The sequence below is a fragment of the Conger conger genome, chromosome 9 (genome assembly GCF_963514075.1).
Source record: "Conger conger chromosome 9, fConCon1.1, whole genome shotgun sequence".
Lineage (NCBI taxonomy): Eukaryota > Metazoa > Chordata > Actinopteri > Anguilliformes > Congridae > Conger > Conger conger.
In genome coordinates, this window is record NC_083768.1 from 33647264 (window position 1) to 33708211 (window position 60948).

The following is a 60948-nucleotide window of genomic DNA, read 5'->3' on the forward strand; positions in this document are numbered from 1 at the left end:
CAGAACGACCTCATCGGACAGTACGCCCTGCCCTTCAACAGTTTACAGAACGGTGAGTCCCAGCCAGAACCACATTCAAGCTGAAATTCTGTACATACTTTCCTTATATAGGATAAAACATCACATTTGGATACCTTCTAACTAATTCAATTCCAGAGGCCCCTCTAGCCTCAGCTTCCTGTCAGTATGGACGCAGTAGTGGTCATTTGTCCTTTTCCCTGGCTGATGACCTTCTTTTTTTTTGGCTTTCTTGGAAAAGATGGCCACATCGTCTTTGTTCTGAGTAAATGTATCTTATTTTAAGCTGTCGATATTCACTCAGTAGAAATAAACAGGGCTTACAATAAGAAATAAAAAATGATAATTGTTTTTGACAGTATTATTACGAGAACAAGATTTGTAATATCAAAGGTTTAATATTTGTATATAAGATAAAACATTTGAAAATTTCATTGGATAGTTTTTTGTTAAACTTAACATTTAAATGAGTGAGAAAATCTATCTTTACGTTCTTGTATCATGATGCGAAGTGTAAATGTTATGTAATGTAAATCATTTCACCAAGCAGCAGATCTTTCACAGATTATATACTGTATATTTTCATATATACTGTGTAGTGTATTATGCCCTATGCTCTTCGTGTTTTTCTTCCAAGTCCATTCCAAATGTTTCCCTCAATAACTGAAAACCTCACTTCATGTTTCCCCAGGATACCGGCATGTTCCACTGCTCACGAAGAATGGTGATGTCATCCCTTCGGCGAGCCTGTTTGTGCACGTGATGGTGCTTGATGCCCAATAAGCCTGTTCTCTACTGCCTATCTCAGAGCCAAAATCCGTGTGCTTTCTTACTTCCAAAGAAATTCCACACATCTTGTTTCTACACATTCAACTGTAATTTTTAACATATTTTCTTATTCTCAGATTCAACAGCTGAGAAGTGGTTTTGGTTACTTAGTTTGCCGTTTTTAGAATTAGATCATTTTAATGTGCTTTTAATGAAATGTTTCATGGGACTGGAAAGAATAATAAAAAGCTGGACAAAACTGAACCATCTGAAGTGTTCATAGACGCAGAGATATTAGCAGGATTCAGAAAGATTTTGCAGACATGGGGATAATAGCAGGATCAAGGTTGTTTTCGGCATGAGGGTATCAGCATGATTCAGAAGCTTGAAGTTAAAGAAACGCTGCACAAGTGAATCTTACCCTGTGTCTGGCACTAACAATCATATCAGTTCACAGTCCAGGAGAAATATTTTATTTAGATCAGACAGGGTCACTGACGATTGCTATTGCAATTATAATTAAGCAGCTCACTGAAACTGAATATACTCTTACAATTCAAGTGTTTGTTAGTTACAATTAATTGTGATTATGCAGCAGAAATCACAGTTATGATTACAATCATAGCACACTATAAAGGAACAAATACTCTGGGATATAGAACCTTTTCCTCATATAACTATTTTGTGATATGTTTATAGCTATCATCCGTGTCCAAAGTTAACAATACATTTGATATATGTTTGTAAACATTGTGTGTGAGTTGGAATAAGCCTATACTTTAATGTGAGTCATTTTGTTTATTCAAATCAATGTTTTAGGAAATGCGTTTCTCAATCAATAGTCTACTCAGTGCTTTTCATATTCATCACTAAACTCAGTTTTATAATCAGACTCAGACGATTCCATGACCTTTCTTGGAAGCCCAACATGGAAGAAAATGGCCTGGCACTTAAAGCATCTGTGTATACTTTAGGCTGCAAAGACACGGTGGACTTATGGTAATCAAGCATTCTTTATCAGGTTCATACAATATTGTTAGTCAGGGTCAGTTAATGCAGATTTTTGCCAATAAAAAACTTGTATTGGTACACTTGTATTTTTATTTTCATTGCCTAATGCATATTTCCTTTGGTAGTACCTGATTTTATACAGGTTCATAAAGCCATATTTTTTATTGAATTGCCTTTTCTTAGCATGCTGAAGTCAGGAGTCAATACTCAGATTAAATATACAAATGTTTCTGAGGTATTTTTGTTGCAAACATGTTTTGACACCACCTGTGCCTCAGAACCTTACTGTAAATGAAATATAACAGCTTCAAACCTATGTGCACATTTATTGGTTGGATTTGTATAAGCCCCAAAACAGTATTTGAGTGAAAACATATAATTTTGCACATATTGATTTACGGCAGCCCGCCAATGCACTTGCCATATTGCCTTCCTGTTTCTGCAATATAATAATAATAATAATAATAATAATAATAATAATAATAATAATAATAATAATAACAACATATTCAGTACACACATACTTGCATTAATCGAAGAGCTGCATGTAACATTCTTGGCCGAGCATTAATGAGTATCCATAGAGCACCGCAGGACTGTGCACATGCTGGAGAGGAGGGAAGCTGGTCCTTTGTAGTGACACAAAATAGTGATCATTCATACAATAAGAACATTTCTCCAGATGGGCAGTATGCATTTATGTAAAAAATCCTTATTTCATAACCCTGAGAGAAGCCTGCTGTTTGTTACCCATTTCATGCAAATCCATATATTTAGTTTCAGTAGCTTCTTTTACACATATTGTAGGCTTCCTGTACACTGAAATGCATGTATAGCCTACCACACTATACTAAGGGCAAAATTATTAAAGATGATAGCTTTTATAATTAAATGACAAACTCTTGGCCAAGTGGCTGAGTTACACATCTTTTGTTTGCAAAAGCAATGAAAAATAAAAGTAAATTATTAAAAAGTTGTTTAAGACTGTTTTTTTCATTGCAATACTGAGCAAGTTCTCCATTAAGAGATCTTTACTTTTGCATTACCGTGGTAGTATTTTAACCATGTAACCATGGATTTCAATATATGTAAAACACAGCATTATTAATAACAAATGGCTATTTAATAACTGCAGTTTTGTCTGTGAAAGTGTATTGTTTTCACCTCTTCAGTGAAAGCTACATTATCAGGAAATGTACAACACCTTACCGAGCAAGTAATGGAAAAAGGTCATAATGCCAATGTTCTACCTTTACTAAACTGTCACTTTCTCTGTGAGCATTTCTTTGTGTAATGCTGCTAGGAAATTATTGGAAAGTTAGCTGCCAGTATTTTAAAACATAACGGAAGTCAAAAAGTGTTATTCCTTGATACAAATCAGCTACAAATTTGTATGTGCACACTCAGTGAGCACTTTATGAGGCATTTATTAGACTTAGTTTTTAGACTTCTACTGCTGTAGCCTATCCACTTAAGAGTTATGATGCGTTGCGTTCAGAGATGCTCTTCTGCATACCACTGTTGTAATGTGTGGTTATTTGCATTACTGTCACCTTCCTGTCAGCTTTGACCAGTCTGGCCCTTCTCCTCTGACCTCTCTCATTCTGTCTGCAGAACTGCTGCTCACATTTATTTTTTTTGCACCATTCTTTGCAATCTCTAGACTAGTGTAAATCCCAGGAGCAGTTCCTGACATACTCAAACCACCCTGTCTGCCACCAACAATCATTCCACGGTTAAAATCACTTAGACCACATTTTTCCCCATTCTGATGGTTGATGTGAACATTAACTGAAGCTCCCAACTCATATCTACATTATTTTATTACGTATAACCAGCCTTCATTATAACTTCATTATAACCACACCCAGCTCATAACCATCCTGGGCAGGAAGGCGTTTTAACTGAGGGCTTGGGTCACACTCACACCCTGGACCAGCACATGATGCTGCCGGAGCGGCCTGACCCCTGCAGGGTCCTGCAGTATTTCTGCACATCCCAGAACAACAGGATGGAGGAACAGCAGGCCAGGGCAGTGATGGAGTAGCTACTCCAGCTACGCCCTGCTGCACTGCCAGAGCGAGTGTCTCATCACGACGTGAAGCCCACCAACGAGACCCTGTGTGTCGCCCTGATTGATTTCGGGTGTGGAACTCTCCGGAAGGACACGCCTTATAGTAACTATGCAGGCCAGTGAGAGGACTAGTTAACATGTTCTCATAGGTGCCTGGAACTTGTGGAGTAAATACTGACATTCTGACACGTACAGAAAGGTCCCTCTCCTGTGTACTAGATTAGTGAGGTTAAAAGATAACACCAGTAATGAATTTTTTTCCAGAATCAATATATCCTATGAAACGGCCAAACCCGATAATGATTCTGGCCATCATTCTGTATTTAATGACTCCAGCGCACAGCTGAAATGAACGGCTTCATGGTTGAATGCTAAACAGGGTAGGAAAATCAAAAGGTGACCCACACAAAGACGGGCATGAGAGCCTGAGGAGAGAGCCCTTCCCAACACGCCTGTCCTCAGGTGAGACCGAGGTGCTGAGGGTGATGTCACAGCTTTTATAATCCTTCCATCTGCTCTGTCCAATCACACGGCAGAAATCAGTGACTTCATGACCAGGTGCTTGGCACCGGAGGAGGGCGAGAACAGCTCCAGCGTCACCCATGGCTGCATGCACCCTGCCCAGAAAAAGCTAGTCTAAAAACCTTAGACTGAACTAAGGGCCTCTTTGCAGGCCTACTGATAAAAAACCTGTGGAATCTATGGAAGTTTTATTTTCAAGTCCTATTATATGTGAAAAGACAGAAGTGCATTAAAAGCTATTCATTGCAGCGCACAGCTGTTATGGACTGATAAAGTTCAGGGGCTAGCAGGCTTGATGCGTCTCGCTGCTTCATGGCATCGTGACCTGACAGTGTGATCTCTTTCTGGAAGAGGAAGAAGCTGAAAATGAGCTCTTCTAACTCTCTCAGTCCTGCAGGGTCACAGCGACGCTCTCCGTGAGAGGGAATTAGACTCCGCTCACGCATGTCATCAGACCCCATCGCTTTATTGCACTGGAAAACCTGACAGAAAAGGGCTAATTCCTGCCCTCGGTGTCATGCTGCTTGTATGAGAGGAGATAGGAGGGCAGCTTGTAGTTCTGTTGAGATTAATAATGCCTCTGTTTCCCAGAGCGTGATGGAGAGAGCATTCCTGAGGAGAAGGTCAGGGCCGTGAAGGAGAGGACCTGAGTGAATATGGCCGCCAGGCTCCTGTTCTCAGGCTGGGCCGTGAGGAAGGAGGAGCACTCAGCTCGCCTCTGAGACTCCATGCATCCTCAGGGCCACAGACATCCATATCACATTTACACACAGGATTAACACATTCTCATTCAATTACGTCCATTTCCATTAATGAATCCCATAGGTCAGGCGGGTATATTGATATAAACTCTTCTTTTATAAAATCTTTATATTTTCACATCTTTCCCAGTTGTGATGAAAATAATCCTCTCCTGATAAACTATGCTCCATTAGGGCTTGGGAGAGAAATATTAGGTAATTAATGAAGTTTGATGTGTTACTCTGTTGGGAGACTTCACTTCTCAGAGTATCCACCAGATGGCAGTGTGAGATCTAACAAGGATGGGACTGTGGCTCTTGGAACACTCAAAAAAATCAAAGAGGTTGAGTTAATATGTCACACTTAAATACTTTCTCCCCACCTCAAGTAGTTTGATAAGCTCAGCAATCAGTTACTATTGGGTGATCATACGGGTGAAAAATAGCCTTTGAGATACAGCTCTTCAATATATTGTACACTACCATCTGGGGACAATTCACAGAATGAATACTTAACCACAGACAGATAAGCCCGGGCAGAATTCACAGCGCAGATGAAGAGAAACTCATTAGAATAAAGACTGACCTGTTCATTATCAACTGAACAAAATATGTCAATTCAATATTAAAATTCAGGATTTATGCAGGCTATGTGAATTTAATAAAATATGAATAAAATTGGCAAACTCGTGCTTTATGTGCAACTGATTACAGTTCAACCTGCTCTTTTAACTGATCTGTTGACTTCTGCAATTTCTGCACTATTACTCATCAAATGCTAAGTGTATCTGAAAGTACACTGAACTTTGAATATTGGTGACAAAGCCATTTCTGACATGTTTTTTTACAGTCTGTATTCGGTTTGTTTGACCAAACCTGATCCACAGTATTACATGCCAGAATGCAAGAATTAACTAGTCTGTCACCTGGTAACAGTTGCTGGGCAACTGCAATAGCATGGAAGCTGATTGGTGCTTGCTGGTGCCATCAGGACAGCCTGTTTGTACAGTATTTGTAAAGGAATGGAGCAGGTGCTGTGACAATACCTTTCCACTTGGAAGAGCCTATGCGTTCAATCAAATAACCAACATACACTTACAAATGACACACGTAGACCAGCTGAAAACGTAGTTAAATTTCTTTTCAATATACAGTCCTAGGAGTGCCTGGTTCTACATTTTCTTGTAACAATTTTATTTGAAATAGACAAGGCCAGGAGGAAAACTCGCTGGCATTTGAAGCTCTAAAGCGACACAAATGAAGATTTTTTTCTTTCGGCATTCCGGAAACTAGACAAGCACATTCCGTTCAGCTCTTTTCAGTAGAGCAGCTTTAGAGAAAGTGGACTGCTCTCAGTCTCCTGGAATCTCTCTCAGGGCTGGTGACAATTTACCTGGGACAGTATGACCTTCTCCTCATATAACTAACTACACAGCACAGAGGCCATTCTGAGAGCTGAGCAGAACAAAACCTTTCCCTCTTAAGGTGTACTTATCAGAAACAACTTCCTTTGACTCGGTTTAGAAATTCAATTAGAACCATTCGTTGTTTGAAATGGCTGCAGTCGAAGACTATTTTTCAAACACATACCGGTATAGCAATTAAAGGACTGCAGCCACACAGAACTACATTTCCCATACATCCAACATACCTACTGTAAAATGGGCCATTTTGAGTTGCAGATTAGTAAGATGTGCAATACAGGCCTTACTTGTCAAGACCAGCCGATTGACAAAAAGAGATTTTTAATAAGGGAGGAAGCCAATAACTCGCTTCAAACATAAATGACAGGAGTAGGGAGAAGATGAGCTCACCTTTCACAAGTGGGAAAGTCTTCCAGCAAATAGAGGGTCCTGTTAAAAAGACACGGCTGCAATGATATTCTCCATGCGGCCCGTATAAAAGTCAAAAGAAATCTTTCAGATTTCCCCAGGACTTTGTATTACAGAGGGCAAATATGGAGAAAGGATGAAGGGGTACCGCAGGGTCTACTGCACAAGAGATCTACTGCCCGCTGACATCGCCCAAGGTTCCCAACCACTCATCATTCTCACTGTACACTGAAGTCATTCACATTCAGTTTGCAACTAAATAAAAAGCATCAAAATTTTAATAAATTAAATTAGCATTTGAGGACTCAACTTAAAGTGATCTTACTCCGTGCCAAGAGCGACTGCCATTCAGTAGATTTAGCCAGTCAACTCCCACAGTCAAACACAGCAATAAGGATAAGAAATACAAAGATGAAATCAAAGTTACGGACAATTCAGTGGTTAACCAAAACACCCACCTCTCGATTGATACTAATTTCATTTTCTACCAACATTTCTCTGTAATCAAAGAAATTATACATGTACATTTTACTCATTGTTATATGGAATAACCAGGGAAAGGGGACAGACTAGTAATGCTAAGGGTACAATATGCACAGTTTTTTGTAGGTCAGTATGCTGCCTCAGGGGCTAAGGTTTTGTTTTTCTGTAAAAAAGAAAAAAATGGAAGGATAGTCTTAGTCCAATGGAAATTATTCAAGGAACAAATTCCTGCTAAAAGCTGGTACAGATAACAGAAGAGAGAATAAGTTACATAAACGCCACACTGCCTTTTAAAGGCGACATCCTCACGTGTGCAGCATTTCCCACAATTCCTACATTCCACCAGACAAAGCAGGTCTACGGCGCAAAGTATCCGATTCTCCCTGCTTGAGAGGATTCTCTTTGGAGGAAGATGCACAAACCGAGAGAAACAAGCAGGCAGTTACAATTTCACACACAGGGATGTACAATGTAAGGACAGTAAAGCCAATACAGTGATACTTGCTCCGTGGCAAATTTAGAAAGAAAAACCATGTTTTCCTTAGTATCGTTTGCAATGTCCCTCCTAATTTCCAGCAGTTTTATTATAATACGGTTTATTGGTGTGGTTATTTTCATCCCTATCAGTCTTTTTAGTAGTAGTAGCAGTAGTAGCAGTAATAATATTAACCTGCACCCACACTGGCTCATTTTGAGTAAGACTGGGCACCCCTGCTAACTTTCTTGCATTCCCCAGTAAGAATGGTAGCACTGATTAGCAAAAAAACCTGCAGGAGAATCAACACTGTCCTTCAATTTCTCATAAGTATTTTTTTAATGGTTTGAATAAAATCCACTTCACTTACTTTTCTGATTTAATCTAGGATGGCAGATGAGCTAGGGCTATAAATATGCACTACGTGTCAGCTCAGACATCAGCACGCAATGCAAAGGAACAACAGCAAAGCACGACCATACACTTCACGTCTGGACAAGGTGGCCTCCCGGACAAACTGATAGTTTAGTGTTTATTTCAGCAGTTTATGCAGTACAGTAAAAGGTTATTAGTCATAGAAAACTTTAAAATGATCATTTCTTTTAAAAAGGTGCTTTAAATATAACATTTCTCTGAAAGATATACGACACAAACCATATAACATTTCACTGAAAATAACGCTGCAAAACAGCAGCACAGTGAAGGTCTTCCACAGGCCTGCGTGTGTGTGTGTGTCTGTGTCTGTGTGTGTGTGTCATGCATGCATTTTACGCAATTCACAATCCACAAGATGCCTTACCCTCTGGTGGCTGGACAACAGACACACGCGCACTCACACACACACACACACACACACACATACACATACACATACACATACACATACACACACACACACACACACACACACACACACACACACATACATACATACACACTCGTGCAGTCACGCACAGACACACTCATAGACACTCACGCGCGCACACACACTGGCATATGAAGTGTGTCCAGTAAGTACCCGCTGTCCCACAGAGCCTGTGGAGAGAACCTTACTGCACTCACTGCAGAAAAAACACGGGTCAAAATAAACACAGGCATGACACCTCTTTTTTTCTTTTTCTTTTTTTTTTTTTTTCTTTTTTCCAAACAAAATACTGAGAACAGAAAGTGAGGATGAAAGGTAGCAGAATAACTGAGATAGGAGAGGCGGGGGTGGAACAGGAGCTGTGGCGGTTTGTGGGTCCAGGTTATTGCGCGTGGTCCAAGCTCCTCCTGACTTAGGCACGGTGGTGAGGAACAGGTCCGGCAGCCTGCGGCCGACTCCATGCAGGGACTGTACTCTAGCAGCAGCAAGGTGCGCTTAAAACAAAGTCTCAAATCATAACGATTAAAAGCCCCACACTGTCAGTTCACCTATCCCCCCCCCATGACAATCCCAAAAGAACACGCTTCCGGAAAATAAAGGGCCATTTTAGCAGGGCTGGAAAGGACACATTTGCAATTGTGTTGTGTCGCTGAACTTGGGGAAGGCTGTTTTAGCTTCAGCTTTAGCACTAAAAACAAAACATAATAATCAGCTACCCACTGACGAGTCTGTGGTTTTCACCTGAAGTAACCAAAAAAATGGAGAATAAAAGCACCAAATGAGCCTAGAAGCTCATCAGATGTAAAAACACTAAAAGTTAAAATGATAATAAAAACATAAAAAGACACATGTGGCCACATAACTTTAATTTTAAGGTGTGGAAGAGGGTAACGCACATGCTTGTATTCCCAATTTAAAAAGCAAAATGAACGAAGCACACATTCAATTCAATGAGAAGCACTCCGCACCTGGCACGACCATAGAGAATCCAGTGTATGGCATCTTTTCAAAGTACAATTGGCACTGTCACCTCAGGGTTAAAGTTATTTCACCCCAGCTAAATACAACAAAAACTTGCCATTGGGAGCCTGCAGCCAAGATGACCTCTAATGTAATTTCACAATTGCAAATGCATTCTTCCCCTTCATCAAAGCCTACAAGGATGCTAAAACATTGCTATGTATAATGAACTAAAGAAAGAAAAATCACTTCTATATAATGGCATGAGCACTTGCCAACTGAAAGAAACACCATTTTGAATATTAAGGAGACATGTACCCAGCGTCAAATGATATTTAAAAAAATCTTCAGCATAAATAACAGTGCTTTCTTATAAAGTTTCATATTTGCTTGTTTTAAAGCATATACTCATTAAAAGATTGCAGTTCTCTGGAAATATGCTGCGTACAAAATGGAAGTTTGTTTTTCTTGTAAAAACAACATTCGAAAAGGCACTTCAATTCAGTAAGGAAAGAAAAAAAAAAAAAAAACAGTCCTTTAAATTACTGAAGATCAAGAAAAAACTGCCTGCATAGCAACAATGTAAGGGTCAAAAGAAAATTGGATTCAGCGTTTTCCTCTTTTTTAAAAACAAAAAACAAACAAAAAATAATTAACAGGAAAAAGGTTGTTTTTGGTAAATATAAAGAGCTTAACAGGATTGTGTCTCTTGGATAAAAAATTAAGTTCTTTTTCTTTTTAACTTTTTTTTCTCTCCAAATTACAAATATAGACGTTTTTTTCTTTTCTTTTTCTGGCCAATAGGAAGTTCCCATGTCAGGATTAAGATGAGCGCGCTGCAAACATTCTGTCCAATCAGGGTGCAGCAGAGGCGGGAAGGGCAGGCGGGGCGCTGGCGTCCTCGGGAGCGCCGCTCTGCGGCGCCCTCTACAGGCCGAGGTGGGAGAGGACCTGAGCCGTGCTGGAGAGAGAGCGGGGTCAGGCTGGAGGAGGGGGTGCTGGGTTTTGGGGCTCCGCTACCTGCCTCTCAGATTCTGTAGCACGCTGTAAACGTCCTCTTCTCTGCTCAGGCCCTCAAAGAACGGGAGGAGATCTAGCAGCTCCGTGTCCGCCATGTCATCAAACCACGACTGCACGGGGACCTGGGGGAGGAGTAAGAAACAGCAACCTTTAAACTCACAGGAGTAAGACACAGCGACCTTTAAACCCACAGGAGTCAGACACAACTACCTTTAAACCCACAGGAGTCAGACACAGCGACCTTTAAACCCACAGGAGAAAACCCCCACCTTTAAACCCACTCTTTAGAGGCAGGAGTCAGACACCTCCACCTTTAAACCTACTCTTTAGGGGCAGGAGTCAGACACTGAGCCTTAAACCCACTCCTGGGGGGCCACAGTGGTCAGTTGCCAAGTAAGTAAGGCATTACGGTTATATTACTACTTTTATGAGTAACTAAGTAATATAACGAGTTACTGTAAAAAATCGGGTTACATTATTACAGTTATGTACTTCCATTAAGTAATCCATTACTAAAGAATCTACTTTTTATTGCTTCTATTCAACCAATATGTGCGCACCACCAGGTGTGAGCTAGGAAAGGCAACACCACAAAGAAGACTCAATTCCTGTTATCAAATCAGAGAAAATGGCTGATAAAAGCTTGTTCTCCAAGTGGAAACATGCACATTACTTTAACTGTATCAATGAACTGTAGCAAGAACATGATGCCATCTCTGTCCAGCCTGTCTACAGCCATAAACACAACATCTAACTTCAAAAAACATTTGGAGGTACACACTAAAATATATAAAACCATGTCTAAATGTTCGAGTGTTCCCAGAAGAAACAGAAAAAACTAAATAATTGTTTGGAACCACCAGGACCAGAGTAGGCCGTCTGGCCAAACTGAGTAACCGCAAGTCCCCTCCAGGGATGGGAGAACCTGTCGGAAGGATCAGGCCATCTCAGCAACACTCAATCAATCAGGCCTATGGTAGACTGAAGCCACTCTTTGAGTAAAAGGCATATGACAACCTGCTTGGAGTCGGCCAAATGGCATTTAAAGGACAGTGAGAGCATGAGGAAAACAGCTCATCACCTGGCTAATACCTACAGTAAGCATGGTGGTGGCAGCATCATGCTATGGGGGTGCTTCTCAGCAGCAGGGACAGGGGGACTGGTCAGAAATGAGGGAAGGATGAATGCAGGAAATTACAGAGAGGTCCTTGAAGAAAACCTGCTCCAGAGTGCACACAACCTCAGACTGGGGCGATGATTCACCATTCAGCACGACCATGGCCTGAAGCATACAGCCAACACAATGCTGGAGTGGCTTCAGGACAAGTGTCTGACTGTCCTTGAGTGGCCCAGCCAAAGCCCAGACTTAAACCCCATAGATCATCTGTGGAGAGACCTGAAGATGGCAGTTCACAAACACTTCCCATCCTGTCTGATGGAGCTTGAGAGGATCTACCAGGAAGAATGGGATAAACTGCCCAAATCCAGGTGTGCAAAGCTTATAGAGAGTTACCTAAGAAGAACTGAAGCTGTAATTGCTGCCAAAGGGGCTTCTACAAAGTACTGAATTAAGGGTCTCAATACTCAATACTACATCAAGAGAGTTTTAGATTTTTCTCTTTCCATTTATACATTTATTCCATATGCACTCGTCAATCACGTTGGATTAAAAGTGTCCGCTAAATGACTAAAATGTAAATGTTAAAAAAGTTGTATGCAAAAAGTGAAGGGGTGTGAATAATTTTTGAAGCTGCTGTAAAATGGCTGCTCAGAGCACAGTGAAGGGCATCAGGGAGGATCTGAGAGCGCTGAGCGGAGCCACGCTTGGCGGTTGCGTCAGCCCAGATCAGAAGCCCCGGGATAAACCGGCATAATTAATGAACCGAGGCGCACTTGAAGGCCTCGGGACGTCTACCGCCAACTCCCTCCCCTGTTCCTTCACTCCCTCCTTCCCCTTCATCCTCCCAAAGCCCCACCAGGCAGGCCTTGATTCAAATAATGGGGTGCCCCTTTCAGTATCCCAGGTCTGTTGCCATGCCAACTCCGGCACCCTGTCAGTGTAAATCCAGTCTGAGACCGCATTTTACCGCTCTTCCCTGTGTTACCATACTCACACTAAGACATAGTTTTACTCTTATGCAATTAAAAAGTAACTGTCAGTGTCTGTGTGTGTAATGGGCCTTTTATCCCAGGAGAAGCCTCCATCTTCATTTCTGTGCAGCCAGCAAGGAAAGGTGTATTTTACACACATTTTTTTTGGCCAAGAAACTGCATTCTGATGGTGATTAATGTTACATAATATGCCTTGACATGTTGGGCAGCTTGCCCTCCTTTTGAACTGTAATTTAATACGACTGAAAAACAAAATAGTGAAAAACAATGTGAAATATAAAGCGTTTGAAAAATCAGCAGGGTGTTGGTGTGGAGGAGCAGTGTGATGGACCCCAGCTGTATCAGGACTCTCCGCGTTCTCCGGGTGAAAGATGTAGGACTCACCATGTTCTCGGGGTGAAAGATTTAGGACTCACAGCGTTCTCGGGGTGAAAGATGTGGGACTCACCGCGTTCTCGGGGTGAAAGATGGAGGACTCACCATGTTCTCGGGGTGAAAGATTTAGGACTCACAGCGTTCTCGAGGTGAAAGGTGTAGGACTCACCACGTTCTCTGGGTGAAAGATTTAGGACTCACAGCGTTCTCGGGGTGAAAGATGTAGGACTCACCACGTTCTCTGGGTGAAAGATTTAGGACTCACAGCGTTCTCGAGGTGAAAGATGTAGGACTCACCACGTTCTCGGGGTGAAAGATGTAGGACTCACCACGTTCTCTGGGTGAAAGATTTAGGACTCACAGCGTTCTCGGGGTGAAAGATGTAGGACTCACCGCGTTCTCTGGGTGAAAGATGTAGGACTCACCGCGTTCTCGGGGTGAAAGATGTAGGACTCACCACGTTCTCTGGGTGAAAGATTTAGGACTCACCACGTTCTCTGGGTGAAAGATTTAGGACTCACCACGTTCTCTGGGTGAAAGATGTAGGACTCACCACGTTCTCTGGGTGAAAGATTTAGGACTCACCGCGTTCTCGGGGTGAAAGATGTAGGATGCGGGCGAGTTGTCCACGATGATGACGTTGCTGAGCTCCCTCCCCAGCCGGCTGAGGTCTTTCACGTAGTTCCCTCTGTGGAACACGCAGGATTCTCTGAAGAGCCGCGCTCGGAACACGCCCCACTGGTCCAACAGGTCAGCCACGGGGTCCGCATACTGTGACAGGAGAGAGAGAGAGAGCACGGTCAGAATCTCTCACACACACACACACACACACACACACACACACACACACACATGCACACGCGCACACACACATGCTCATACACACACAAACTTACACACGGTCAGACTAATGCTTACAGTCAGAATCACACACACACACACAGACACACATGCACACACACACGGGAGTCGAACATGTATGCAGGCAGTCAAAGCTGTGCACACACACATTTAAAGATTCACACACACACACACACACACACACAGTAGCACAAATAAATACATAAGAGCCAGTGATGCACAAAAAAGAAGCTCTTTTAGGAAGCAGATACATCAAAGATATTCTGAGTTTAGCATATCAGAGCTTTGTGCCTGCATCTGACAGAAAGACAAACCCAAACCACAGGAAAGGGGACCGTACAGCTTATCAGTGCCGAGCGTAGAGAGATAAGCCGAGGAGCGCAGCTGTACCAGCCGCAGGTGAAACCCGCAGACGTGTGAAACCAGCAGGCAGGCGAGCGTGTAAACCGCTCCCCTCCGGAGGTCTATCGCAGCAGACACGCTCTGCCTCACAGTGTCACACTAAGCCCCTGATGGCCCCTGGTGGAGAGGGCTGAGCTTTAAGTACAGACGATCACGGTGAAGAGCAGAGGGCCAGCGGTGTCATCAGCTGGTAATCTCTCACAGCAGAGTCACGGCGCAGCGTGCGAGACCACAGCGTGCGAGAGCACAGCGTGCGAGACCACAGCGTGCGAGAGCACAGCGTGCGAGGCCCGGGTGAACAGAGATGTGCACTCACACACTACCAGCCACAACACATCACGGCACACCGAGATGGTAAACAAGGAAACAGACAGAAATCATACAAAGCGGGAGGAATGTTTAGGTATAAACACACAGCAAACCGGACATTAAGCCAATTATCCATGCTACACAGGCAGTTGTTATTCTGTTGCGTATTCCCAGTTACAGTGTGTGTGCGTGTGTGGGTGAGTCTGCGTGTGGGTGTGAGTGCGTGTGTGTATATGTGTACGTGTGTGTGCTGTGTGTGCGTGTTTATGTGCGTGTGTGTGTGCCTGTTTGTGCCTGTTTGTGCATGTATATGCGGGTGTGTGTGTGAATGTGGGTATGTGTGTGTGTGTGTGTGTAATATGTGCATGCGTGTCAGAGTGTGTGTGAGTATGAGTGACTGTGTGTGTGTGTGTAATATGTGCATGCATGTCAGAGTGTGTGTGTATGTGGGTATGTGTGTGGATGTGGGTATGTGTGTGTGTGTGTGTGTATGTGGGTATGTGTGTGTGTGTGTGTGTGTGTGTGTCTGTGTGTGTGTATGTGTCTGTGTGTGTGTGTGTGTGTGTGTCTGTGTGTGTGTGTCTGAGTGTGTGTATTTGTGTGTGTGTGTGTGTGTGTGTCTGTGTGTGTGAGTGTGTGTGTGTGTGTGAGTGTGTGTGTGTGTGTGAGTGACTGTGTGTGTGTGTGTGTGTGTGTGTGTGTGTGTGTGTGTGTGTGTGTGACGTGACTATGCGGGCGGACCTTGGCTAGGCTGGCCGTGAAGAGGACACACTCGAACAGCTCGCCCATCTTCTGCAGGAACTCGTCCACATGCGGCCTCTTCAGAACATACACCTGCAGGAGGAACGGACGGGCCGTGACTATTCTGCCAATATTACGTACGCTCATTCCTGTTTAGCTTCAGATATTCACTGGGAGAGTGCTGCAGGGTGGTATGGCTATAAAATACAGCTCAGATAATGTATCTTCATCTTCATTTAGAGTATGTTGTTGCTTCCCTGTTATTTACCCTCCTCCACTCCCCATTACCTCTTTTTCTTCTTCTTCTTCTTCTTCTTCTTCTTAATTTTTCAGAGGACAAGCAGCTGATCCCTAGTGCAAGTAATCATGAATAGGCCACCATGGATGTACACAGCCTATCCTGGATTACTTGAACCAGGTCACAGCCAATAGGAGCAGCACTTCCTGTTTAAGAAACCGCTCTGGAGACTGGAGCACGTTCAGTCATTTAACCCTTCAGCTTCCACTGGTTAACAGCATGTCCATTCACTGCCTTACTAAATGATCATGACAGTATTAAACACTACGGAGCCTTTTCACATTTCACAGGATGACTATACTCCTGACTGGCATGGGTTATCATTCAGTAGAATGTTCTAGAACATCGTGAGGCCCAGGTGAAGATAAGACCTAAGATTCTGATCTTGATGAGCCTCATATCAGCAAAGACTTCCGTGAAGCTCATTGAGGCCTGGGCCTGCGGTTCTGAGACGCCCCGGGGGGGGGGGGAGAGACAGGCCATTAAAGCGAGAGGCGCTCCGGTGGGTTGGTACCTGATGAACGGTCCCATCGATCTCCACCGGCACGATGAAGTCAGCGTTGCTAATGGGCTGTGGAGGAGAGAAACACACACACGTCAGAGCCGTGTCCCCTGATTCCCCCAACCTCAGAGCTCATTACAACCCCAGAGCACCGCCTCAGTGCTCGTTACAACCCCAGAGCACCACCTCAGTGCTCGTTACAACCCCAGAGCACCACCTCAGTGCTCGTTACAACCCCAGAGCACCACCTCAGAGCTCGTTACAACCCCAGAGCACCACCTCAGTGCTCATTACAACCCCAGAGCACCACCTCAGTGCTCATTACGCCAGAGAGGCACCTCAACGGTCATTACAACCCCAGAGCGCCACCTCAACGGTCATTACAACCCCAGAGCGCCACCTCAACGGTCATTACAACCCCAGAGCACCACCTCAACGGTCATTACAACCCCAGAGCGCTACCTCAACGGTCATTACAACCCCAGAGCACCACCTCAACGGTCATTACAACCCCAGAGCGCCACCTCAACAGTCATTGCAACCGCCTGAGCATCACCTATGTGCTCATTACGCCAGAGAGGCACCTCAGAGCTCATTACAACCGCCAGAGCGCCGCCTCAGAGCTCATTACACCCGCCAGAGAGGCACCTCAACGGTCATTACAACCCCAGAGCGCCACCGTGGGTCAGCTCAGCTCAGGCTCTCCGCACATACAGCGCTCCAGTCCCGGTGGAGAACAGCCAGATTCCCCAAGCACTGCATGACCGCTCTCACCAAACTCACACCTTTGTCTTCTGCTGTCACGCGCTTCTGCAAAGGTTTGAAGACAACGCAGGAGTGAAGACAAACCTGTTTAGCTCTGTAACAGTTTGTACAAACACAAGCTCAGGAGTGAACAGAATGTACACAAGCGGAGCAGCAGCGGATCATGTGGCTGAAGAGGCAGTGTTCTCACACAGCAGTAGGGGGCGCCTGCGCTCTGTAGGACGCGCACTCCTCTTGGTCACAGGGTAAGAAATGTGCCTTACCTCTCCTTCCCATTACCAAAACAAGCGCTTTTCTTCTTCAGAGGTTTCTGCTATCGATTTCCAGAGCCTCAATCTGGAGTGTACCTTTTACAACCGTTGCTAAATGCTGAACAAATCCGTGGGAGAGGAGAAAACCACAGCCCGGTCCTTTAGAAAACAAATCTTCCAGCGCAGGTACAAACTGCGTGTCCTCACCAAACAGAAAAGCCCAAAAAAAGCGCAGTGACTACATTAAATAAATGAACTGTCACTCAGTCACTGGCTGACGGAGAGGGAGAGAGAGTGCATGCGCGGTGAAAGCTGGGCTCCAGGTTCAGGCTAAAAACAGCAGAGCTGCGGGCAGAAAGTGCAGAAAAACGAGCAGAGATCCTGGAATTCCACCCCGATCAAATATGTCTGCGGCAGCGTTCGCTGTCTTCCAGTACAGTTTCTCCACCCTGTACTCACGGGCTGTGTGCGCATTCGAGTCTACAGACTGACACACCCCTGTGTGTGTGTGTGTGTGTGTGTGTGCGTGTGTGCGTGTGTGTACTCAAGCGTGTATCGCTGTCCTCTCTCCCTCTCTAGGCCCCATTCTGACACAGACAACTCCCTCCTACTCCCTCACTCTGCTCTCCCTCTTTCCCGCTCTCCCTCTTTCCCTCCCTCCCATTCCTTCTTTCTCTCCCTCTTTATTTTTCCCTCCCTCTCTTTCCCTGTCCTAGACAACAGGATGGCAGGCAGACGTTTCACAGGCTCCCCTATTTAAAGCCCCCCCCTCGTCCCCCACCCACTTCAGTTACACAACAGCTGTACAAGGCTGAGAGAGAGAGAGAGAGAGAGAGAGAGGACTTCACCTCAAAGGCCACCCCCAAAGCCTTCAGCAACCCTTCAATTAACCCTCTGTTTAACCCACATGTGCAAGTCTGAGATTGACCTGTAGGAGGCGACCCTGAGACAGAACTGTTCTCTCCCGGAACCTTCCAGAGGGAAGCCCACACATTTATAACACCAATAGCTCCTTCCCCAGGGGCTCCTTTTCTAATGCATACAGGCTTAGGGATGTGCTCTCTAAATAAGAACATATATCCGACTCCACACACGTGTCCTGAGCCAGACGAGCTCTTTAAGGCGAGGAGGAAGTCAAGTGCACAGGTTGTTTCTTAACTCACCCCGATCTATTAACTCACAAGAAAGTACCTGTAACTCGAAATGGTTTAAAAAGAAATATTAAAAATGAAAAACAGCATCGGTTCGGCTGTTTGTAACCAAGGAAAAAATGAAAAGGAGGGCATTTAAAGGGGAGTAATTTACCTTGAAGGAGCTGTGTACCAGGGTTTCGTCCAGGTCGATCACCACACACTTCTTGCCATAGTCAGATGTGTTCATCTCAGGCAGGAGGTATTTGGCAGGAGGCTGGAGGAGAGAAGAAAGGACCGGAAGGTCAGGAGGTCACCGGACTGGAGGGAGGGTCGGAGCAGGAAGACAGAGAGAAAACATGCAGGGAGGGGGGTGAGTAAGGGGGAGGAAGAGAGAGAGAGAGAGAGAGAGAGAGAGAGAAAGGAAAAGGGCTGGGGGAGATGCTGGTTATGTTTGTCACGGAGAGATGAAGGATACAGCGCTTTTCTGACTGGAAAAAGAAGGAGAGCTTAATGGAGTTGCTGCTGGCCCAGCACAAGGCCAGGCTTCAGAGAAACAGCTCCCAGAAGCACAGCGACACAAGCCCACGCCCCCACCGCTCAGCAACCAGGGTCAGCGTACACTTTACACACAGCTCTCACTGCGAGCACAGGCTCCTGAACAAGGAAAAACAATAAGCCCCTTACTGAGCTGAACGTGTAGAACAGGTACGGTACCAAAACAACAGTAGGTAAACAGTCACCTCGGCCAAGGTGGTATAACCGAAGTCTTTACGGTATGCTATGTAAAAATATACATGTCTCAGGACAGAAGACATTCGGCTGCATCTCCTTTCCTTACTATACACAATACATTGTGATACATGTATATATATACTCAGTGAGTCCTTTATTAGGTATTTATTAGACTTAATTTTTATTATTTCCTTTTCTTCTGCTGCTGTAGCCTATCCACTTAAGAGTTATGATGCATTGTGTGTTCAGAGATTCTCTTCTGCATACCACTGTAATGTGTGGTTAGTTGCGTCACTGTCACCTTCTGTTAGCTTTGACCAGTCTGGCCCTTCTCCTTGAACAATGCATTCCGCAGAACTGCTGCTCACTGGATGTTTTTTTGCTTTTCGCACCAGTCTCTGCAAACTCTAGATACTGTTGTGCATGAAAATCCCAAGATATCAGCAGTTTCTGAGATACTCAATCCAGAAAATATCTTAAGACATTAAAAACAAGCTAGAGCATGGGCACCTAACAGAGCAGGTAAGGCTGGTTCAGAAGACGGCTTGCGATTGGTGCAGGCTGGTTCAAGAGAGCTTGAGATTGGTGCAGGCTGGCTCAGAGGACAGCTTGTGATTGATGCAGGCTGGTTGAGAAAAGAGCTTGTGATTGGTGTAGGTTGGCCCCAGGGATGTAGCTGATCACAAAGCAGATGGCCAGCCAGGGGCAGCGTACGTGTCTGTGGTGACAGCCTGCAACTTCAACCTGCTGTTTTTATGCCTGTGTGAGAGGGTGACAGACAAGGGAGTGCGAGTGTGTATGAAAGAGTATTTGAGAGAGAGAGAGAGAACATGAGAGACAGCGCATGAGAGTGGATGTGAGAGAGAGAGAACATTATAGAGTTTGAGAGAAAGAGAGCGCACGGGTGTGTTTCTCCCATTTGGAAGAGAACCCTCCAGACACTTGAACTCTACGTTTAATTTCACAGACTAAGCTGACGCAACAGCCTGCAAAGCCTCTGTTGACTTAACCGTGTCATCCTCTGAAAGGGGAGAGACAGGGAGGGGTGGGGCAGGGACAGGGGAGGGGGAGAGGGGGGGAGGGGGGGACTGCGGGGGCGGATGTTTGATTTGGGAGAGGGCTGGAGAGCGAGGCTGGTCCGTCACAGCAGATGTGCTTCCTTTCAATCACCGGCCACATGTGAGAGGCCACACAAGATGGCCGCCGCGCCCACGGCGCTTTCATGTCCAGGGATGACGACAAAAAAGAAACGGCCTCGTGGATGAAAACCAGACTCTCAGAACTAATCAGGGATGAGGGTTTCCCCAGCTTAACCTCGCCCCATATTTCACTCTCTGTGATCCTACACCTTACACTGTTTAACTGGATCAATTAGGGAAAGCCACTGCAAACAAAGGCAGCTTTAATCACCAAGTAAGCCGACGGGATTGTGGCCCCCGGGCGCCAGTCCTGGACATACAATGTAAAGTGGTTTTGAGTTACAGTATCAGTGCTGCCCGTGCCATCTGATCTGAAACAGCACGAAGACAAATACAAAAGAACACACTGTCAGTGTGAGCAAGGCATTATGGGAATGCCAGGTCCTCCACTGCAGTGAGAGAGTGTGACTGGATAAGAACACCTGCGAGGAAAGTGAGGTAAAATGCCCAAGTAATTGACAAATCACGTTATAATCGATGCCTCTGTGCAAACCAGCGTGCCTGTGACTGTTTTTTCTCCATTAAATGATATTTGGACATTTTTGCTGGAAGGTGTTCTTGTTCCAATCTGAGACGCATCCAAAAATAAAATTATAATCTAAATTTTTAATTGTAGTGATTAGCCCTGGTACTGCAGAGCCACAGGCCCGGCCGGGTTTCATTCCTACTCTGCGTTTATCTGAGGGACTGAAGCAGCTAAGTGACCGTTATCTCACCTAGTCCGGTTTCAAGGGTCCAAACCGGTTACTTATTTAAAGCCAAAAAGAGCCGGCTGATCCATTGGCTCCCCAGAACCAGGGTAGGGGGCCAGAGGGAAAATAAAACCATGGATGGAGTGCTCTAAAAAGGGCACACACTCAAGAAGCTCTTACAGAGTTCTATGAGTGTTCATTGATCGGAGCGCAGGTCGACCGGCCTGTGACCGTTTCATTTCCAGTGTCCGTGGATTCCGCCTGGACCTGCTTCACTCAGCTCCAGCTACACAGGGCTGAACGTCACGGTCAGCCTGAATCCAGCCGCTCCCTGCGGGCCGCTGTGTGAGCGTGAAACAGCCCCGCCGTCACCGTGCTAACCAGCGCACCGCAGAAGGGTATTCAGACACTCAAAGCTGGGGTCTGTGATCGATATGCCGGGCCTGGTTTTTCACGATCAGAGTGGCGGTGTGTTTTGGAGGATCTCCCGCTGCGACTCCAGACGGACGAATATGCGGCAGTCGCCAGAGCTGCCTCCACGCGCACCGTACCGCCGTCTGTCTGCGCTCTGAGGCCAGAGCTCTGGACGGCGAAAGCCTTTATTGATCCGAGTGAGCTGTGCTTCAGGATAAGCAGCACGCCGCCGTCGTGCGTCGGGCCCGGCCTGTTCTGAAAGAAGCTTCCGGAAGGTAGAGCGCTCGCATGTGCTCAGGTGTTCCTCTGTGCTCCAGCAATATGGCCGCTTCCATCTCTGTCAGTTACCAGCTGGGGCGCATAAGCATTAATTACAGCACTGTGAACCGTGTGAAAGGACTTTACTTCCTCTTAGCAAGTGGCACACAATGCCAGGTGATATCCCAGGGAAAAATACAGCAAACGGCGGTTGACAATGTGAAAGGCTGACATGGTGCCAGAGAGCAGAAAGTTCAGCAATTTGAAACATCCCCAAAACAAGATGGTACAGGACAGTTGCATGAGCCTGTATGTTATAGCATGTCCAACACCTGAGCTCAAATGTTCATGCAGAGGCAGCAAGCACGCCCCCAACTGAAACGCACACATATATACGCATGCATGCACACAAATGCACGCACACACACGCATAGTTGCAAGCACGCACATACACACATGCGTGAACCCGCCACACACACACACACACACACACACACACACACACACACACACACACACACACACACACACAATACTCACATACACACATACACACATACACACATACACACATACACACACACACACAATACACACATACACACATACACACACACACACACACACACACACACAATACTCACATACACACATACACACATACACACATACACACACACACACACAATACTCACATACACACATACACACATGCGTGAACCCGCCACACACACACACACACACACACACACACACACACACACATACACACATACACACACACACACACACACACACACACACACACACACATACACACATACACACATACACACATACACACACACAGTATGATATGAAAGGATGTGGTGCCCCAAGTCAATCTACCTGCAGTTACACAGCCCTGATGGTGAAGAAACATCTTAGCCTATTAAAAAGAGCCATGACAGCTGGAATCGAGAATAAGGAGGTGGAGTGAGATTTTTCCTGGATACAATCATGCTGTGTTAATGTTGGCATCTACACTGGGGTGGAAATCATTTCGGTTGAGGGGTCAGTGCTCTGAAGACAGAGACAGACGACTGCAAAGAGACATTATAACCACCTGAACAGCCTGTACTCACAGTCCTGAAGCCCAATCATAATCATTCCCAGACTGAGGGGACAGGCGGGCAAAAAGGCTGCGTCCTCAGATCAAGTCGAGACTACACCCGAAACAGCAACAGACGGCTACGTGTTACTGCGTCTGAGGCATTCAGATTGAATAAATCTCTAGAAATCAAAGGCGTTTGTTTGTGCTGATCATAACCCAGCAAGGGAAGAAAATGTAGGTTTAGAGAGAGGATTGCCATCTAGTCACTTTCTTCATGTTGCAATTACATTGCAGCAGCAGTGTGGTTCTGCTGCAACATACAGCCGGAGGATGCAGCGCAGATTCAGGACAAACCAAACCTGACCTGCCTGAAGAGTGAGGGAGAAACATAAAAAAGCTCAACACAAACACTAAGGCTGGGAGACCAGCTACGAAGCCCAAATTGGTATGCATGTAAAATAAAAACTTGAAGGCAAACCTGGTTTCTTCACTACACTGAAAGAGAGCCACGTAACCAACAGCAAATGGGCAGGACTATTGGCTGGGACACCAGACCTTTGATGCACATATCACTCACACTCACACACACACACACACAGACACGCACACACACACACACACACACACACACACACACACACACACACACACGCGCACACACATGCACGCACACAGGCACGCACACACACAGGCACACACACACACACACACACACACACACAGGCGTGCACACACATGGGCGTGCACACACACACAGGCGCGCACACACACACAGGCACACACACAGGCACACACACACACACAGAAATCATTCCCGCAGCATGCAAAGGGAAAATAAAGGAGGATACATACACTAGGGATGGGGATAACCTGGACCTGGTCACACTGGAGAATCAAACAAAGAGACAGAGAAAATGAAAACCATAAAAGGAGAAAGGACAAATGGACACATAGCGAACAGTGAACAGTACGACACTCACAGAACAGTGCACAACAGTACGACACTCACAGAACAGTGCACAACAGTACGACGCTCACAGAACAGTGGCACACACTGCACACTAAAAGACACGGTGACTTCACACAAAGGCTGCTGTTCCTCCAGCTCAGTTTCAGCTCTTCAGACGGAGAAAGGAGCATTCAGGTGCTCCTCAACTGTGAGGGTCAAACTCAAATAATGCTGTTTCTTTCAATGTATTGTTGCTTCAGAGAAAATAAAAAAACATGGCATAAATAATATAAATATATTTGAAAAAAATCTATCAAAATCTATCACCTCTATCACTTGAGGTGAATGACCAATCATTATCCATTTCTTGCCATCTTGTTTCAGAGGCTGCAGCCTGACTTTAAACAGGCTTGGAAAACAAGGGCAACCATACAAACATACTGCACCACACAGGAACTCTGCTGGTCCTTTATGCAGTGCATTTGAAAAATGCACACACACACACCCACACACACACAGACACACACATACACACATACACACACACACCTCGGATGGATTAAGGTGCTGTTCTTCACAGCAGCAAGTTAAGAATGGGAGTCATAAGCCTCTGCACCATGCACATTGGTGTGTGTGTGTGTGTGTGTGTGTGTGTGTGCGTGTGTGTGCGTGTGCGGCTGTGTCTGCGGGTGTGTGTATTCTGAATCCAGAGGTATGAACCCTGCTGCTCATTCCGACGGGATGGTCCGAACAGAACAAGAGCAGAAGCCCTGTCCCAGCTCTCCGTCCCAAGACAAAAACAAGCATCGCAATCCGTGTGTGTACTGTAGGCGTCACGGTGTGTGTGGACAGGAGCGTGTAAGTGGGGCGTCTGTGTGTGTGTTCGGCTCCCCTGAACAAGAGCAGGTGTGAGCTGTAAACAGGCCTCCAGGACCGGAGACACATGCACTTTTGGGAAAACTTAACTTGGAGACATCACTTATTCATGCTCCCAGCAGAGAGTGCATCCTCAGGAGCTAGTGAGGGCTAACCGCTACCCTTGCTAAAAGGGAGGGTGATGGAGATGATCACCTGTTGGTGGGCGCTTCAGTAATATAATTCAAACTAACAATAAAGCTTGTTCTGGCTGGCACATGAATAATTCATGGCTGTCGAGTGGCTGTTCCTTTTCTGGTGCTGAGCGAGTTGCAGAGCAGGGTGACGTGCTCGTATTGATTTTTCCCATCAGGCTGTGTGCTATTTTTACCCGATGGTTCATCTGGTTCACTCTGAATATTTGCCGAGAGGCCCGAGGACAGTACATGCACAGCTCTGAGGTATTTGGCTGAAGACAAGGCCTTGTGAACGCAAGTGAAAACCTGGAGTCTTTATTTTATTTATTTTTTAACAGGCCCCAATGTTTTCACACTGCGGCTGACATCTAGAACTCTTGACAGTGATGACCTCTTACTTGTTTCAGTACTAGTTCTGCTTTTCCTTAGTACTGAGTTAGTACCATTTCCCCACCGTAAAGTTAGCACTGTAGCACTCCGTTAGCCCTGTTCCCCTAGCACTCCGTTAGCCCTGTTCCCCTAGCACTCCGTTAGCACTGTTTCCCTAGCACTGTTTCCCAAGCACTCCGTTAGCACTGTTTCCCTTGCACTCCATTAGCACCGTTTCCCTAGCACTCCGTTAGCCCTGTTCCCCTAGCACTCCGTTAGCACTGTTTCCCTAGCACTCCATTAGCCCTGTTTCCTTAGCACTGTTTCCCTAGCACTCCGTTAGCACTGTTTCCCTAGCACTCTGTTAGCCCTGTTTCCTTAGTACTGTGTTAGCACTGTTTCCCCAGCACTCCATTAGCCCTGTTCCCCTAGCACTCCGATAGCCCTGTTTCCCTAGCACTCTGTTAGCCCTGTTTCCTTAGCACTGTTTCCCTAGCACTCCATTAGCCCTGTTTCCCTAGCACTCCGTTAGCCCTGTTTCCTTAGCACTGTGTTAGCCCTGTTTCCCTAGCACTGTTTCCCTAGTGCTGCGTTAGCCCTGTGTTTCCCTAGCGCTGGTAAGTCTCAGTGAGGCGCTGTGCTCTGGGGGGAGCTGTTCTCTATAAAGGCCTCAGAGAGCTCTGAGAGAGCCCTGCACAGCACCCTGCCAGGGCTGGGCTCTGTTACACATCACAGAGCCGTCAGTGTGTGAGGGGGGTGAGATACCCAGACAGGGCCATCCATCATTTAGGACATGGACAAGGCCTCGTTTTATGGGGACCAGAGAACGCCCAGTACTTTCCGTGGAGAGTGTGTGTGTCTGTGTGTGCGAGCGCGCTCGAGTAATCCAGGCAGAATTTGGGACATGAGCCGACCCAGTCTGGGCCTGGCAGGTACACAGTCTCAAGAGTTCAACGGGTTCAGAAACGCTGGAAAATTTGTGTGGTATTGACTGACGACTTGGTGCTTGGACCGTGTGCAAGAGCTGAACAAAAAAACAATTGTATCTAACTGAAATGGAAAAACAAAAATAGTTTAAAACTGCATGTGAAATCACATTTTTGCTACCACACATACAACTCATACTGTGAGTACAAAATGAACATGCAATCATCTTTCAAACATCTTTAACCACTTTTACATATTACTCAGATGTAAGCAGTCTTTGGCATACATTCCTACTGGTGATGTCATTCAGACACACTAGCCTATTGGTGATGTCATTCACACACACCAGAGCCTACTGGTGATGTCATTCAGACACACTAGCCTATAGGTGATGTCATTCTCTCTCACACAGACACACACAGACACACACACATATACACACAGACACACACAGACACACACACTCCAGCCTGTTGGTGACGCACTTTGGACGGCTCACCTTAGGAACAGTCCCATTCTCCTCCACAGGTGGTGGTAGGGAGCTGGTGTTGTTGTTGGTGGAGGGAGGTTCCACATTGTAGTCACGGAAACAGCAAAAGAAGGCGCTGAAGAAACTTCTGTTTCGCTGCTTCTTTAAGCTGCTGTTTGACTGGGAAACTGAAATCAAGCAAAAAAAACAAAAGCAATATCACTATCCCTGCAGGGCAAACACACGCACACAGGCTGGCTTTTCATATGCGTTTCGTCTAAAGACAACACAACACGAGCGTTTTTACTTAATAAAACCGCAGCGATTGCCCATATTTCCAAAACTGTCATCTGCCAATGTTTGGCAGGAAGCAGCAGCCACACTCTGCCGCACGTTGCTGTGGTAACGCAGCACCCTTTGCACCTTCTGCCAGCACCTGGGCTTCTGTCTTTCTGGAATTACCACCTCTGACACACCCAGGTTATAAAAGCACGGCCGTACACAGTCACATTAAACTTTCAGGAGGTGGAAACACCCCGCTCACTCCCGCTGATGGCAGGGAGGCAGTTTATTAGCACGCTGACAGGTGGCAGAGTGGATTTACAGCACCCAGACGACGAGAGGCTATGGTTCGGAGATGGATTCGTTGCAGGTCACGGAGCAAGTTATGCCTTTCGGATGGAGCCTTGAATTGTGCCTCGGCGAACTTGAAATCCACTCCTGCACCTTAATAAACTGCCCCAATACCTTACCAGCCCTCACCTTCCCTGGCCCAGAACCTGACCAAACTGCCCCTGCACCTAACCAAAATGCCTAAACACCTTCCCAAAATGTCAAGGCACCCTACCAAGCTGCCCCAGGATCTTACCAAAATGCCAAAAGACCTTGACAAAATGTCACAGCACCCTACCAAACTGCCCCAGCACCCTGCCAAACTGCCCCAGCACCCTGCCAAACTCTCCGCCCCAGCGCCACGTTACTGCCCGTCAGCTTTTTCAGGCCCACACGCAGGCAGCACAGCTGGCCAAGAGACACCACCATTTGAAATAAATGGACACGTAGCCTGCAGAAACAAGGGTGGCAGAGTGCTCCAAGAGCACCCAACCGTGCAATTACAGTGTGTCACCGCCCGTCTAACGGCCTGCTCCATCCTCTGCCTCCCAAAACCGCATTAACACAGCCATCGGCCTCAGTACGAACATCACCCTCAGTACCAACACAGCCATCACCCTCAGTACGAACATAACCCTCAGTACCAACACAGCCATCACCCTCAGTACAAACACAGCCATCACCCTCAGTACAAACACAGCCATCACCCTCAGTACAAACACAGCCATCACCCTCAGTACGAACATCATCCTCAATACCAACACAGCCATCACCCTCAGTACAAACACAGCCATCACCCTCAGTACGAACATCACCCTCAATACAATCACAGCCATCGGCCTCAGTACGAACACAGCCATCACCCTCAGTACAAACACAGCCATCACCCTCAGTACGACAACTTCAGCACACAGGGCCGGCAGCCATTTTCACCACGCTACCAACCGAGGAGAGAAGGCGTTCACTGTACCAAGCATTTAGCACTGATCTGTCCTGGGCCCTTTCACTGGAGGCAAGCTCAACTTCCTCCAGTGTGCACCGTCTGACACAAGTCAGATCTCCGATTTCTGTGAGCTTTAACTTTCAAAAGATTACCGCTTTAGACTGCAGAAGAATGAAAAAAATATCTAGGAGGTTCAGATATCCCCCAAGGCTAATAAAAATGATTCTGACGGGCCATAAACTGCACAGGGCTGTGGTCGTAAACGTCACACGTCTCCAGAGCTCAGAGTGCCGGGGTCACCGGCCCCCAGCGGCCGGCAGCGCGTCCTGTCCGTCAGCGCAACAGCCGGGGCGCGGCCTGGAAAGGACGTGACGCCAGCCTCAAAAATAGCCGCCGCCCCGGGGGGTCCGCGGACCCTCCTGCCGCAGGGAGAGGATACAGCGCCGTTTCCTCCCATTTTAAACCGCCGCCATCCGAGAAGACCGCGCCTGACCTCTCGTGTCAACAGCCGGGCCTGGAACAACAGGGCCGGGGACGGGACCTGCAGGGTGTTTTCCCAGGGCGTTATGGGCTTAAAACGCGCCGCGTCTCTGCGGAGAGTTCCGCAGCTCCCGTAATGCACGGCAACAGAGCGCTTTCAAGCAGGCTCGTTTCGGGAAGCCTAAAACCTCGCCGAGATAAATCAGCTCCCGAGAAGGAGAAGGTCTTCCAGCAGCCATTAATCTCTCACAAAATGCATTTGTGTTCTGCAATAATTTTTCTTAAAATGTTTCTTTGAAAGGGACACACACACACACACACACACACACACACACACACACAGAGTTGGCCTCAGTCTGTACTGAATGGGGTTTGGGAACTTGTTTTTAAACATCACATCCCTTAAGGTATAATTAGCAATAACGGTGCTAGCATTGAGCACAGTGGAAACACAGATTTAAAGCGCTACTTAAACCAGTTATTCAGATTTTATTTCCTTTGTCCTGGTCAAAAGAGAAATTCTATAACAATAGAAAGACAAGCCCATTGTTACAATTCCCTGCCGTTGTAATAACAGCAGCACCCGTTTATAGCATTCAGCAGTGGCAGGGCTATCAATACACTGAGACAGGAAGCTTTGATGCAAAACTACTGTCCCCCAGCGGAGATCCGACCCCCCTCTATCACCCTACCTCTCAGTCTCTACCTCTAGTCTCTGCCTGTCTTTAACAGCTGGGAAAAAAACGCAAAAACCATGTTGAAAACCGTCTTCCCCCCCCGACATTACATCCACAAGAAAATCTGTAGTTCTCTGAGCCAAACTTTCCCAACACCCACCTGCAGACCCAGCAGCGACAGGAAAATGAATTATAAAATATAAAATATATAAATAAATAAAAACGAATCACATTTTTCTGATTTGCTGTTGCTGTTGAACACCGGGGCTTCAGACCATCGGCCTGCATTCATCTGGACAGGGGCCAACTGAAAAGGCATTAAGGCCAGGCCCTCAGAGTGATTAAAGGGGGTTCTCCTGAATCAGGGCCATGGTAAACAGATCAGTGCTGGCTGAAAGCATCTACTCTTCTGACAGACTGACCTCAGATCAGCTTCCTGTCAGACGTTACCATTGCCATGTTTACCACGCACAGCAGCAGCAGTCCTAATAACAAAATCTGTTTAAACAGGCCTATGTTTAACTCGCTCCCAAACACAGTCATCCGTAATTATTCCAGCTGTTCACCCACTTTCCTACTGCTGACGGTAATCACAGTGCGGTGATGCACAGAAGTACAGACTACAGCACGCCATTGTCTATCAGTTACCGTGGTTTGTGTGACAAAAATCCACCAACTCCCAATTGAATGCAAACCCCCCCCCACAGTCCCGAAAGCATTTCTTGCGTGTCACGCCTGTGTTCACAAACGCACGCTTCACAGAGTGCGGTGGTACCAGCGTCACACGTGTGTTCACACAAACGCACGCTTCACAGAGTGTGGTGGTACCAGTGTCACGCGTGTGTTCACAGAGTGTGTTCACAGAGTGCGGTCAGCGCTAATTATAACCGTGGCGCCCTGACCTGGGACCGGGGCCGAGGGGCTGAGCGGGAGGCTGAAGTCATCGCCGAAGCGGGGGCTTTAAAAATAGAGACGTGGAAAAAAACAAAAACCCACCAGACCCCCCCCGCCCCGCCGTCCGTGATTGGCCCGCAGTGGCTCCATTTTGTTGGCTGGCTGGGTTTTCCCGCGCAACACGGCAGGCAGGGAGAGCGAGAGAAGGAGGAGGAGGAGGGGGGCGGGAAGTCTCAGCCAATACCAGGCCTCCATTCTTCTCCCTCCCCCTCCAGGCTCCCGAAACAACTCCCCCTGCTCCCCCCCCTCCCCCCTACCTTTCCCCAACCCGATGCAAACAACCACACTGTGGCTTACATCAGCCAGGCGTACAGAGCGCCCCCCCCCACCCCCCACACATGGGCAGGCTTCCTCTCAGCCCTCCCCCACACCCGCCCTGGGCCCCCGCAGAGACAGGGCCGTGGCCTCGCTCACTCGCTCCACCACACTGTCCACTCCGGTCCCCCGCCTGACACTTATCGCCCGGGAAACCGTCCAAGTCCAGGGCATGACTGCACAATCTGCGATACACGTCCCTGCCCGAGTCTAGTCTGTTATGCTCTTGCTGAGGGAGAGATCCCTGCCCCATTCTAGTCTGTAATGCTCTTGCAGAGGGAGAGATCCCTGCCCCATTCTAGTCTGTTATGCTCTCGCTGAGGGAGAGATCCCTGCTCCATTCGAGTCTGTTATGCTCTCGCTGAGGGAGAGATCCCTGCTCCATTCGAGTCTGTTATGCTCTTGCTGAGGGAGAGATCCCTGCTCCATTCGAGTCTGTTATGCTCTCGCTGAGGGAGAGATCCCTGCTCCATTCGAGTCTGTTATGCTCTTGCTGAGGGAGAGATCCCTGCTCCATTCTAGTCTGTTATGCTCTCGCTGAGGGAGAGATCCCTGCCACACTGTCTAATATCATAAGAGGGGGGGTATTCACTCCATTTGTCCTGCATTCTTACAGTCTTTTGTTATCATGCCTATAGAACCTGTTCATGGGCCCGGCATCTCACCAATCACACTGCAGTATTTGAAAGAGTGGAGTAAATGAGCAGGCCAGAGTCCTGCAGGTCCAGTTCTGCACACGGTCAGTACTGCACGTTATGTTTCCCTCCCAAACGATCACGGTGCCAAAGGAACGGCAGTCCAGCGCTGAAAATAAACGGCATTCTGAAAACTGAATGTTAGCACTGACAGCACACTCAGGACTGAGGGCTGAATGTTAGCGCTGACAGCACACTCAGGACTGAGGGCTGAATGTTAGCGCTGACAGCACACTCAGGACTGAGGGCTGAATGTTAGCGCTGACAGCACACTCAGGACTGAGGGCTGAATGTTAGCGCTGACAGCACACTCAGGACTGAGGGCTGAATGTTAGCGCTGACAGCACACTCAGGACTGAGGGCTGAATGTTAGCGCTGACAGCAGGCTCAGGACTGAGGGCTGAATGTTAGCGCTGACAGCACACTCAGGACTGAGGGCTGAATGTTAGCGCTGACAGCAGGCTCAGGAGCGTTGAGGCTCCGATGGGAAGATGATCCGCGGTGCGTGTTTTTATTCTGACAGAAATAAGCGAAGAGTTCAGCCGAGCACTGCTCTCAGGTTTCAGACCCACTCGCCGCTATCTTTAGACTCTCAGAGCGATCGCCCTGACCCGCCGGGCTGGGGTCCGCCATCTTGCGGGAAAGCTAAATTCTTTCCGGGTAACTAGCGCGGGGCATGTGGCAGAAGCCCACCCGACGGTCTTCAGGAGAATGGTGGGTACCGTACGGCAAAGAATCTTGGGGTGACTCTTGATAACTGCCTCTCCCTGGCTCCACAAGTATCCTCCACTGCCAGAACCTGCAGGTTCTTTCTGTTCAATATACGCCGCATCCGTCATCTCCTGACGGAGAAAGCCACCCAGCTCCTAGTCCAGGCGCTCGTCATTTCCCGCCTGGATTACTGCAACTCCCTCCTAGCCGGTCTCCCAGCGTGCGCCATCAAGCCCCTCCAGCTGGTCCAGAATGCTGCAGCCCGCTTGATCACCAGTCAGCCCAGGTCGGCTCATGTCACCCCGCTTCTCATTGGCCTCCACTGGCTTCCTATTGCCGCACGCATCCGATTCAAGGCCCTAGTGTTGGCATTTCAGGCTGCCAAGGGGACTGCCCCACATTACATACAATCCCTGATCACTCCCTACTCCCCAGCTAGACCACTCCGGTCTGCCAGCTCTGGTCGCCTTACGATTCCCTCTCTACGGGCACCTGGCGGTCGAGCTGCACGTTCACGCCTGTATTCCGTTCTGGTTCCTCAGTGGTGGAATGACTTGCCTACCACTGTCAGGACAGCAGAATCCCTCCCCCTATTTCGACGCAGACTCAAAACACACCTCTTCAAACTCTACCTTAGTCCTCCCTCCTGACTTACCCCGCCCCCCCTTCTGATACCCCTATCCCTGTCTAACCCCCCCCCAAAAAAAAAAAAAAAAAAAAAAAAAAAAAAAAAAAAAATTGCACTTATGATGACGACTATATGTTTAGAACAGCAGTCCAGGTGTATTTCTCTAGTTCTGGATGTGATGCTTTGACTTGTGGTAGAACCTATGCACTTGTAAGTCGCTTTGGATTAAAAGCGTCTGCCAAATGACTAAAATGTAAATGTAAATGTACTGTTTAAAGCTGTTTAAAGGGGCTGTTTAAAGCTGTTTAAAGGGGCTGTTTAAAGCTGATCTGCAGGGCCCCCTTGTCCTGCACCCCTGGGAAGTACACAGCGTTTCAGCCTGCCGCTGGGCCAGGCCCGGGAACAGCGCGATGGAGGAAGGCCCCGAACCACAAAAAAGGGCGCGCAGAGAGAAATGAGTGGGGGGGGATAAAAGCAGGGAGCAGAAAAAAGAAGGGCAGCACCCAATCAAAACAGCTGCAGGGCTCCCTAAAGGAAACGCAGGAAATTCCCAGAGTTCCTGGCGGGGGAAAAACAATACCGGTGGGCTCGCCGGAGCGAGAGAATGCGCACCGGGCCCCCGTCCTCCACGTTTATTTACAGAGCCCGGCTCGGACAGGGGGAGTTCACACGTGCCGGGTCACGGGAGAGACACCCAGCCTCGGTGGAGAGCCCGCATTCGCAGCGCTTAATAATTCAGACGGAAAAACGCCTCCGGGCTTAAACGACCCCGGCGGTGCCCTCGGGGTTTAAAAGAGGGGCGGCGGCAGCGGAGGGCGGGAGTCAGGGTGTCTGTCCAAGTCGCCGGCGCGGTTAAATATACCGCCGCGGGCCTGCGTGCGGCTGGCCTCGTCCGGGGGGACCGGAGCGCTGCTTTTACGTAACGCCTGAAAGAAGGCTTTCTCTCAGGACGGAGGGGTGAGGGAACGTGGGGCCGCGTTACATAAAGGGCCGCGGGAAACGGGGCGTAGCGCCGCTCACGAACACCGCTCGCTTAGGGTCCGGGCGGCGGACGGCCGCGTCTGCGGTCCCGTCGCCTCCGTGAGATCAATCGCTCGAATCGGCTGTGGGATTTTAGCGTGGGTGTGGGCTGTAAAAAATGTTAAAAATGTTTTTTGTTGACGAATGAATTCCGCTCGCGGGCTCGCAGAATAAGCGTGGCGCGCGCATCCCGGCTCCATGAGCTAATACGGTCCGCAGACAGGACGCGCCGCGAGGAAGCCGCTTAACAGAGCGGCGGCGTTAAACCCACGTCTCGGAGACCGGCGGGCGCTCTGCGGTCAGCGATGACTCACCGGGGCCGGCTGCCGCTCGGCCAACTCTGCGCCCGTGAGCCCTTACGCTCCGTTTCCGCTCTCTCCGCCTCTAAATATAGCGCGGAGCCGCACGCAGGTGCGCGCCGCGCGCTTCAGCCGATCCGCCTCGCATTCCCGCGAAGCCGTCCTCCAGGTCGACGCTCACGCCAGAGGCTCAAGGCCTTCCTCTTTTAGATCATCTCCACGCCAAATCCGTTTATAATCGTTTGTGGTACAAGATCGAATTTCTGAGCAGCTACTTCCTTCTTGTTGCATAGGCACGTCATTGTCAATCGGACGCAGCGAAAACCACCCCTAGGTGTGGACAGAATGACAGACGTGAGATAATGGACCTTATTGTGTTTGCGGCAAGAACTTTCCGGAATTCTTAGCCAGTGATGCCATCTGTGAGAGATGCACCAACAGGCCAGATAACCGTTCACAGTCGGTTGAAATCTTTACCATCTAACACCATCCACTGCCATTTCTGGTCCCCTGTCAGTTATCAAATGCAATTTGATGGGAGGCAGGGCAGCACAGTGGAAGGTTGCTTGACAGGCGACTGTAGAGTTGCTGGTTCACGCCCCCAGAGGGCACACAGAGATGCTGACATGCATCTGGAGAGATGAAGTTTGGCCTCTAAAATCGAAAAAGAAAGAACTTGGACATTGGGCCCTTGAGCAAGGCCCACAACCAAAAAAAAAGAAACAAAAAACTGTTCTCTCCCTCACCTTCCCTCTTACAAATGTTCTCTCTGGCATTTGTCCCAGAGTGTCCTTGCAGAAAAGAAACTGACCTCCCCTGGTTAAATAAAGGATTTAAAAATTTGGCGTCCATTCGAACGACCGACCACAAGCCCCCCTTGGGTCTGAAACTGGAGCTTACACGTGAGGAGAGGGCCCGACTCGGACAGAATGAGGTGCCAACGACAGCGCCTGTCAGTGAAGATAACGGCAGATGGCAGTGATAGGGTGAGCCTTTCCACACCCGTCCAACACCTTCGGAGACGAGTCACGGGATAATGCAGCTACATCCAGGCAGCCAGAGATGAGTCTGCAGGACCAGTGCTCTCATTATCGGAGAAAGCTTTAGCTTGTTCCTTTCCATCCACACTTACCTTCCCCATTCTGCTTCACAGCGGGTGCCACTCAATCAGCACGTACACCATTGTAATGGAAACGTAAGAACATCTCCACAAGGCAGAAAGAGGAGAAGAGAGCCATGGGAAGCCTAATGGTAGCTTTTGAATCTGAGTCCATATGGGCGAGGCCCAGAGAAACCCAAAGTGGGATGCGAGAGAAGGCCTGGGGAGATCTTTGTGCTCCCGGGTTTCCCTGGCGGGGATTTGGGACAGCCAGGCGAGGAAGGAGGGCTCCTCAGAACAGCACACCGTGTGCTGATGAGAGGCAGGGAGAAAGCTGGCGGAAAATAACAAACACCTCCAATTACACGGCACAAAGAGGAGGTCCCAGACAGCCCTCCACAGCGGATAACACCCCGACACACGCCACTACAGGCTACGCGCATCACTCCCTTAAAAAAAAGGATATTAAAAAACTGTATAATGAAGAATTTTCTTCTTTTTTTTTTTTTACATCAATAATAAATTAAAAAACACCACATTCAAATGTACATTCATATTCAAATGAATGTTAAATAAGCTATAGCCAATTGCTTAGAATTATCATTTAAAAGTTGTGAACACATCATAAAATTATGTCTACGGCAGCACGCATTCCGCAGTTATGCTTAACAAGCCATACATGAAACGAGCTACAATTGGCAATAAATAAGCAAAAACACACAGAACGCTGCACCGACATTATGCTAAGGAGTTTGGGTATTCCCATGAACGCACTTCCACCTCCGGTAATGGCTGCCCCTGGGGAGCAGTGAGGGGCCACGGGAGAGCTCCGTTGAGATCTGTGTAGCTTTAGCACGGCCCAGGTTTCGGTTAGGAGGGAAGGCAGAACTGGCCCCTCCAGTTCCTCACGCTTCCGCAACGCGTGGAAATCCACGTCGGCCATTTCACACCTCCTTCCCCCAAATGAACAACTTCAAAGAAAGTTGGCTGCGAAGTGTAGCACCCTTAATTACAATAATATCAGATGCTCTGTGGAAACCTTCGCCAAAACGCGTTACTGCAAATCCAGTTTAGCGTAGCGCCTACCCATGCGCTCCTCAACGCATTCTGCTGACACAGAAAATTGGGTACACATTAATTTTGTGAATGGGGATTTTCACAGAGCACAAACTGTAATTGAAATAAAAGCAGCAGGTGGGCTACTGATCCTGTAACGATGCAAACAAGTAGCCCTAGTTTACCTCTTCAATGTAATGGAGTAAAGACTAAATCTTCCTTCTTTAAGGCCTGATCAGACAGCCAGGGGACTGTGCTATTCCATAAAGGAGGCAGGTCACGACTCTTAAGCCATTTCATGATTACCTTCAAGGTAAATGCTGAAGTGTACAAAAATCCAGCAAGAAAACTACCCATTTGTCACCATTAGCAGCTCCTTAGCAGATGGATTCAGTTACTAGGTAGTACACACTAATAGTGCACAAGGTTATGGATTGTAATAAGGGGTGTAATAAGACTTTCTACAGCAAGTCTTGTTTGGATACATTTCCCAGGGGAATCGGGAGAGGCTTGGGTTTGACCTGGAGGGACAGGGTGCTCATGCACATGCCCATCCAAAACTAGCAGGTCAAGTGAGCCGCACTCCGGGGTGAGGCCTCCAGAGGTAAATACAGGAGCTGCATCGGCATGGAAAACATCGTGGCGTCTAAAGGAGAGGGCCACTCTTCACGCCGTTCCCTACCCCGGAAGGGACAGACATTAAATGACAATATTTATGCAGATCATCTCGTATTCTGTACGAGCACTCGCCGTTATGTGAAATCTTAAGATTCGTTCAGAGTGGCAGCCCCGTCGATTCCTCGAGCGGAGACCTCGGGTCACGGGTGAACTTCCCCGAGCTGCACTTTACTGGCCAGAGTCTGGCTGAATCTCAGACCGGAGTCTCCACCAGAGTAATGAGCAGCAGCGCAGCCCTCAGACCGGGGCTAACGAGAGCTCAGAGAGCCGAGAACTGCTGGGTGGCGTGAGTGGGCGCTTTGGGGGCCCGGCGCTGCTGACCTGAGGGTGGTGGGTTCACGGCCCCGAGTGGGCGCTTTGGGGGCCGTGCCCTGGTGACCTGAGGGTCGTGGGTCCAAGACCCAGGTTTGGTGCTGTTGCCGTGATAGCCAGGAGAGGCTCAAAAACTCCAAATTTGGCTTTGCAGATGAACCCCTGACCCTGGGGTGAGTGATCTGCTGGGCTGACCCTGACCCTCCAGTCCTTTTAACAAGTCCTGTCCCCTGCTGCCCAAGCTAGGATGATTACCTCTCCTCCCTGTGCATGCTGGGAGACCCAGCTCAACCACAGCATTTCTTTTTCTTTTAATAGCTTTATTACTTTTCCCATTTTTAAGAGAAAGAGATAAGGTAAAATGAAGAACAGAAGCCTTGCAGTATCCTTAGTTTACTCATCACCACAAGTATAATGCATAGAAGTGATTTCTGTAATGCCCGCCTGCTCCCCTGGCAGATGTGAGAAAGCCTCTGCATTAATCATGTTCACCAGGGCCAGCGTGAAGGATTTACATCTGACAAACACGCAAAGACAAAGCGGACCAGCAGACGGAAGAGGGTTTCCACGCTATGCACACCAAGCAGGCAGGCATACACACGCACACGCGCGCACACACACACGCGCGCACACACACACACGCACACGCACACGCACACGCACACGCACACACACACGCACACACACACGCACACATAAACACGCACATACATATACACACACACACACACACATACACACATAAACACACATGCACGCAAACCACACACACACACACACACACACACACACACACACACACACACACACGTGCGAGGGCCCTTCAAATTTCAGCCAGACACAGACACTGCCAGATTGCTGTAAGCTGACACTGCCGTGGTTGGCACACAGAACACGATCCCGGGACAAAAACGCTGCTGTTTGGAGATATTTACTGCTACATCCTTTGTTGTGGGAGGCTGACACCTCTGCATTAGCCTGTGTCTCAGAAGAAGATGACAGGGGTGTGCTTTGCTTTAAAGCTCGGTATCGTGCTACACAGAGAGAAGGAAGCCTTTATTCTGATGCCATTTTTCCATTACACGAGCCACTGGACTCGGACTGTAGCCCGTTGTTAAAATTCAAACGCGAAACAAGACGGTTACCCAGACAGACAAGGATGCTCTTCCCCGAATTTGTCTAAAGTTCACCCGTTTTCAGCCATCTGTGCGATTCAAAACCTCCTCTCAGTGCCTACTTAAGCGTTTCAATTCTCCCAAATCCACATCATTTACATGGGTGTTGTTCAGTGAAAATCCCTGCGCACAATGTGAGCCTCTGTCCGGATTTGACTTAATCTGAAGGTGAAACATTACGCGTCTTCATGTCACGCGTGTAGCAGTTGCGCCTCATCTTGGCTCTAATTGCACCATTTCAGAGCCCTGCATTACAGGAGAACTGGATGCTCTGCAGCTGGGAGCCCCTTGACCCCTGCAGGTTTGTAGAACACACCCTCTTCCTGACACCGCCTGTCCATCTCCCCGCATGGCTCCGCCTCCTGTCACAGTAACACAGGTGAACGACAGGTCCAGAGCACTGCCCCGCCCCCCATGTCCGCTCACTCAGTCTGTCTCCAGTCCTGACAGAAAGACTCTCGCCGAACAATGGGCGTGGAGGAAAAGTTTGCGTCACAGAGAAAATAATTAGGCCATCGCTACGCTTCATAATGAAAGTTGAAAATTTATTAAGTGGGGAAGGGACAAATAAACAGTGATCCATCCCGAGGATAATTAGGACACAAAGTTGTCAAGTATTCAAAGACATAAGCATCCTAAGACCCGTTGTTACCATTGAGAAGGTGTCTCCAAGCGGAGGGCAGATTTGAAATGATTGTATTGTTATCAGGAAGGAGGCTTCGGCCCGTATGGGGAGAAATGGAACGGTTCCCAAACGAAAGGCCTCTTGCCCTGTAATTGACGTCTGGAGGAATAGCCACCGCAGGTCGCTGATAAGGTGATCGTGTGTGTAAAGTGCACCGATCCCTGCAGGTTTAGGCAGGGGATCAAACATTGTGTTCTGAGATTGGGGTAGCAGCAGGATAATTAGACTGTGATTCAGTACACACACACACACACACACACACACACACATACACACACCTCTCTCTCTGTAGATTGACCAGCGACAGAAAAAATAAATTCAGTATAGTAGCTTTTTACAGCCACTTAAGCCACTTCATTATAATTTATAAGTTGCACCACACTATACATAAAATATCCAGTTTAATCAGTGCTAATTTTAAGTACACAATGCATTTAAAAAGCACATTTTCAGCAGAAGATGCTATTCTTTACCGAGCATAAATGAATCCTCACGGCATCTGAAGCACATTTCAATCCGTGCTAATGGAAGGCAACAGTGATGCTATTGCATATCGTATGACAAATGAAGCACGGCTAACCAAACTCCCAGGACGACTCGGTTGTTCCACACTTACATGACAAGCCATATAATACCCTTTCCATCCCGATGATTTGTCAGCTTAGGAACTTTCCCTTCGGAGCAGTGATATGCGATCAGCTCTTTTCAGACTAACAGGCTCGTACATCACCGCTCACTAGCCTCGAACCGGGAGCGTGCGTCAGCGCCCGGCTCCGGACTTCCCCTGTTCGGGAACGCCGATAACGGTCTAACAGCCGTAATTACAGTACAGCGCTCCATGCAAGCGCGGGGGAAATGGATGAAGGAGAAATGGAATGCCGCAGGATGGGCAGAGCTGGGGCCTTATGAAATGGCTGGGGCTTCTCGGCCAGACAGCTTGTTCAAATTATATTACGTCATATGGCTGACGCGTTTATCCAAAGCGACTTACAGTTGATTTTAGACTATATGCAATGCAGGGTTAAGGGCCTTGCTCAAGGGCCCAACGGCTGTGCGGATCTTATTGTGGCTACACCAGGGATCGAACCTTTAGGCCTTTTTCAGCTTTATTGGACAGTATATAGTATAGAGAGACAGGAAGAATGGGAGCGAGAGAGAGGGGAAGACATGCGACAAATGTCGGACGGTCGGATTCAAACCGCCGACGTCGTGGCTCGCAATGAGCATGCGGTCAGTGCTCTACAGGCTGCGCCACCGAGACACCCCAAACACAACATATGTTTTAAACCAGTCAAAAGACACCTGCAGCAAAAGTGCCAAGTTTCTAAATTATTACTATAATATTATACAATATTTTCCCAAAGAGCAGCACAAAGTAATTCCCTTCCTTTAAGTCATAAGCTAATTCAAACAATTCAGCTAGTTGCTCTTCATATTTCTATAGACCGAACTCCACAAATGTGCAAATACATTTATTTATATGACTGAAGCAAAGTCCCGTGAGGTTTGCAGTTCATAAAACATACACCACAGTGCAGTAAGCAAACATCTGTCAGCCAACACGACGGAGTGAGACTAAGCACACGTCTCAGTCACAGAACTCTTTATTTACTCATCTATTATTTAACCAGGAAGCCCAACAGATACAAAATCTCTTTTTCAAGACACCTGGAAATGCAAAGAAAGCAATTCTATCTCCTCAAACACTCAATACACATCAAACTCACTTCAGAAACCAGTAACCTCTGCAATAATACCGGAAACACAGACTTATATCAATTAGTGACAAAAATAATCCCATCCAACCCTCGACAACACAGGAAGTAAACTAACCTCCAGAGGAACCAAAACTATGGTGTTACATATATTTGACAGTATTTGCATTTTGTTTCATTTGCAGCACCTAACCCGTGAGAAAACAGTTGACCATATTCAATAGTTCACAGCAGATCCACAGCATTTTAACCTAATCTTGATGCATTTGGCAACAACTACAAACGTACATAATGCTGGTCATAAACCCACAGGTAAATGCAGAAATGGAAGTGAGTGAGTGTCCTAGTCAGTGACCCAATGCCTGCTAAGTACAAACCGGTCTGTACACCTGAACACACAGTACAGCTGCATCTCCTGAAGCCAGAGACTCCATTAGTGTGGACAACAGGCTATTAATATTTCAAGGCGTCTGCAGCCCTGACCTGCGGTGAGCTCAAACACCTGCAGAGACGGGCATTACCGCCATGCAACAGAGGAAAGCGTTTGTTGGGTCTCAGGCATACACCTGTACCTATAGACAAGGTACCATCTTGCTTCTGCCCTTGCCTGCTGTACACACAGCTGAACTGCAGGCACAGTATATGGACTCCAGATTAAGGAGCCTGGAGATTATTGACTCGGAGAGCTGAACTGGATTGGGCTGCGGGTTCACGGAAGCTTCTTGGTTTCGGCGCGGAGGAGGATCTTTGCTCTGGCACCCTGTCCCCACTCTGGCTCCCGCTCGGACCCCAGGGGACCGGGGAGTCATTGGACAGGAATGTGAGAGGGCGCAGGGTCCGCCTCCGCTCCCGCTGAACTGCGCTTCGGTTGGCCGGCCGACGGGAGCGTGCTCAGAAACACCGAGATGATTCCGGAAACAGCGCGCCCCACCTTCGTAGTAAAACCCACTCAGTCTCATCTACGCCTCGTAGGAGACAATATAATGCATATAATTTTATTAGCCACAAGGAACAACTGTGGCAAATAAAACATGATAACATTTTTCCCCTTCAACGCAGTCAACGGGCACAATTCTCACATCAACCAATTATTAGTATCTGTCGCTGGGTTTTTTTTGTTAAGTCACGGTGGAAAAGCAGTCGCAAAGCAATTAGTAGCGCTGAAATTGAGCAATTTCTCAAAACGGCGGGTCTGGATGCGGAGAGGCCGTCTCCTGTGTGCCAGTAGCACAGCGTGAGCTCAGTAAACAGGCTTGCTCTGTCCCTGTTGCTCGGCTGAGTGGAAGGCCAAAGGGATTGTGGGATTGTGTAAATATGTCTCTGACTAGCGGTTCCGGGGCCAGCCGCAGCTGTTGCAAGGTCAACAGGCTCTACGCGCCAAACATGTAAACCAGGCGCAGATGCAGAGTTTCTCCCCCTGCAGAGTTCCCCTTTGGGGAAAAACACGCAGCCTTCTTAAAACAAAAACACTGGCCTGTGTAGGAATATACCAGCACACCCTGCGACAGGCACCAGCTCAGAGGAGTCAGAGAAGCTTTCAGCAGTCAAAACTAGGCACAAAACTCCCAAAAAGTCCAATTTCCCTTATTTTTGGCCCTTCTCACTCATAGCTCATGTTGTGGTTTACGCTCATCATCTCCTCCCTCGCGTTTCTCTTTGCTACTTGACTCAAACTACTGAGCCAAACTTTCCCCAAGTTCCCCAAGGCTTGGTGGTCCTGAGACTGCATCATGCTTTCCCCACCGCAAAAACGTTTTGCTGACATTTCGGATGATTACCTAAAATTCGAACAGAAAACAATAACAAATTACACCGTATTCCGTTTTCACTATTGCCTAAGACAAAATAAACTGTATCCCCGTGGTAAAATTTCACAGCTGAACTGACCCCCATCAACAGCGGCAGCGGTCTGTGCGCTAAAGTGCAATTGATTTTCCGAGATCTCCCGTTTCCCTCAGTCCTGTAGCTGAGATACCCAGCAGCGGTGCGGACGTGTCATTATTTTCTCCATTATACATCAGCCTGAGACGTGCGATCCGCTGAACAGGATGCGATGTGGCACCAGGCAGTTCTCAGAGGAAAAGACCGGAAGGTTAATAAGAGCCACAGAAACATACGGTTAAGCTGTCTAGTTAGTCCCCTTTATTTGTGTTCCAGGGGTGAGCGCAATTGTAAATGAAATCCGCCTTTAAAGCCAAAATCCTGCCCAGCTTCAATACGTGGGGCCGTGGCACAGAAACAGGGTAGCAGATTGACTGGGTCCGTTGATGACTTCATTCCCCTCCCCGAAATGACTCTGCTTCCTGTGCGGCGACGGGCATGTTGCTGCCGTGTCAATTTTACGGTCCGTCAGTGCGCTAAAGCTGATAATTCCTATTTACGACGCGATGGCCGTTTATTGTCGCGCTCCGAGGCCGGCGGCCGGCTGGCGTGGGCGATGATCGCGCCCCGCGGCTTTGCGTGTCAATCCCAGCCCGTCATCCTGAGTCACGTCCACTTCAGCCCAAACGCTGCCGTCCTGCGCAGGAGCTCCGACGGGCGAGAGGCCTCCTAAGACTCTACCGCCCCTCTGTTTGAGAACAAGGCTCGTTTCTAATGCCACCGACTGGGGCCAAACCTGCCACGGAGAGAGCAGAGGGTGGGGGGCTGGGATTCAGACACCAGGTAATGAGCTGGGCAGAATAACTTCACAAGAGGAAGCTGCTGGTCACGCACCGGCACCGTGCTGAGATATTTAAGAGCCGCTCGATGGCTTCATCACTCTTTAGAGCTGAGGCACTGTGCCTAGGGTGTGCAGAGACAACAGTGTCTCTGTTTCCGTTTCTGTATCTGTTCAGCCAATGAAATGATCCTTGTCAGGTACATGGAGGGTTGGGTCTGTTGACCTCATCTTCTGAGTTTCCTCCAAATATAAAACTGGTCAACTGTGGGATGGGAGAATAGCTGTACGCACATCTCCAACTAGAAAGAGTGCACTCAGCATGGTGCAGGCGTCTGCCAAGGCATAGCAAATGTCATTGCCGTCCAGTCACTAGATATGCTCGGCTGATAGTGGTGATAGAGGAGAGGTCATGGTGTTTCCGGAATCAATGGGCTTCTTCCTCTCGGGAACATGAATGTGCACTGAAAATTTCACGACAATCCGGCATGCTCCGTTTCTAACCTTTCTATTAAAGGCAAAAAGCATGTTATTCTGCGATGGCAGAAATATCAATGCATTCAGCCTACTCATATTTCTTACTAGAGGCAACATTTTCTGAAACTTCAAACACTTGTTACTGTCACTATGGTTGAGCACGTTATTTCAGTAATTTCCCATTTTGTATGGGATATTGCTTAATTTAATAAATTATTTTCTAAATATTTTCTGTGACAAACACCCAGCCTTAATTATTTCTTGGCTGCAAGCATCAATTAATATTTTATATTAATAATCCAGCCCCATGCGCCAGTTGATACATACACACATATTTCCTGGGCAGAATGCGTCACATCTGCCCCTGAGAATCGCTGCAAAAGGCTTAGTAAATCCAGGCCCTTTTCTCATTGTGGTCCATTGTATAAGGGTGAGCTGCAGCGGATATCTAGAAAACTCAACAAACCTCAGCAAATTATCAGGATGGATAAACTGCACTCTGGATAAGTGGAAACATAGCTAAATGTTTTGGGTGAACTTCCCCCTCAATGAGTCAATGGTTTTTACCTGACGTGTACAGTTCAACACAGCCCACAATCATCCATTCAGAGAACGAGTGCTCAAAAGAGCAGAAACCCTACGGAAAAAATGCCACAGTGACTCAACTGTCACGTCTGCTAGCACAACAATTACTGCTTTTCGCATTGAAGGCTGAACTATGAGGGAATATTTCTAAGCGTGCGTCCTTGAGATTTAACAACTATCCCATCATAAAACAGGACAGTGCTACATAGCTCAATAATAATATAATATATAATTATTATTATTATTGAGGCTACATTGTTGCGTGCATGCAGAAAATGAAAATAACCAGAGGTGCATTCAAGACATTCGAACGTTCACAGCGAACTATGTTCGCAGCAAACAGTTACTGTTAAACGATTTTGAACATTCCATTTAGTTCGCCACCAATGCATTTTGAATACAAACAGATGCAACTTAAATTTAGCTGATTTCTTGCTTATCTGTCATTTATTTTTCAAGGTAAGAACAAATATTACATTGATTAAAGTGTATTATAACGGCCAAATAATTGTCAACTTTTGTTCCCTGTGTGTCTTCCCCGTTTTGTTCACGACACAGTACACTTTTCAAATAGTTAGCTAACGTTCGTGGCCAATAGAAAAGTTTTAATATGTTCGCGAACTTGAACGCACCTCTGTTCTCTCTCTCTGTAGTGACTGTTGTGAGAGCCACTTATGACTCAGACTCAAAATCAGTACAGGAGCCGGTGACAGTATGAGGACAGCTACAATGACACAATCTCACAGAGATGACACACTGTCCAGGCTTATTTCAACACAGACACAATCTCACAGAGATGACACACTCTCCAGGCTTATTTCAACACGGACACAATCTCACAGAGATGACACACTCTCCAGGCTTATTTCAACACGGACACAATCTCACAGAGATGACACACTCTCCAGGCTTATTTCAACACAGACACAATCTCACAGAGATGACACACTGTCCAGGCTCATTTCAACACGAATGTTTAAGGCCTCTTTCACGGCACTGACTTGCACTGGAAGAAGCAATATTTCTGAAGCGAGAGCCTGACGTGCCAAAAATGCCTCGTATGTGCATTCCACTGTGGCACCCTCCTCTCGAGAGAACAGGCTCTTCCTCAACAACAACAAGCTGCCATTCCTTTGAGACACCTGATGGTCACCACATACCTGATCATTCATTTAACTGCAGCTAGCACGCGAATGTGCTGCATTCCTGCATGGGAAAGTTCACCTCTGTCAGGAACCCTGACCCTGGCTCGAATATACACAGGGAACAGTTGTCTGTGTAAAAGATTGATGAAGAGAAATGAAAAATGCTGATTAGTGAGAACATGGGATCAAAGTTTATATGTTTATGTCTGGAGAATTCCAGGTGAAGTGGCTACCTCTCATGACATGACAGTTAAACCTGTAAAAGTCTAAAGTCCTACTTCCAGCATATCACACTGCAGGAATCAGCAGTGTGTTCTCCACCAATGGTCTCATAATAAAGCATACAATTTGTCCTCAACTTTCAATTGAATAATTATAAATAATAATACAATTTAAAAATTATGTTGCAAAATATTTTATTTTTTTTTGTTTGGTGATAAATGTGATAAGCACAGCAGTCGAAGCATGTGAGGTACAGGTCACATGATGCACTCAAGCCTTCAGTCACAGCCACACAGTACTACAGGAGACAGCCCCTTGTGGAACAGAGCCATGTCACGTCTTCTTCTGTACGAGCCAGTTCCGCAGTAACCTGTAGAACCTGGTCCACTTTAACACACCCAGCCTGGAGGCATAAACCAACACTGTGCCGCTGTTACAACCGCAATCAGGCAAGAACACAGCCCTGGAGTGAACCTGCTAGTTCTGACCCACAGGTCCCAGGTCAGCAGTGAAAGCCCTGTCGCTCAGGAGATGGAGTAACTGCACAAGCCAAAGCTCGTTTGCATGCATTGGACACGTTCCATGTGCTTCCGCAACGGCGTTTACCTGAGCACACCTGTGGAACCTGAAGCCAGCCGCTTCCAGCGAAAGCAATTTGTTGATACAGGATTGTTGTTTTTATTTTCGCTTTTGAATTTGAAATACCACGCTGTCTCTGGCCACAATGAAGATTAATGGTACAGTCCCGGCACAAATAAGCACTGCGCCGCTGAAAATGAAGGAACGATTCTCTCCTGACGATGCAGTTCATTTTTATGTCAGTCATGAGTGTCGCCACTAACGACTAGAGGAGAAGGGGGTTGGGGGTTTTCATTGTGACGACTTGTCAAATGACAAAACTTGTCATTTGATGCTGAATTGACAACACTAAATGACAAGCCTGTATCAGTCTAAATGACCCATGGCAGATTTAAGTAAAAGACAGGCTTCTAATCGGGCCTGTCCCTCATACTCTACTCTTGTGAAAAGCAAAATTAAATAATAAAACAATGCAGACAGATGGCACACCGGGACAAATAGCCACCTCATCTACATTTTAATCTTCTTTCATAAAGCACCGACAGTGCCAGCCGTCCATAATAATGGAATAATTGCATAACATGTCGGCCGTAATGGCGTTATAAACAGGAATGAGCCGCAGAGCAGGAGCTGGCGGGCGTGCTGACGTTCTCTGGGCACGGCGGGGTCTATACGAGGAGCAGGCCCCCCTCCCGGAGAGAGGAATGTGTGGAATGTGTAGAACCGGGCCCAAAATAGCCAGCGCTCAAGCCAGAGAGGGCTCCGGTTACCCGCCCCACCGAAAGGGAGAGGGGCCAGGCTGACTCACAGCGCCAGGGTGAGTCATATAACAATTAATTTCACAAGGAGTTTGAAGAAAGGGGGGGAAAAAAAGCTATTTTACCTTCAGATTATCAACAGCAGTAAAAGTAATCGCTGGTTGCTAATATTTGTCCTTACAAAAGCTGACCTGAAATAAAGGGACTTGACTCACTGAATGGCATTGTTGCAACATAGTTGAAAGTTAAACGGAAGTCTCGATATAAATCTTAATTTTGCCTCGCAGTCATTGTTTTGACATTTTCCTCATTACCATGGAGGAAAAACAACCAATTTGCCACAAATGTACCTTAATAGCTTGGAAACTTTTAAATTCCAGTCCTAATATTCAACATGTTATCAGTGTCCGGTTTTATTCAGCCATGGTAAATACTCGATATGAAGTGATTTGGATGAAGCAAAGCAGCTGCTAATCTGGCGGGGTAGGGCACGCAAAGACCTGTCTTAATCTGATTAAGGTAAACCCAAACTCATCCAACGATGCTTGGATGACGTAGGTATTAAAGCAAAGCCTTCCGGTTATTCCTTGATTTCCTGCACTGTGCAGTTTATACAGTGATATTAAGATGTTTTTTCCCACTGTTAGTTACATCTTATACTGCATTCATCACCATCTTACAAATCCTTAGCCCTCACAGGCAGTCCAGAGTTCTCCTCTGAAATGACAAAAGCCAGAAAAGTATTTGTTCAGATTCACTGTATGCACGGTACTTCCAAGACACTTTCTATGCTTTTCATTTTACAGCGTTAAGAAACCGACCGAGCTCAGATATTTGATAATTCAAAATAAAATGGCAACAGGTGAAACCGTGCGGCCGAGGTGCATTGTAACCAAGCAATGTTCTCCGCTGACAGGAAACACTCAAAACCCCATAAAACGGATTCTCCATCAAGTACCAGCGAAATCGCAAGGGTGTAACAATAAGAGAAAAACCTCACTATAAAAGTAGCTTCCTGGTCCAGCAGGCCTCTCGACATTAATAAGAAAGCGCTGGCTTAAACGGGGAAGTGCCTCGTAAGGTTATTGGATTTCCCCGCCTCAGCCAGCCTTGCCCACGCTCACAACTTAACTCCGTACGGTTCTCAAAATAGCCGCACTGCGCTTTAAAATATTCCAGCCTGAATCCAAAAGCCACTGGGGTGAGATGCTTTCTGTCTGATAGATGCGCATTCTGGAGGCTTACGCCATGAGGAATTCCCCATTCCAAAATGGTTTCCGTTTCAGCTCCAGATAAAGATCATTCTACATTTTTAAGCTTCTATTCATCAAATCCACCACCTGCTTTGTCCTTAAAATTTAACAATACATTTGAGCAGTTTTATTTTCCTTTCCAACATGATGTAAGAAAGCCGGAAAACTGCTTGAGTACCGTTGAGAACAAGGCCTATTTCAGTTTGATTTGGCTGAGGCCTAAAGCAACAGTGGGGTGCAAAAAAGTGGGCACCTCAGGTTTAAAGGTCTGTTACATCTGTATTTGATCGAAAGCAAAACTTAACTCTAAATGGTACAAAGTGAGTTAAAAATGAGCAGATTTTAAATATAAATGATAAAAAAGGAAAAGGGCCCTGTGAAAAACTACCAATTTCCACAGCCAGAAACATTACAAAGTACTGACAAGGTTCCAAAACTTTTGCACAGGGCCTTTTTCCTTTTTTTATTCTTTTTTTATAGGTAGGAAAAATTTAAATAAAAGGTAATCTTACTTTAAAATGTGAAGAAATGTTTCCTGTTTAACATTGCATCAATGGTCAGGTTCACTTCAATATGAATTGAAAAAGGCTTTTTGTTGTTTTAACCAGTAGTACCCAAACTTATGCACACCACTGTACACCGTCATCAAGCAGGAGTCACAAAGGAAAGTTCATGAGGGGAAATGGGGTCTCTGAGGTGGTAAAATCTTTCGTTAAATTAACGTTACATTTTGTGCTTTTCCACCCCACATCCTGGTGGTCAAGCGGAGGGCTTCTCCTCAGAGATCTTAACTGCTCGCTTCCAGTACGCACAAGGTCAAGGAGCCGCGTGTTCTCCGGGGCCCTGGCGTCCTGGCTCTTAATTAGTGATTCTGCGGTGGTTGCCGCGGGCGGGCGGGCGGGCGGGCGTCGAGCGAGACGCGGGCGGACGTGACACCGCATAAACAGGGCTACTTGGGCAGGGCCCGCGATTACGCCCGTCATCCCTCCCCCCAGGGCAAATTCATCCCGGCTGCCAAACGCACATAAATCTCGTCTCTTTATCCATGAATCAGAGCACGTCAAAGAGGCGGAAATCAGCCCAAGGGGTGAGGGCGGAGCCTGGAATCTGTGCCGGGGTGGGCCAGACAACACCGGCGAATGGGGCGATACGAAGTGGCGATACGAAGTGCATCCTAAGCAAGATGAAGGACTGTCATGAGCTCCTGATCCAAGGACTCCCCATTGCCAGTGTTCCTGTCCCCAGCCTTCCATTGTACTCTGAATGCAGGTCACCGGTGACCTCATCTCCACGAGCGGGCCTGAGTTTCCATGTGTTCATGTGCAGTCTGTCAGCCTTTTCTGGCTCCAGCCATGAGTCACTACGGTCCTGACAGGGCAACAGCGCATTAAACTCACCTGTCTGGCCGTGCGCAGGGTCTCAGGAGAAGCCCTACAGAGATTTTCTCTGCGTGATACAACCCAACGTGTGTAATTCAAACTGAAACCTGTGGAAGCAGAGTGCAGAGAAACCTGTCGACACTGCATAACCTTGGCGGACTCAAAGATTTACGGGCCATTGATTAGGGATGAGTATGAGTAATGGTTGATCGATTGCCCATCGGATACATGCCTGCCTACACCGTCTTTTTTATTTTCTCAGAAAAGCTATGCATGTACAACTATGTGTTGGAACATGGCTCCATTTATTAATTTATCACATGAAAAAAATTTTTTTTTAATGCAATAAAATAGAGGAAATTTCTTCATCGAATATGCATGAGTATAGCAAAATATATTTTCAAACGCATGTTCTGATCACAAGATTTCTTTTTTTTCCAAAAAAAAAAAAAGAATACATATAAATGGGATAATTTCCAAGGGGCAGAGCATTACACATGAACAGCTTGCTTGATTGCACAAATCTTTTATTTAACTTAATTTCTCACAATGCACATGTCCCAGCCAATCAAAATTGAGCATTCAACATTTACAAGTTGAGAATAAAATGAGTATTTTGTATATCTCCACTGTATTTATGGACACAATAGGCTAGCCATTGAGATCAAGCCATTATGTGCATTGTTATGCATGCATTGGATTTTCTACACCAGTGGTGCCACTCCGCCAAGACGCATTCTAAATATAGATTCTCTTCCATGCTAGAAATTGATTTAGAAATGAGCACATTATGTGAAATAATTGAAATTCCCCATACCCAGCATTGATAGGGGTATAGGACTGCCCTACAAAAAAGTATTCACCTATCCTTACACCAAGGATAATGGTGTCTAACTAATAAAAATGTAGCTGTTCTGGGAAAAGATGGTAGGCTAAGACTGGATGCATGATGGTCCCTGCCTGGTTAAGTCTGATATACCAAACACACACTAGTTCAATAAGTCCTGCAAGGCTCATTGACATGTCTGGAGCCACCATTTCCTGGGTTTAGCCTTCTCCCAGTGACAGAACATGCCCAGGTGTCCCTTAAACTTAAATGACATAGGCCTGTTTTTCCAGGATTCGCTCTGATCTTTTGTGCTGAAAATGTGAGTGTGTGTGTGCAGACTGTGGTCATATTGCACTGGCAGATGGTCCTGGGCTCCAGCCGGGAAACAGAGTCATGCCAACGCCGGTGACACTGTCTTACTCAGACCTGACAGGAGACTCGGCTGCTGAAAGCTAGCTCAGTCCGTCCCAATTGTTCTGCTTTAGCCTACGGAGTCCCCTCTAACACATGAACTGACACAAATAAAAATGAGCCCTGATGTTGTTTTTTAGACTTTATCCTAGTAGTGGTCCAAAGGACTGTTTCTCCACCTCCTGAGAATTTCATGTAGTGTGTGTGTGTGTGTGTGTGTGTGTGTGTGTGTGTGTGTGTGTGTGTGAGTAGATACTATGTATATTCATGCATTAGCCACATGAAAGTTCTAAAATCAAATACTTATCATTTTTGCCCTTTAGTCACTTCAAACAGTCAGTCACTAGAGCCAGTGGAAGTAGCAGGAGAGGAGCAGGAGGAGGGTGACCTTGTCAAGCATTGTGATTGAAAGCCCACCATGGCTGCCATGGAGACGGCCATACCGCCAGCTCTGCTGTCACCTACCATACCCGGCAACATATGGTGGGGGGAAGTTGGAGGGGGAAGTGCCCACCTGCCGTTTCGTTTCACCCAGGGAGGTGGTGACCTTTCCCAGCATGCCCTGGGGTCGCGACCTCAGCTGGGTTCCCGCCGGTGTCCGAGGGAAAGGTCAGCACCTGAGCTGGGGGAACTCCTGCCCCGTTACTCCGTCGACCTTTCTGCGGCTCGAGACCTTTCTGCGGGTCGAGACCCTTCCGGGCCCCGCCGTAGGGTGCAGGACCCGCAGCGCTGCAGTACTGACGCTCGTTTCAATGCAGCCGCACGTCTCAGGCCTCAATTTGTGCTGCGTCCAGGGATTCGCCGTCCTTCAGCTGCACGGACGTCCCTCGAATCGGGGTCGCTGATGGTGGGGGGTGGGGGGGTTATTTGAATTCCTTGAGTCTGCGTTGGCAGAAAAAGGACTGCGCGGGGAATGCGTTTGAGTGAAGAGGTGGAGCACAGGGGCAGCCCTTGGATTCCACCGTGTTTGTCAGAGGAACCCACTCGCTGCCTCCTGCCCTTCCATCCATCCAGATTACTGTCAACACACGCCGGCATCGCTGCTCATTTTGAGAGGAGCAAATATTTATTCCCTGTAATAGCTGAAAGGAGCGCTGCGTGAGCGGGGTTTAATTAAGAACGTGGCAAATCGGACCCCCTCCTTTCCGGAACCCCCCAACCCCCGCCACAAGGAAACATTGAGGGGAGGGAGCAGGGGGCTATAGAAAGCAACAGCACACCACAGATCTTGCTTTCAGGCTAGGGCTTCTCTCCTCCAGATAGCAGCTGTCGTAGTGTTTCAGCGCTGTTAAAGGGCAGGCTGGAAGGCTCTTGTCCTAATGGCCTTGTCAGAGACCGGGACATCCTTTGGCCGGCACCCTGAGGCACGCCTGAGATTCGCTCGGTCTCTGCCCTCCTCCTGCCAAATCCGTCCTCTCAGGGTACAACTACAACCCCCTCCTAATTTTAACAACCGCCCACACACATTGGAACCCAGCTCTGAACACTAGGCTCATGTTAACCTCTTTCTAAGTTAGGACACATCCCCTCAAAAGCTATTATTGGAGGGGGTTACTGTGTAGTATTTGCAACAGAGCTAGAACTGGCGCTTTGGAAAAACCGTCCCTCAATGGATGAGAGCGCTTCACGTTACATAAGAGCTCAAATGATAGTTCTGGACCGGGCTGCGCTTTAAAAGCTCATCTGCGGAGTCAAGGCTCATCAATCAATTCCCATTGTGACACGGTAAAGAGGTACGCCCACGCGTCGCTAGAGATGCGTCACTGAGAGACTATCGCGGCCGACGTTTCTCCCACCCGGGGATAATAATACGGCCATGCTTCAAACGGCTTTTGGGTAAAACGTTATAATTAGGCCAGTGGAAGGGCCCAGTGTTAGACATCTGTAAGGGAAATTGCCTATGGTGCAGCAGTGTAATGGTATTCCTGAGGAAGAGTGCGGTAGGGCATCGTTTTTCTTTCCTATAAGATGGCCGTGGGATCATTAAGGAATTAGAGCATCTATCTTCGTACGGGCTTCCTGTTACCGAGAGATAATGTTGTCAATGACCGCCGAGAGCCGTCTGCACCAGCAAAACACAAGGACAGAGAGTGGAGAGCTGGGGGAGAGGGGATGTCTTTCTTTTCATACCATCACTAGAGCCTCCTCACTCACTCACTCACTCACTCACTCACTCACTCACTCACTCACTCACTCACTCACTCACTCACTCACTCACTCACTCACTCACTCACTCACTCACTCACTCACTCACTCACTCACTCACTCACTCACTCACTCACTCACTCACTCACTCACTCACTCACTCACTCACTCACTCACTCACTCACTCACTCACTCACTCACTCACTCACTCACTCACTCACTCACTCACTCACTCACTCACTCACTCACTCACTCACTCACAGGAAGGGAAGCTACAGTTGCCAGTCCCCCTCACGCCGAGGCCCTTGATCGGGGGCAGTGTCCGGTGGAGCAGGGATCACATCTTCTTCCTCTTCAAAAGGCTCTTTATTCAGGCCTGGGATGGTAGCCCCTGGGACAGTCACACGGTCCTCAGTTACTCTGAGCCTACACCCCTCCCAAAAGCCTGACCCACCTGAGCCACACACAGGCTGTACATGAGAAGAGAGGATAGTGATATGAGAGCCACACTGGAGGGTTTCTCCCAGCCAACCTTCAGTGTATGGTAGCTATTCGTCAGTGGATTAGAGGTGATTCCAAAGCAAATTGGCCCAAGCCAACAGTACCTTGACCACCCCCAGATATGAGGGCAGGTTCACCTTGAACCAAGGTAAGTCAAGTAGCGACAGGTTTGTTTGTCTTGGGGAAAATAACCTAACATGGAGAATATCTGTCTCAATGCTGTGGCCACACTAGGTAGTTGGGAATTCTAACACAAGAATATTTCTTGCTGTAAAATATAAAAGGCTGATATAGCACCGGATTGAAAAGCCGTTCTTTACAGCAAAGCAGCAACAACAGTAAAACTTTGGGCAGTGATCTTGGTTGTCAGTTGTTGTCAAAGACGTGGGCGGCACATGGAGTGAGCAGCACTCGAGCACAGAGGAAAACCATTGGTTGAAATGAAAACTGCTACATTTCGTTGCATAAGAATGTTGGTGTTTAGGCCTTTATGTCAGTGGAAACCAGGCTCACACGACAGGTTTAACTGAACAGAGTGTGTAGCGGCAGCAAAATATGCCGATATGGGAACATGAGAAGATCCCTCCCAGAAGAAAAACCTGGAAAAGCACTCACCCAACTGACAAACTGTGATGCAAAGCACCACAAATCTCAGAGTCCTACACTCCCGTATTTCATTCATAAACATGAATCTGAATACGGTACTGCGTCTGGGGTCTAGAGTCAGAGCTCGTGAAGAAAACCATCCCTAGAGGGACCACTGCCCCAGATAGAGACAAAAACAGCCGGCAGGTTTTACCTCTACGGCTATATAAAAATGTACACATGGGGCAGTACTGCTGACCTGCTTATGACAAACCTGTGACCAAGAGGCAAAAATGAGCAAATGGCTGATGGCAAATTTAAGAAACCACCATGGTGAAAAAAATGCACAGAGACATGTTTTAAACACAGAACTCTTCATTATGGACATAGGTAAACACTTGGGGTGTGACAACCTCTTCCACCAAGAAAACATTACATTACATTACAAGTCATTTGGCTGACGCTTTTATCCAAAGCGACTTACAGTTGATTAGACTAAGCAGGAGGCAATCCTCCCCTGAAGCAACGCAGGGTTAAGGGCCTTAACCACTACGCTACAGGCTGCCCAACAGAGCGCTCTTTGTTGGCAGTTCCCCAGTGGATTAATTCAGCCCTGCATACCTGCCGTTTACGCCATTTTAAGGAGGCCCAAACACAGTCCTACTACACCTCCCTCATTCCACAGCTATGAGATCACCTGCAAGGCAGAGAAACAGTAATATTAAGCATAACTACATACCTTAAGCCTTAAGGTATGCCGAGAGACACCAAAACAACACTGAAATCGGTGAAGTTAAAGCAAGCCCGTCACATGAAAAACAACAAAAATCACGATTATATTTCCATTAGCAACCAATATGTGAACAATCAAGTGATGTTTACACATGAAAAGCTAAGCTTTTTTTTTTTTTTTTTTTTTTTTTTAAGATGAGAAGATTGTGACAGGAACTTGACATTAAGATTTTAGTTCGAAGATCAGTGCTGCCGCTATAGTTGACAGTTCTCGTTCAGCAGCTTGTGAACTTGGCAGAGGAACAGAGGGGTGTGCGTGGGAGAGGCGTTCCTCAAGGCCAGTGGACGTGCACGCGTCCCTTGCTTTGATGACTCCGCTTTGATGACATTGGGGCAAGGACTACAGGAGCCCAGAGGAGAGGGCCAGTGACAGCGCGGAAAAAACACTGAAGATGCGGCGTGCTGGCTGCCAGTTTCCAACCACACTCAGGCCCTCCCTGACCTACGCGCAGCACATAAAGCCTCATACACCATCCTCACTAGGACTATGCCCTCTTAAGAGGAGTGGCGCGGCCAACGGCCAAGTCTTCAGCTCAGCTCAAGTCAAGTCAAGCTGAAGACATGACTTGAGTCAAGCGTTCGACATCCACAGTCTGAAACCTTGAAACGTCTGTATGCGCAAGCCGATTTGCTTGGCCCGTCTCCGATGATGGCGTCTCCTTTTCTCAAAGCGCCGATAACTGCTTTTCACCAGATGCTTCAGCTCTTTCCCATCAACGCTGGTCCGCTTGTCAAAAGCATCCTGCTCTGAAAAATCATGAGATTTGCATTCGTCTATGTTTAAGAAAACAAAGCGTGGGCTTTGTTTTCTCCTCTATTAACAGGGGTCTACAAAGCCAAGACCAAAATAGACATAACAGGAAACTGCATTGGTAAAACTGTGCAAATGAAGGCAAAAAACAATGACATCGGTACTGAGGTAGAACAATTTCCCAAAGGCTTAAAAATGGGTTCTTGTTCCATCCTGTTGTGAAGTGGGACCAATTTCCTCTACAGGAACCGAAAGCACTGATATGCTGACACAACATGTCATTGAATATGCATTTAATCCCTGGCAGTTAAATTAACAATGAACTCCAACATGATTAGGCCTACTCGTTCTTAAAACGCCGGTTTTCCTAGTAGGAAAACAGAGACTGACGATAGTGGGAACACTCGCCATTAAAACCAGGAAAGGCGCCTGTAAGCAACGGCCTATCACCTTTCACTGATTAGCCAACACCGTAGTTTCACATTTACGACAACAATCAGGCAACATGGTGAATGGAGCGTTATCGCCCATCCTAATGTGTGTGTCTAAGCCTCCAAGGTGTTAAAGGAAATTAAACCACCAATAATGCAAAGAGCACCCTGCTGAAATACCAAATCCCACAGTGTTACACCAAATTAAACACCACAGATTAGATAGCACTTGCTAAGTAAGGTATCCAGCAGACATCACAAGCTCACGTTACTGCAAGTGAGATAATGACATGAATGTTTTCGGGCAGCTTTCAACAGAGTGGGGTGACCAGAAAGCAGACTGTGACATTGGGAGCTGCCCTATCGCAATAAAAACAAACTGTTGGCGTCATTACATTTATCTACAACTCTGGCAAACAATGGGCAACTTTTTCAGGGACCCAGGAGTGACGGGGCAGCTGTGGAACAGGCATTTTGGCCAACGTCCAGAGCTACTTTTTCTGTAATGGAAACAGGACACTTTTTCAAGGACTGAAATGCCATGCTATGCTATAACACATTGCCCACGTAGTAGCAAGGCATGACAGCAGAATGTGGAGTGAGCGAGAGACAGAGAAAGAGGAAGGCAGGCGAAGAGCGCGATTATGGCTTAAATCTATCACCGCTTCTCCTTTTAAGCTGTATGACCCAAGAAAAAAAGCAAGAAACCTGAAAGCAATAGCCTAACAGAGCTGTTGTTTTTAAAAAGATTGTATACCCTTCCATTAGCCAACGTCTGAGAGGTTTGCCAACAAACACTGCTTAGTATTGTTCTTAATCAAAGTTTCTCAAAATACACATACTTCAAAACTATCCAAAAGAGGTAAAACACCCTCTATTATAGAGATACTACCTATTATAAGATAAGATAACAGGGGCCATTACAATTAGTAACTACTAGTACAATTAGTAAAATTATTTCCACAACGCAAACATTCATTAGCAGTAGCGACCCAGTAACCTAAAATTTACATGCAACTGAACAGGAAAAAAATGTAACGCTTCTTCATGGGCCACTGAATAATCCATATTCATACTGGCACCGTTTGGAGCAGCGTGATGTGATTAGGCTTAACAGAGCCTTGTACATGCACACGTGCATAAAGAGATGTGTAACCTGCATCCTGCACAATGTTTCAACCAAAAACATCTCAAATGCCAAGGGAGATATTTTGTCACATTTTCTCACATGGGTCATTAAAATGAGTCTCAGGCCACACGTAATAGCTACAAGTAGCTGGGCAGTGGAACAGCCCAAAATAACGCAAGCTAGCCTCTACATTTCCCAAATAATAGCACCTTAGAGAGTCTAAGTAGGTTATAGCAAAGTATATTTTATTAAATACAAACTGAATTAAAAAAAATAAGAATAGAGTATTTAAAATGTGGAAAATTATTGTGGATTCCATAAGAATCATTGACAAGGTCAAATATCAGCTTTAAAAGCAGCCGCCTGAGCAGGAGTGACACTACAGTCAGCCTGGAATTAAAGGAATTAGGAGCTATCAAGAGATTCATCTAGTAGATCTCACCAGAAATGCATCACTGAGTACCTACATCTTGAAAATGTGACTCATAATCGGTGTGTTATTACCAAATTACAACAGGGGAAAGGGATATTTAACTTTCAATCCACAGGATTAGAACTCAGTCACGGTGGGGGATGGAGTGACAGAAAGGAGGTTTACTTCCCATAGGACAGTAAAGCTGTGCTGAGCACAGTGAGGATTCCTGAATTATATTTAGGTACTGATAATTAAATTTCTCTCTGCAGGAATACAGACATAGCAAGCTTTGCAAACCCAGTTTGAGACGCTTGTGGGAACCCCTATGCCAGACACAAAATACCTGTTACAAATGACAAAGGCACCAGATGATTTAGATTTATTTTATACATTTTAAGACCAATTTGCTTTTAGCAGTTTAGAAGACAAGCCACAAATAACCACGCGATATTTGTAAGCCGTATCAAGCTTGGCGAGATCAAATATCACAGCTCAGTTTCTCAAATTTATCCTGACATACTGAAGGCCAATAATCTCATCAATCACCCACACGTAATTGTGCAGCACTTCTCTGGTTGTCTTCTTTGAAAACCAGACAGTACACGATATATGTTCCTAATTATTATTAGCAAACGACGTTAATCCTCCCTCAAAGTAGTCAAATTAAATTCGTTCCCAATTATATGTCGAGTTACATTATCTTATAAAACCTCTTACTGGCCCATCATTAACTTAGTTGCTAATTAGTGACCAATTATTCAAAGTGAAACTATAAGAGAACATGTTGATGTGACTTTAGCTGTTATTTTAGTTGTTTTAGTTAACTACCAAGCAACCACAACTACACACTGACCGAGATGATCTTTTCAAACGCCCGATGCAGGCTACAGGACAGGGTTAGCTAGTAGGTGCTAGTCCAACGTGAACCATATTTTACCACTGTAAAACTGACAGAATCGAGAAGAGATTTCTTGCTTACTAAGGGCTACAGGCTTGCTAAGAACAGGCTGCAGTTTGACCATATTGTGGGGCAGAATCAGGAGGAAGACAGCCAAGTTAGCCAGCCACCCAGCTAACATGAAGTAAAATATTCCCTGTGTAACGTTGAATCAATGGTTGTATCTGGACAACAGAAGTAGCCTACAGTGGGTTGTAGCTATGGTTCGACGGATCGCTAAATACCCATTATTAGAATCTCAGACGTTAGCCAAATTAGGAAGACGTCAAGCCAGCTAACATTCGTTATATAGCGACATGTGATGCAAAACATGTGATTCAATATTTATAAATCTACGTGTGATATTAGGCTAACTTACATCTATTTCATTTGAATAGTCAAAATAATTGATAGTCGACTAAAACCAACTGCTGTTGGTGTAGTACTACAGCCACACAACCTGGATAACTTTATTTATCATACAAAACTCATAATCGGAATAACGTTAGTCATTTTACCACCTAAAACATTAATTCCAGGTAACTAGCCTGCTAGCAAAAAATAACCATAAACTGATCAACTACGATACCAGCCAAAAATATGGAGGCTAATTTGACACTGCATTATCAGCAGGTTTATTTACCAACCAAAAACCCACGCCTGACTGACATTTCCTACCGCCACACAAGTTGTCCAGCAGCTAAGCTTAGCCGAAAAATAGCACTGTTAACTTGTTCGATAACATAGCTTTCTCCCTAACCACACAAACCAAATTGATAGCTTAATAACTTTAACCAGCAATCATAAATTAATATTTTGCAACCTATTCTAGCTAACTATACTATGATAACAGCTATTGTATTGGCATGGTTAACTTAAAGAGTTGAGCAAGTGACCAGCGCCTCCGGACTTTTTGAAGTTCTCCGATGACATGACAATAAAAAAATACATACGAAACAGGTCCTAGTATGGTAGCTAGCTAACGCCAAGTTAACATTACTGCGTCTAATGTAAACTGAAAATAAAATTGCACAAAAATTCTAGCAAGCTACATAGTTATTCGCGCAGGGACCGCCGCTAGCCAGGTGCAATAAGTGACTGGGGTCCCTAGCAATTTACTGTAGCTAGGCTAACGACGTTAACGTTACAGTATGTGTGTTAGCCAGCCAGCGAACATGAAATTACAGTTAACGCGCTTACCTTTTTCTTGACTGGAAGAAATGATCTCCTCCTCCTTTGGGTTAGAAACCTGGGTAATTATGGACGTGTGGTCCATGGAAACGGATGTTATTCCTTTTTAATTCACTTGTTTTTATTATCAATAGCTAGCTAACTAGCTAGCTAGCTATTTCTACAAGTCCAGCTAGCTTGCTAGTAGTGGTCGAAAACCAAGCACCACCTCAGCGCAAGCACCCCCTTTTGTTCAGCATGTAGAATGCATAAGCGCAAACAAATAACAACAAAATAAAATAAAGGAAAAATAAAATAAAGCGTTTGCCTACGGAGAACCAAAGACTCGCTGCTGCATCGGCACACGGAGGATTGTTTTGACCTGGAGTAACATACACATTACAAAAAAAAAAAAAAACAGTCCTCGCCTCTGTTATCCTCAGACTCTCTATCAAAATTTCGTTTATGGTGTACGACAGTTTAATCCTTTTTTTTCGGTGTATCTAATATGAAAAAATATATAATTGTTTCTATGTGCTGTTTCCAACATGGAGGCGGTGAGTGTTTGAAATTCACAAACAGATCCAGCAGCGGTAGAGCTGAAGGAGGCGGTTTCTAGGAACCCCCCTCCCCTTATATTAAAAATAAAAGCTTGGTATGCGCGGTACAGCAGAGGATCAACATATTTGCTTTTTGTGGCCACCTTCGGGTTAATATGGTAGTTCCTCCCCACGACAGAATGGAAGAACACATTTTGAGCCGTTTTACGTGCTGAGAACCGTAAGAATGTAGCTCAAGATTACACAGTGATATCGTTGAATGTTTACCAATATCAAACACTGTTTCCTATTTTTCGAGATACAGTAGGCTATAACGCATACTATACCGTAGGCTACCTACAACGCCACTGTAGCATACCATTTATTCGAGCTACCCGTCATTAACCAGCTGACTAATGCGATGCGATCCACAAGAAGTTATTTTCCCTCTTTTATGTTTATCGCATATGAAGTGTAATGGTGTTTTACACAGCACTGTGACAGACAGAGCGTATCGAAGCTAGACGAGAA

At 46.7% G+C, this 60948-nt stretch overlaps 2 protein-coding genes across 6 annotated transcripts in view; one reads left to right on the forward strand and one right to left on the reverse strand.

Annotated features, from left to right (window-relative positions):
- The window catches only part of plcd1b (phospholipase C, delta 1b), a 26288-nt gene extending 24413 nt beyond the window's left edge, over positions 1 to 1875 (forward strand). For all 4 annotated transcript variants that reach the window (XM_061256298.1, XM_061256299.1, XM_061256296.1 and 1 more), the window contains exons 14-15: positions 1 to 52; positions 710 to 1875. The exon at positions 1 to 52 is cut by the window's left edge and continues 98 nt beyond it. In XM_061256298.1, the coding sequence (XP_061112282.1) occupies positions 1 to 52; positions 710 to 801 (144 nt within the window). In that variant the 3' untranslated portion in view covers positions 802 to 1875. The remainder of the gene's footprint in view (positions 53 to 709) is intronic.
- A 6566-nt stretch (positions 1876 to 8441) lies between these two features.
- On the reverse strand, positions 8442 to 60447 carry LOC133137895 (CTD small phosphatase-like protein). 2 transcript variants are annotated; one of them, XM_061256300.1, is made up of 8 exons: positions 59909 to 60447; positions 26702 to 26859; positions 23758 to 23790; positions 18690 to 18791; positions 16381 to 16437; positions 15569 to 15661; positions 13841 to 14026; positions 8442 to 10890 (listed from the first exon to the last, which is right to left on the reverse strand). In XM_061256300.1, the coding sequence occupies exons 1-8, from the start codon at positions 59982 to 59984 to the stop codon at positions 10765 to 10767; spliced, it is 831 nt and encodes a 276-aa protein (XP_061112284.1). In that variant the 5' UTR covers positions 59985 to 60447; the 3' UTR covers positions 8442 to 10764. The 2 variants fall into 2 exon arrangements, with proteins under 2 accessions (XP_061112284.1, XP_061112285.1); XM_061256301.1 differs by lacking the exon at positions 23758 to 23790.
- Between the last annotated feature and the right edge of the window lie 501 nt (positions 60448 to 60948).

What these genes read in the sequence shown, in the direction of transcription:
- LOC133137895 (XM_061256300.1), bottom strand. Translation starts at nt 59,984, where the DNA reads ATGGACCACACGTCCATAATTACCCAGGTTTCTAACCCAAAGGAGGAG. An exon ending in AGGTTATCCCCATCCCTAGT is followed by an intron (nt 18,792 to 23,757) that starts GTATGTATCCTC and finishes TCTCTCCTCCAG; the next exon opens with CCTCCTGCCAAATACCTCCT. An exon ending in TCGATGGGACCGTTCATCAG is followed by an intron (nt 15,662 to 16,380) that starts GTACCAACCCAC and finishes TTCCTCCTGCAG; the next exon opens with GTGTATGTTCTGAAGAGGCC.